General features: G+C 38.4%; 10 protein-coding genes and 1 pseudogene across 19 annotated transcripts; 5 read left to right on the plus strand and 6 right to left on the minus strand.

Moving 5' to 3' along the window:
• Positions 1-224: 224 nt before the first annotated feature.
• LOC103958961 (protein CHLOROPLAST IMPORT APPARATUS 2) lies at positions 225-2,192 on the minus strand. Its single transcript, XM_009371284.3, has 3 exons — positions 1,566-2,192; positions 895-1,044; positions 225-791 (listed from the first exon to the last, which is right to left on the minus strand). Exons 1-3 carry the CDS (start codon positions 2,094-2,096, stop codon positions 768-770), a joined length of 705 nt encoding a protein of 234 aa, XP_009369559.2. The 5' UTR covers positions 2,097-2,192; the 3' UTR covers positions 225-767.
• Positions 2,193-9,566: 7,374 nt separating this feature from the next.
• Positions 9,567-10,721, minus strand: LOC103958962 (LOB domain-containing protein 12-like). The gene is made up of 2 exons (XM_009371285.3): positions 10,429-10,721; positions 9,567-10,015 (listed from the first exon to the last, which is right to left on the minus strand). The coding sequence occupies exons 1-2, from the start codon at positions 10,585-10,587 to the stop codon at positions 9,644-9,646; spliced, it is 531 nt and encodes a 176-aa protein (XP_009369560.1). The 5' UTR covers positions 10,588-10,721; the 3' UTR covers positions 9,567-9,643.
• Positions 10,722-16,729: 6,008 nt separating this feature from the next.
• Positions 16,730-19,896, minus strand: LOC103958963 (protein DOUBLE-STRAND BREAK FORMATION). 2 transcript variants are annotated; one of them, XM_018650312.2, is made up of 5 exons: positions 19,172-19,896; positions 18,891-19,098; positions 18,505-18,648; positions 17,743-17,929; positions 16,730-17,134 (listed from the first exon to the last, which is right to left on the minus strand). In XM_018650312.2, exons 1-5 carry the CDS (start codon positions 19,207-19,209, stop codon positions 16,953-16,955), a joined length of 759 nt encoding a protein of 252 aa, XP_018505828.2. In that variant the 5' UTR covers positions 19,210-19,896; the 3' UTR covers positions 16,730-16,952. The 2 variants fall into 2 exon arrangements, with proteins under 2 accessions (XP_018505828.2, XP_048420408.1); XM_048564451.1 differs by lacking the exon at positions 16,730-17,134 and adding an exon at positions 17,281-17,600.
• A 131-nt stretch (positions 19,897-20,027) lies between these two features.
• LOC103958964 (transcription initiation factor TFIID subunit 15b) lies at positions 20,028-23,636 on the minus strand. Of its 9 annotated transcripts, none has more exons than XR_007250939.1 (8): positions 23,326-23,636; positions 23,111-23,228; positions 22,174-22,891; positions 21,822-21,972; positions 21,669-21,744; positions 21,104-21,224; positions 20,841-20,895; positions 20,028-20,329 (listed from the first exon to the last, which is right to left on the minus strand). XR_007250939.1 is itself a non-coding variant. In XM_048564450.1 (8 exons), the coding sequence occupies exons 1-6, from the start codon at positions 23,549-23,551 to the stop codon at positions 21,116-21,118; spliced, it is 1,398 nt and encodes a 465-aa protein (XP_048420407.1). In that variant the 5' UTR covers positions 23,552-23,636; the 3' UTR covers positions 20,028-20,329; positions 20,841-20,854; positions 21,104-21,115. The 9 variants fall into 9 exon arrangements, 5 of the variants coding, with proteins under 5 accessions (XP_048420407.1, XP_048420406.1, XP_048420405.1 ...); XR_007250936.1 differs by having other exon boundaries at positions 20,028-20,733; XR_007250938.1 differs by having other exon boundaries at positions 21,018-21,224.
• A 368-nt stretch (positions 23,637-24,004) lies between these two features.
• Positions 24,005-26,716, minus strand: LOC103958965 (glucan endo-1,3-beta-glucosidase 9). Its single transcript, XM_009371287.3, has 2 exons — positions 26,323-26,716; positions 24,005-25,305 (listed from the first exon to the last, which is right to left on the minus strand). Exons 1-2 carry the CDS (start codon positions 26,658-26,660, stop codon positions 24,192-24,194), a joined length of 1,452 nt encoding a protein of 483 aa, XP_009369562.2. The 5' UTR covers positions 26,661-26,716; the 3' UTR covers positions 24,005-24,191.
• Positions 26,717-32,173: 5,457 nt separating this feature from the next.
• On the plus strand, positions 32,174-35,087 carry LOC103958966 (myosin heavy chain, non-muscle). Its single transcript, XM_018650314.2, has one exon. It carries the CDS (start codon positions 32,440-32,442, stop codon positions 34,987-34,989), a length of 2,550 nt encoding a protein of 849 aa, XP_018505830.2. The 5' UTR covers positions 32,174-32,439; the 3' UTR covers positions 34,990-35,087.
• A 1,010-nt stretch (positions 35,088-36,097) lies between these two features.
• On the plus strand, positions 36,098-38,105 carry LOC103959017 (nuclear matrix constituent protein 1-like). Its single transcript, XM_048564328.1, has one exon. The coding sequence runs from the start codon at positions 36,098-36,100 to the stop codon at positions 38,081-38,083; it is 1,986 nt and encodes a 661-aa protein (XP_048420285.1). The 3' UTR covers positions 38,084-38,105.
• Positions 38,106-40,924: 2,819 nt separating this feature from the next.
• On the minus strand, positions 40,925-43,037 carry LOC103958968 (40S ribosomal protein S4-3). Its single transcript, XM_009371290.3, has 5 exons — positions 42,881-43,037; positions 42,713-42,790; positions 42,207-42,387; positions 41,991-42,088; positions 40,925-41,600 (listed from the first exon to the last, which is right to left on the minus strand). The coding sequence occupies exons 1-5, from the start codon at positions 42,881-42,883 to the stop codon at positions 41,166-41,168; spliced, it is 795 nt and encodes a 264-aa protein (XP_009369565.2). The 5' UTR covers positions 42,884-43,037; the 3' UTR covers positions 40,925-41,165.
• A 19,344-nt stretch (positions 43,038-62,381) lies between these two features.
• Positions 62,382-65,667, plus strand: LOC125468038 (putative disease resistance protein RGA4). Its single transcript, XM_048564564.1, has 2 exons — positions 62,382-65,436; positions 65,523-65,667. Exon 1 carries the CDS (start codon positions 62,589-62,591, stop codon positions 65,424-65,426), a length of 2,838 nt encoding a protein of 945 aa, XP_048420521.1. The 5' UTR covers positions 62,382-62,588; the 3' UTR covers positions 65,427-65,436; positions 65,523-65,667.
• LOC103959018 (cinnamoyl-CoA reductase 1) lies at positions 65,664-66,424 on the plus strand. Its single transcript, XM_048564568.1, has 2 exons — positions 65,664-65,806; positions 66,135-66,424. Exons 1-2 carry the CDS (start codon positions 65,732-65,734, stop codon positions 66,339-66,341), a joined length of 282 nt encoding a protein of 93 aa, XP_048420525.1. The 5' UTR covers positions 65,664-65,731; the 3' UTR covers positions 66,342-66,424.
• Positions 66,425-67,207: 783 nt separating this feature from the next.
• LOC103958973 lies at positions 67,208-69,596 on the plus strand (annotated as a pseudogene).
• Positions 69,597-69,673: the final 77 nt, after the last annotated feature.

A 69,673-nucleotide genomic window follows, 5' to 3' on the forward strand; every position in this document is an offset into this window, starting at 1 on the left:
TGTCGTTCATTATAGACACCGTTTCAACAATATACGCATCTGAATAATATACCCGAGTACTTTAGACATTTCCATTATCTTGCCCTATCATTTAGGTTGTTCATATCATTCTTTCTATTTCAGCAACCAAAGTTTAAAATCTTTTAATTATAGCATTTGCTCTCTGGCATTAGCATTGGCGTATTATAAAGAAAATGACACAACGTAAAGAAAAATCCCATAAAGAACAAAAGAAAATGGCCTTTGACATGGACCACTATATATATGACCAATATTGATCCCACCATATCCAATAATTACACATTTGACAATCCACTGAAATTAACCACTTATGATAGTCCATGTGATTGATCGAGCTTATGATCATGCGGTCCAATTCCCATCATGTGATTGATCGAGTTCGTGATCATGAGGTCCAATTCCCATCATGTGATTGATCGAGCTCGTGATCATGCGGTCCAGTTCCCATCACTAAATACCAGGAAAAGACCATGCCATATATACCACATAGCTATGAATCAAACTATATCGAAACCATACAATTTCATGATAAGTAGACCCCAGAAACAGATAGTTTTTGGAATTAATCAACTCCCTAAAATAATAGATATATTCAATTTTTGTTTTCCATGTAGTTAAATTAGAGATATTTTCAAGCGACAAACACAAACATATGCAAAAGCTTAAGTCCACGGATATTTGAGTGAGATATTTGTTGAGATATTTCGTCCTCTCTTTTTGTTGAGTTAATATCTTCACGTCGCAAATCAAACCCTCTTCACAAATCGACCCTGCAACACCAAAGAAATATAACAAAAAAATTAATTTCAAACTTTCAGAATATTAATTAGCTAGGGAAAAAAACGAGAGAGATATAGGGAGGAAGACAAAAACCTTGAGTCTAGGTCTTTTATCTGCATTGAGCTTGCGGACTTGGTACCTTATCTTTTTGGAGAAGAGCCTAGACTGGCGTTTCTCCTTGTACCTTAGAACACTTGCCTCTCTTCTTGTCTTGTCTTCTTCCATTACCGGCACCTCGCCCATCTGATGATCATACACAATTAATTAACATAATTAAGATTAACATAACATTCTGGTTAATTAAGAGGCTCATGATATATGCAAAACCCACTTGATTTATTACAATCTGTGGAGTTTGTTACTTAAAACCAATCTCAATTGATAATGTGATCCTGTGGGAAAAAAAATAAATCAATACAATAATTTACATACTAGAAACAACAAACTAAATCTCATTCACCTAAAAAAAGAAAACTAAATTGTAGACCATTTAAAAGGGGTTTCCACACCTCAAGCATTTTGAAAAGGGAAGCACTATGTGCTCATTTTTATGACGAGTGTTATTTACACTACTTTACAAAAGCAAAGAGAACAACAAAGAGTGTGAATAGCGAATCTCTTTTGAAACAAAGAAGAAAGAATGCAGAAGAAATGCATGTTATATCAATCCATTTTATTTAAAATTGGGGAAATAAGAAATATGAAACAAGGTCAGAAAATAGTAAAAGGATGATAATATATAATAAAGTTAGTCAAGCACTAACATAATTGCCATTGCTAGCCATGGAAGAAAGTGAACAATCATCTGCCCAAAGAGAACCGCGGTCCGACCAAGCATCCAAAACCTCTTGATAATTCAAATTCAAATTCAGCTGCACCTTCTTCTCATCATCATCATCCCAAAACCCTACACTCTCACTTTTTACTACTTTTTTTTTGTAGTAGCTCTCCTCTTCAAAAAAGCACTTATCAGTGCCTTGATAAACCTTTTGCTCTATCTCCTCCCCTTCTTCTTCTCCATTGGGAAACTCATCCCAATCCATAAAATCCCAATTGAGCTTGTGCCCGCTGTACATGTTATCGCTCGGCCATTTTCCATCTTCTTCCTCTTGGATTCCCAAAATTCTCTCCCAATCATCCATGATATCAACCTCATGATCATTGTCTCCATTGGTGTAAACATCATCTAATTTTGTATTAGTAGTGTCAGAGAATTCTTCACCAGAATTATGGGTACACTCCGGCACTTGTTGCTCTTCCTTCTTTGGGCTTCTTAAGAAAGAACGGTACCTCATCTTATCTTTGTCCACTCTCTTTCTACTACTCAAATTTGAATGTAACAGATGATGAGAGATGTGAGAATAAAGATGTAAGTGGGAATTTGTATATATGGTATGTTTATCCTATGTGGCATCTTATCTTCTAGCCATTGGTTGGTTCAAGGCCTGAATATATATCAGTTGAAAGACTCCAGCTAGGAAAACGGACAAAGGCTAAAGAGGACCCTACGATTACATGCCTTTTTACTCCATGAAAAGAGGAGTTGGGGACCAAATGAAAGACTTGTTGACTTGTTACATCAAGAAGCACGTGACCTAAAAGGGTTGATGAAAGCAATAATTTAGATATTTGATCATAGTAGGGTTCTATTCTGTATGTGCAGCTATACGTAGTACTAGTAGATTCGAGGAGGAGGAGAAAACGTATAAAGAAGCCCCATATAGTGTTGTTGGTATTCGACAGTTTGTGGGGCGTCGTTGGTCGCGCTGATATTATATCCCATGCCCATCGTGTGCAGCAGAATAGTAGTAGCAGTCTGCAAAGCATACAAGTAACCTTAGAAAGTATACGACATTTTACTTTAAATGGGGCTTTTTCAGAGAAGTCACTGTTCGGAACCCCATCTACAGCCCATCTTACTGTCTGGTGTGACACTGAAAAATCTCGGTGTTATTTCAGTAATTTGAGGATATATATATATCTCATTTGTATGTCGTCTTTTAGTATTAAAAAGAAATATATAATTACAAGTAGGAAGCTTAACCAACATATATCATATGTTGGTTTAGAGTAATGAGTTAATTTGAATCTTGAAATATTATCCGAATGAAAATTAAGTCTTTGTATTATATTTTCAAATAAATTATCCCTTAAAACTCCACATCAAAGTCATTGGGATTTAAACTTAAGTTGGTCTGTTACTTTAAGTAACATCCTCGCTGCCTTAGTAGGTTGTCCTTTTCAATTAAGGCTTTGACGTGCAAGCCCATCATCTCTTAGCCATATTGCCTTAGATCTTTAGTGTGTGATATATAACACAGACTTTGGGCCTGCTGTGAGACAATGCTCTTGACTAGAATAATTGATATAGATACACAGAGGGTGTGAGCTTAGTGCTTTCGGCTGAAAAACATTTCTGTGATCCTTTTTTTTTTTTTTTTTGGTGATTCTCCTAAATTAGTTTGATATTTTAAATCATCTTATTATTTGCAGTTATCATGCGTGTCTATCACAATTTAGTACCTTAGACGGGAGATTACTAGGTCGTGGTAACAGTTCGGGCTTCAAGGTATTTGAGAACCATATATTGAGTTGTGCTATCTATAGAAGCTAGAGAGAGGAAGACAAGGCTCTTGTAGTATTCGAGTATCAAGAGCATGATAGTTTCAGTCTGTTAAATTAAATATATTATTGAACATATTTCAATCACACAATCTGATATTCAGTCTATTAAATAAGTATGTTATTGAACATATTTCAATTTTACAATCTGATTTGAAGAGAATTGTGTGACCCATATATTAGCTAGGATTAAGATTTAAGTATTATTTTTACCAAAAAAAAAAAGATTTAAGTTTTATGGAGAAAATGTTTGAGTGAGATTTTTGAAACATTTATCTCATGTTACCTTATATTAGAAAACATTTGGATCTTGTAATGCAACATATATAGAAATGTTTGTTTGATTGACAAACTGTGAGGATGTGTGAAGGTAAAAAAGTATCACACCGATGAAAGAAAAAACATTTCAAGGGCTTACAAGAGATTGTGCTACTCCCATTGACGATTGGTTTTATGGTGGAGCCTCAACTTTCTTCATGGTATTAGAGCAGGTTAACCGACGTGCGGACCCCAACAACCACAGGTGCTCCACGTTACCCAATTTGAGTTGTTCACGTGTTTTGCTTAAAATTCGCTACACGTGAGGGGGCGTGTGAGGATGTGAAGATAAAATAGTCTCACATCAATGAAAGAAGAAACCTTGCAAGGGTTTATATAGGCCCTTTACGGGAAGGGATCCCCATTTTAAAAAAAAAAGAAAAGAAAAAGGGATTAGTTGTGGGACCCACTCCACATCAAACTTCAATGATTTGACCGTCTATTTTGTAAGTCTCGATTCATAGATCATCATTGCAAAAATCAATTCAATCTAAAATCATTTGCCTATTTAATTATCATAATGAAATTTCAATGTTTCTTAGAGAACAAAATGTTGGACAATTTCTTTAAACACAAATGGATGCATCAAATATTTCTGATTTGACTAATATTTTGCAAGAATAATGATCTATGAGGTGCAACTTAGTAAATAGACGGTTCGGTTAGTTAAAGTTCAATGTGGTGTGGCCTCACAACTATCCCCTTCTTAAAATAAAAAATAAAAAATAAAAAATAAAAATTAAATCCCTTCTCTGCCTATATATGTATATATTGTTTTTGTATACACATATTGTGAATGTGGATCACTGTATCATGATAATGTCTGCCAAGATGTGCAATTCAGATTCACGGTATTTGCCTTTCAACTTTGCATCAGTTTCGAATCAACCGTGTTTAGCTGGTTTCCTCGTAAACTTCCAGTCCACTCATGTGAATCAATACGAAGCCAACTTTCACTGTACTTCAGAAATTTTAATATTCCATAGAGGATAAAAGGTGTTCTCTATGTCAACACACGCATACAGCCATTGCCCATACATTCCAAGGCGTGTTGCCTCGACAGTTCATTAGGCGACCATAGATTGGTGTTTGATATAATACAATTTCAAGTCATAAATATTATTATTCTTAATTAAAATATACTGATCATTGTGGTCTAAATAACATTTGTTTTCGTCTAAAAAAACAATATTAATTTTGTATTAAATATTTGAAGAGAACAGCGTACTTCTTTGGAGATTGTAGCTCCTCATGTGAACACGTTAGAGCAAGCAGCAGCAAGCTGTATTAATTTGTAGGGGGTTTCGACACATGCTCGTTTGAGGCACCATGCACTCTGATCAGTCGAGATTTGGAACGCAAAAACAGAATATATCTCTTTGTCAACATAATATTTGCTTAGTCAAGACTCCACCAAGGCTTTGAAATTTAGAAGTCATCGATCACATAATTCTGATGAATAGTTTGGTTAACTAGTATCATATGCATGGCTTCAACTTTCTTCAACCAATAAAAGATTCATCTAAACAGTATATTTTATAGTGAAACTTCAACACTCTTCACTTAATTATATCCCTCGTGGTAACATAATTAGAATTTGAAAGTCAGTTAAATACTGACTTTTTTTTTACAAAAAATATTATCTACACTAAGTGGTGGGGGATGGGCTAAGCCTCACAATAGGCTAGCAATAATGTGGTTCAAATTCGCCTTTGATGAGAATTGAACCTAAGATCTCTCACTTACAAGTGAGGAGGAATACCAATGACCGTAGTACTAAGTGACCGTTACATCCTAACTTAAGAAACAAAATCTGATGAAATTTAAATTGTTTCTTCACTGTTTTTTTATGTTTACAAATCTTGTTAAAATGATATACAATTGATTATGCTATAAAAAGAAAAACTCTTTGATACGAGTGAAATTAAATATTTTCACTGAAATTATACTTGAAATTAATTTTGATATGTATGGTTTAAAGTTCCACGGAGAATCTTTTGTGCAATTTTTTTTAAGTTTAAAAAAAAAAATTTAATTGTCACTTAGTACTACAGTCTACTCAACTCCACCTCAAAAAAACAAAAAAAAAAAAAAAAAAATATATATAAGAAGTGATCAACGTTAGATACATCTTTAATAGAAGAGATGTTAAAACATTAGATCAAATCTAACATTACCCACAATGCAAGCAATTTTTTTTTTAATACAAGTAAATTATTAAGCGAAGCGGAAATTAAACTTAGAATCTCATGTGAGAAAAGTGATGTTCTTAATCGATTGAGCTGCAAACCTTTTCAAACATTAAGATAGAAAATGGCCAAAGACGATAAAGAGGAAAGCTTGATACCAACAAAAAAATAAAAACATAAAATGAAACATAGTTGTATAAAACATGATTTTGAGTACTAATGAGGCGAGGAGTACGGGAGACCAAAACAAAAGGCATCTACATAAAAGAGGATGCACCGTGCACCGTTCGCTTTTTTATTTTACCCCAACAAATTTCCTCGAAATCTGATTAATGCTCTAGAACAAAAGGCCTCTTTGCTTGTAACCACATGTGAAGAAGTTATGGTTTCACTATAAAATCAATTAATGATATGAGAAGTAGCTTAACATACTAATATGTTCATGCAAAGTCTCTTCTTCCATCAATGTCAGATTCATTCTCAACACTCCCTCATTTATGGCGAATTATCAAGCTTAACACGTGGATAGAACAAAATGAGACACATAGAGCACATGTGGCCATTTGGCTTCACACCAGGAACAACTTGTTATGATACTGTTTAGACTCGAAATAGTGGGCTTAGGCCGAGTGTGACTTTGTGCTCGGCCTAAAGTGAAAAGTCTTGAGTATCCATGATAGTTTTTTACATATAAGTCCAGCCCAAGGTGAGTTAATTGAATTCTAGACAATGTTGGATTCTTTAAGAGTCAAGATTGGATTCAGCCGAGTCCTGAATCAAGTAGGAGTCTTTGAGATTGGGTTCTGCTTTATTAGGATTTGTAATATTCCAAGAATCTAGGTTCGAAGTTAATAAGGGTCAGGAATGAATTAAATATATTAAAAGGACTGGGTTCAGAGTCCTAAGTCTGGTAAGATTAGCCAAGGTTCATACAAGGATCATAACGGATTGGTGTTGATAAAGTACAATCCAGATGAGACTTTACTTTGGAATAATCTGTAGAAAATCACTTCTATAAATAAAAGACGGTCTGCAACATTCAAGGCCTCTTCAAATTAACAAACAAATCTGCCCTGCATAATTTCTCCTTATACGTGAAACCCTTTCACCTTTGAGAAGACAACTGACATTCTTAACTTTGTCAAGCATATCTCTCAGTTTGTATAAACAGCTATCTGATTGACAATCGATAACATCTCTCAGTTTGTATAAACGACTCTGGAGCTGTAGAGTTGGGCGAATAAGAAGCATCTTTGAGTTTGTAGAAACAACTCTACCATAAGTTCGTTTGACTACCTATCCAAGTTTCTATTAGCAAGGAATCTCTGAGTCCTAGTTTGAAGAGGCCACGTCGTTAGCTTTCTTAGCAAAGCGAAGTGTTATTAGGTTACGTTGTTTAGCTATTAAAAGCCAAATTTATTTTATGATTAGATTCACAAGTGCATTTTAGAGACTGGTATTCTTCCGGTCAAACCACATTTACGATAAAGACACTTATCTCTTTTGAGTATTTGTGTCCATACAATCTGGTACCGATTCAGCGCATTTATATTTGCACAAATATAATCGAAGCATCCAAGCTTGGTGCAGACGATTCGTGAACTTAGCAATAACTAGTAGCCCTATCTTCATGTTTTAGAACCCAGAGGCCGAAAGGAGTTTCTTCCTCAGCCGCAATCGCTTAGATAAGAAGTCAGCAGCACATTCGACATCACTGCCACCACATTCATTTACTCACCAGCCAAGCTCGGTCGCCAAGTTGGCAAGCCCTATTCAACCGAATGACGTAGTTAGCTCATTAGCTATTCGACATGCGTGCCACATAGGTTTGGTAGTCTTTAGTGTCAACAGATACCATGAAGAAGTTGAGGTTGTTGAATAAATGTCCCACATCGAGAAATTAAGAAAAATAAAATACAATAAATAAGTGTACGGTTCCACTCATAATTAATAACATCAAGGCCTTTTATGATAAAACACAACACTTAAGAATAGGTGGTTAAGTTAGGATAGTATCAGTGTGGTTAGAAGTGGCCTAATGTTCGTCTCTCTGAATATCCAACAAAGGTTCTACCATAAAATCAATTGACAATATGGGAAATAGTACAACTTACTTATATGTCATCAATAAAGTCGGAAATGGAGGCCAAAGATTATGAGTTTCATTATAAACATGCATCAATGTGGGATCCATTCAATATTATGGTCTTGTTTCTCTAATTAATGTGCATAAACCATCTCCAAAAACCCCATAGTTCCAAGAAATTTAATCTCCTAAAGAGACATCTAGTTATCTCTCTAACCACTGGTTTCATCTTTGGCTTTCTTGGTTCATATCAGTGTTTTAAAAGGCTCGCCTCAGGGCGCGCCTAGGCGGCCTCTGAGGCTGGGCGTCAGTGTTCCCGCCTCTGTTTTGAGGGAGTGGACGGAAGGCTTCGTTGGAGCGTGTCTAGGTGGCGACGGCGCACCTCTGGGCATACGAGGCATTCATCTGGCCTTTTTTTTCTTCAAAATCAAGGTTTTCTGAAATGTTTTTTGCTGTTCTAGTTTCAACGAAGAAGAAGGAGATACTTTCTCTCTCCAAATCCCATAAATTTCCATAATAATTGCTCCACTTAGCCTTTATTTCATTTTAAATACCCTATAAATACTCCACTCAACCATTTTCGCCATTTATTTCATTTTAAATACCCTATAAATACTTCACCCAACCCTTTATTTTCCTTTAAATTCCCATAATTATTGCTTTATATCATTTTAAATACCCTATAACTACTCCATTCAACCTTTATTTCCTTTTAAATTACTTATAATTGCAACATTAAGCCTTTATTTTGCTTGAAATTTTTCTATAATTGTGACCATTCATCCTTATTTTCCTTGAAGTTCTCTATAATCGCTTACAATAAAATAAATAATTATAACATTTTGAGACTATATGACATTGTTTCCAAGTACAACTAGACTTAGTAATAAAGAAGATGATATTATCTTTGATTTAGTTATAGTTATATTTGTTTTTACAAAGTATTATATTGTTATAAATATACTTATATATATATATATATATAATATTAAAATTTTAGGTTCCGTGAGGCTTCGCCTCGCGCCTAGGCTGGACTATCCATTGGACACCTCGGCCACGCCCCCACCTTTTAATACATTGGTTCATATGTAGGTTTTTTTTTTTTTTTTTTTTGGAGAAAATATTGGGAGTGCTTGTCACACAAACTGTTATTATATGGAGAAACATTATATGCACTTGTTATAAGCAGCTATATTACTGTACATTGGGGTGGGAGGGATAGGTTGAAAGTTGAACCCCAGTGAGTCATTTAGCGTGTCAACAAATATTATGGTGAAAAAACTAGAAGAAGGAAATTTTAGTCAAAGAGCGCTAATAGCTTTACATTCTACAATGACGTCTACAATAAGAAAAAGAAGCCTTGTAAACCCTACTTTACTCCATCTCCCACATGCATGGGTTGACCCAAAATTCCATATACAAAATTCTCTCTCTCTCTCTCTCTCTCTCTCTCTCTCTCTCTCTCTCTCTCTCATACGTACGTGCACAAAATGAAACCGATGCCTGCGTGCACATGCGGATCACACACAAATAGAGCAGTACGAATTGAATGATCAAGCAAAGATAAAGGAAATTGTATTGGAAAGATGGATTGGCAGTGCTTTGATTAATGATGATAAGCAAATGATCAAGTCCAAAGAGACTCTTTTTTAAGAGGGTCTTGGATTACATTGCTAGGAGAAGCAAAGCTGCTGAAGTATTGATGTGGAATGCTATTGATGTCACTGTTGGATAAAAGAAGGGACTTCTGGTCATGATCTTGATGATGATGATGGTGTTGGTGTTGATCAATCTGGGATGGTAAGGCTACAGGTTCCTGTTGCATCTGGATGCAAAGTATCTCTGCCTGAGCCACTGCAAGCTGCATTTGCAGCTGAGAAACTTGATTCTGCAGGAAAGAAATTGCCCCAACGCACCCGTAAACCGGGTCTCTCACTCTTGCATTTGCTTCATAAACCAAACTGCTCACAGCATCTCCTCTTTGATGAATGGGAAGCTCCTGAATGAACAGGAAATCATAACTTAATAGACACATAAAAAACCTAATTTTGTAATTGTTCTTTGTTTGAACTCGTCTCTTGTCACTAGTTTAACGAAATCAGAAATATACAACAAATAAGAAGTATATAACTTAGGCATTGATCAAGGGGATGCTTGCACTTCTATGGATGAGAGCAAATAACATGCCATCAATTAATTGTGCTGGTCTTGTTTGCAGCACCCTTCCATAAAAGTGCATGAAGCGAGTGCAAATAGCGTTTTCTCACACCCTTTTTCATTTGTGAGCTTTCATTTTTATTTATATCTACTAAGTCTCATTTAATTTATTCAATTCAGAAACCATAAATAAACAGGGGACTGCAGGAGAGAAAAAGAGTGTGTGGAAATTCAAGTTTAGAGAGAGTGAGAAACCTGCAACATTTTGCTAACATTGCTAGCACCAAAGACCTTGTGAACAATGGCAAACTTATGAGGGTCATCAGAAGGGAAGTAAGGGGCAAAGATGCAGTCTTTGGCGCACCGGCGCCTCAACAACTTGCAAGAAGCACACGGGGAAGAGCCCGATCCCATATTTTACTCTAAAAAGAACAACCCCAAAAAAGAAAATTTTCCCTCCGAAGAACTGCGTGATTAAGAAAAGCTGGAAAGCACTTTCTTACTACTGAAGAGTTGTAACAAAAGGAAGCTTGGTAGTGTTCAAGCCAAAGAACTGAAACTGCATATTTATATTGGTTCAAGGATGGTAGCCTTAAGGTAGAATGGTTCCACATGCTTCGCCATTAAAATAATATTATCATCACAATTAACAATCATAAAACAAATTCAGACTTAAAATAACTAGAATCTGGATATCCTCAACTAGGCAAATTAGCAATTTCATATGTCAAATTACGATTATAGCCATGAAGCGTGACAGATTTGAATGTGATTAGCAAGGGCAACTAGGTCAATATTGGAGGGAATAGATTCTTCTCTAGTTGACCACCGCCTAGGCGCGTGAATTGTATGATATATATATATATATATATATATATATATAGGTTGGCAAAAGCCATGCAGTTGTGTAGTTCTCACGTTCTGGTTTGACTCTTCTATTTCTATCTTCTGCTGCACTGTATTGGTATAAGCAAAAACTAGTAAGAGAAGAAGAAAAAAAACAAAGGATTAATTATTGAAAACGAATATTAAATTAGAGATTAATTTGAAAGCCATTAATTGGGGAGAGAGGTTAACTAAGGTTAGGGTTTTAGTAAGAGAGAGAACTTGAAAGGGATGTGAAACCCTAACCGGGACCAAGACACCGAGAGAGATGGACTCAACGACGTGAATGTTTGTTGGCGGACATTCACATGGAAACATACATTTTCACAACATTTCTATCTCACAGCCCCCAACGCCTATATTAGAACTTTTGAATCTTCGATCAATGCTCTCACTCACCCAAAATATATTAATTTCTATTAAGTTTATGTTTACCAAATATAATGGATTTTATTTTTTGTCAAACAAATATAATGGATTTAGTTTTTCTTATTTTTTTCATGCAGCTATGTTGACCAACTACAAATATTCTTTACATACCAAAAACATAAAGCCTACCATTCTTTAAATATCAAATATACATATATGTTAACCCCTTTTCCGGAAATACAAAAAACAAAAAAAAAAAAAAACTTTAACGAAAAGCTTCCGGTACTATTCTTTAACGAAAACCACATTTTTACACTAAAAAATCAATTCTAGTACTATTCACTGTATCATTTATTTTGTCCTTATCGTTAAAACTTAAAGTTTTCAAGTCATTTTCATTAGTTTTCCTAAAAAAAAATGATTAGATCTCATCGGTCATTAGACTCATCATAACAATTAAACCAAAACGCGTTTGTTTTCATGTTACTTAAAATTTACAAAAATTATTGGATCCTCAAGAGTTCCTATACAGATCTTGAATAAAATTCAAACAATGTTATTTAAGGGGAAGGCCTACAGACATTATGCGGGTTATCTCTTTCTCTAAATGGTCTTTCTAGTACAATCCTACAAGTAAAGTTTCAGCAAGAAAGATTTTTAACCCCAACTTTAATGAGCATTTTCGGGGGACTAGCCCCACATCAATTTTGAAAATAAAGTTCATGACGACTTCATAGAAAAATGGTAATTTTGCCATTTTTTTTTCCTACCAGATTGTGACTGCTATATATGCACATGTTTTTGTTTGGCGTTACGTAAACTCATGTTTATCGTTTCTGATGGACGCATGTGTAGATTATACTCTGAAATTTATTGACAATAATAAACTGGTGTAATTCTTCACATCCTTAATACTTCTTTACATGTGACGAAACTTTAAAACCTAACATGTAGACAAATCACATATGGCCATTGAGCTAGGGTAAACAAACTCCAATATCATACAAAACCAATTAGCAACTAGTAGAACAGCAAACTTCTGTTGGCAATTGGTTGACCTTACTTTCATGGTGGAATAACCCCTCTTGAAGTAGCTAGAAATTGCACAGCTTAGCTTGTAAACTAGTAAGTTCCTAAGGCATATGCACCAATCCATCTACCACAGTCATGCAAGGCATGAAACGTTTTATTTTAATTCAAACCTAACATATATAATCGAATTCAAATTTATTGAGAGAAAAAATAAAAAGAAATACAAGTTGTAAACTTTTTTTTTTTTGGCACAATGCATGCATGTTCAAACATTGCATGGCCGCAAACCATCCATGAATTAACATGTCACACGAGTGACCAGTACTACTAAGTTTTATATAATTTTAAAAATCCTCAGTCACATGTATACGTTGTGTTAAAAACAAATAAGCATATAAGATAATACTAAGCCTCCACAGAGAAATTAATGTGACCCAATTAATGAGATCCGACATGAAGCAAAGGCTTAAGAATTTATTAAAAAGGAAACCCGTTTCGAGAGAGATTGAAACTAAAACAAATAGCAGTTGTGAAACCCTAAGACCTCTTCTCACTCTCTTGCATTTAATGATCTCCACATGATTCCAAGCTTCTAATCTTTTGTTCCGAGGAAAACAGCTCTCTTCCCCTAGCTAGTTGTCATCGCATATGTTTATATATATCCGTTTTTCGTTTTTTATTATTAAGTCGTAGCATCAATTAATGTATCTTAAATTATAAATAATGCCTGTGTTTTCAATTAGAGACTCATCTCTGATCTCTCACACAATATATGTATATATGTGTGTTATTCTAATATTGAAATGGGGGCGAAAATTTGAAGTTATTTGCCACTTAAAACTAGAGTCTCATAACTAATATTCTTTTCTATTTATCAGTGAGAGAGTTTTAGATTCGACTACTGAGACTTGGAAAACGGGTCATATTGTTGCATTTGTATCGTTTTTTCATATTTGTTATCTTAGTAGATCGTATCGTATCAAATAACAAGTGACTTAATAAGGATTCGATTCGTTACAGATCGTGTTGTTTCGTGTTGGTTTAATGGGTCATGCAAGAAATTGTCATGTCTAATGGCTAATGTCTAGACCTGACAGACTGGTGACCTGACAAACAAATCGTGTTCTTATCGGGCTAAAAGGTCCTACAATAAATTGTTATGCCTAATGTTTAGACCTGACAAATGGGTCGTTTAAGTGTCATACCCATCATCTTAATGGGTTCTTAATGTGTAATCCGATAACAAACCGAATCATTTAAGGCCAGTTCTAAACGGATGACCTGATAATGACTCGACTCATTAACGGTTTGACTGAGGATGACAAGTTCAACACTAAATTATTATGACTTGTTCATTATGTAAAGCTATAATGTTGATTTTTTTTTTTTTTGCCACTTAAATAATATTCTTCTCTACTTATAAGTAAGAGATTTTAAGTTCGACTACTATGTGGATATGACAAGTTCGATACTAAATTATTATGTGACGTACTTAAATCCCTCATCCCTCATCCCTTAGTATTTGAGGTTCTACTATAAACCCATTAATGAGCGATTATTACTTTCAACAAATACATCATTATACGAAGAAAAAAAAAATGTTGAATTTCTTTCTTCTTCTGCAATATATAGAGTCTTTTCTTTCCTTAACGAGCGATTATTACTTTCAACAAATACATCATTATACGAAGGAAAAAAAATGTTGAATTTCTTTCTTCTTCTGCAATATATCATTCCTCTGCTTTCTTCATTTCATCAACACATTACCTCAGAAAACGCGTATATATTTTTAATTAATATTATACAAGTTTCAGTTTTGTGTTTCAAGTTTCAAACCCTAAGGTCTAGGAAGAAGAAAAACTTCTCAGCTCTAGACGGTGAGATCTATGTGAAGTTTTTGTTTTACTGTATATTTTAAGCAAATGAATGAAGTAGAGGAAAAACAGACATCTTTCATCAACTTAGAGGAAAATAAAACATGCAACCTCCGATGCAAACATTGAATGCGCTTGCCTTGGTCATATGGAAGATTCGATTCTTGAGATATATGCATGCAGGTTTTCTTAATATATATATATGTTCTAAAATGGTGGATAACATTAGAAGCCATATAAGTTTGACAATGGCACCCTCAAACTTCGGTCATATGGCGCTATCCTCACCTCAATTTCAATTTCAATTTGCTTGAAACAGAGTGGTGTTGGATTTCCGATGCTTCCATTTTCCCACTATCAACACAATACAACGAAAATAACTATATATGTTTGGGTTTGCATTCTTAAAACGAGTCATATTTTTCTTCTTCTTTTTTTTCTACAAAATTACAACCACAATTTGACATCTCTATTAATTAATAAAACCCTCATTGTCAATCAAAAGAGATTGAAAAGAAAACTTAGTCTTCTATCACACAAAAAAAATGATGGGCAATAATATAATTTCACATGTTCAAATTTTACTATTTTTTATTGAAGCCTTACATGCAGATGATGTTAAAATTTCTCTAATATTTAAAAATAAAATCAAAAACAAAAACCTCCCACTTCCCCCACTTTCTCTCTCTCTCTCTCTCTCTCTCTCTCTCTCTCTCTAAAAAATGAGTTCATACATACAAAGTATGTAGGCAAATACTAGTATTAGTAAAAGTAACTCATTAAAAGTATATAAAAAAAAAAAATATATATATATATATTTATACACGCGTGTTAAACTATGCATGGTTAACACGTAAACAAATAAAAATAAGTATTTTCAGCTTAAAAATATTAGGGCAAATATGATGCGGCTGGTAAAAGCTAGGCCACGTTAATTATCAGTATAGCCTTAACTTTTAGTTACATAACTTTTTTCATAGAAGCGAGAAATAGAAAAATTAAACCTAGCACTTCTGCAGTATGATTAATTGCTCTCAAACACTTAAACTACAAGTGTGTTGCAAGTACATAAGTTTTGATTTCAAAATTCTATGTAGTACCCAAAAGACCATTGCCAACATAAACTATACAGTGTGTAGAAATGGAAATTACTAACGCACTTTGTTTTGTCTTACTGCACTTTTTTTTTTCCTAGCATTTAAATTGAATGAATTAAAAAATAATCAAGAGACTAAATAGGAGAGATTTTTGTGTGCAGCACCAGATGAGGGGTGGTGTGAAAGGGGTGAAATAGAAGTGGACAAGGACTAGCATGACAAATTAGAGAAGGGTGGTGCTATCTACACATCATTTTTTACGTTCCACATACTCCTCTCATTTTCAGGTTGAATAAATTGAGAAGAGTCAAAGAACAAAAATTAGCAGGGGTGTGTAGAAGGTAAGAAAGGGTGTGTGGCTAGCACCACCCATAAAAAAGAGTAGAATAGGTGCATTTTTTGGTGTCTGAAGCCACACGAACACGTGGTTCGACTGTCGGATCCAAAATTTCTTAGTAAATAGGAGCTGAGATTCTCTTTAGATCTCTGTGTTTAGAGCAGACGGATCAAAAAAGCCGGGCTGTCAAGAGAGAGAGAGAGAGATCTTACTCATCGTTTTGTATGAAATGGGCCAATGTGAATCGTATAATTTAAATTGAGTGGTCTAAATTTTCAAATTCATTAAAATGAAAAAAAGCAGAACATATTCGATGATAACGAAAAAGAGTACCAAGACTGACCAGAGGGAATTGCTCGGAGTTTTCAGTTTAAACAAAAAGAATCTAAGATGGAGAAACTTCGAATCTAAATATCGAGAGAGTATCTCAATTCATTAAATAGAGGAGTACATAAACCATTTTCACGCACAAAAAAATGCAGAAGAGAGTCAAATTAATAAACAAAAACAAAAAAACAAAATTTCGAAAAAGGACAAATAAGTATGAGCACCTTTTGTCCGAATGGCCCTCTAATTGAGCAGGCCGGAGAATGCCACCTAGGTACCTGCGATCGGGCCTTGCAGACTGATACATAGAACTCCAAGCCTAAGGGAAAACCAATGTGATTCTTAAAATAAAAGAGTGATATTATTCACACATTCATTTTTAACTCTCACATATTTTTTTTAATTTCCAGTTAGCATATCGAATGAATTAAAAAACATCAATAGACAAAAATTAAAAAAGTTGTGCAAAAAGTAAAAAGAAGTGTGTGAATAGTACTATCCAAAGTAATCTAAGCAAAATGTACCCAACCGTGGGGCTTTAGGATCCATCTTTTGTTTTATGTTTATTTCTGATGCAAGTAAATATCGCAAGAAGGCCATTTGAACACAATACCTTAAATACAGGATAACAACTCTTAACCACATAAGCTACAAGTCCGCCCCTTGTTACTGTAGTTTGACAGCTACAATGTCAATGTAAGACATACTACATGAGACCAATTGTTATTGTTGTGATTGTAGATCTTATCTTTGTTATGATTAAGATATTCAGGCACTTGGTGCACACAAGCACCTCTAAATCAAACTTCAGGGTTCCCTTCTAGGCTGCAAATAGAATCCACGAGCACAAGGACTAGGCTATGATTCATTAGTCATCCCCAGCAAGCTTCGACTCATGTTCAATTTTCGTAGATTCCGCCTTCTGATTCCATTTCGGAACAAAGTGCTTGCTACACATTTTGGCTCCTTGAAATCTAAAGGACGCTCCGTGCTCTTCTCCTTTAGTCTCTTTTTCAAGTAGTCTGCCGTCTGCGCTTGAACTGATATCAGCCAACAGAAGTTTCCATGATCAAATTATAGCAAACAACCCCCGAATGCCGTGGATAAGTTAATACATTAACTTAGTTACCAAATATGAGTCACATAAAACCAAAGAGAAGAACTACATTGAGATTTCCTGTAGAGATACCTAAGCAGGAGTAACTATCGATTAAGGAACTGCAGCAAACACTGCAACATCGTACATTTGTTTTCGTTGCAATGGAGAGTAGCGAACCCTTGACATAGCCTAATCCTAACCAACTTCCCCACCTACCCATATCTTTGCATTTCATTATTGCCCCTATATGACGAAAGTGAGAGGTTTGTTACCTGAGTATAAACCGGGTATAAATTCTCACTATTTGGAAGCAGAGATAATAGCATCAAAAACTTACCTCACATTGCAAATAGGTTAACCGAAAGCATTCAGTATTATGACCTAATATTACGAAGCAAATAGGAAGCCTGGAAAGCAACCACAGTAAAGTGTGGACATAATTATCAATTCACATTTCAAGTTGACTCTATCAGCAATTCTGGCACATAAAACACAAACAAAAACACGGCATTCATATTGAAGAAAATCAAAACGGTTACGAAGAATTACCAGAGTGGGAAGAAGCAGATGCCATGGCACAATCCTTGAGTCTCTTTATCTTTTCAATTGCTTGCACACTTTCGAGGACTTCATCTGTTTTTGGGTCTTCAGTAGATTTCTTCATAACGTTAACTTCATCTGTTTTACGGTCTTCAGTAGATTTCCTCTTAATGCAATCCAATGCATGTTCACATGCCTACAGAAAAACCTTAAATCAGGATATACACCACAATAACAAAGATTGACGATACAAAAAGTGTGTTGAAAAGCACACATAGCATGCAGTTGGTTATTACATATAACATGAGCAATTACATGATAAAAATGCAATAGTCTTGCGTGTCTAATCCACCTTCATCTAGTAGTAAATAAGCCATTTGTATAGCACTAAATATAAGATTTGTTGCGCTTGTGCCGCTCATTTTAGGAATCAATAGCAATCAAAAGAAACGATAACAACAAATTTAAAACATGTAGTCCCAGGCTTTAAAAATAAGAAATCTGCATGTTGTCAACTGATTTATATCTTGTTAACTTGAAAATAAGAAATCTCAAGGAAAACGATAACTAGGGTATCGACCACAGATTTAGTTATCAAGCAATTGATCATAGATCTGGGTACTAAATCAATCATAATCTGAAAAATCAAACAAAATTCCTTCTTTATTCCTTTAGCTACACCTGCACTGCTTCTCCGGATACGAATAAGTTGGGAAATTAAGAACACTGATACAAAGTAGTGATGGTTATGAAGGTGATGATCACACTCACCTTTCCTGCAACTGAATAGAAACCACTATCTCTTGACTGGTGAGCAAAATTCAGCCATTCCGTATAAGAAACTTGTAGCCACGGATTCGTCGAAGATTTGACGTCCCGCAAAAGCAATGCCTCATATCTCAAAGCCAAACAACTCTGCAATCACAAACCGAGCCACAAGCACATAACAGATCATTAGTACCAAATTCCAAAGAACCCCAGCGATTTGGCTTATGACATAATTAACTTCATAAAATTCACCAATTTCGCCCGAAGTGGCATAAAAAAAAAAAAATTAGGAATAATTACGCCTGAAATTGAAATCTTTAATTGAATCAAAGTAAGGGGGTACGATGAAAACAATGAAATTGAGAGGATTGAGTTTTGAGAAGATTTGCCTCAACATCGCCTACTAGTGCGAAAGCGCGAACAAGAAACTCGAGAACCAGAAGCTTCTCCTCCACATTTTTCTCTGCAGTTTCTCGCAGAACAGAGAGGGATTCAGATTTCATGAACTGCCTGAAGCCGGACCTGACTTCCATCGACGACTTTACGTCCTTCGAAACCAATGCTGATTCCAATACTCGTAGCGTCGCGTTATCAAACCTGAATAACTCAAGATTTTCAGTACCAGAGAGAGAGAGATGGATGAAAGATTGGAGAAGAAGTAGAAATGGACCTTCTGTTCAGGACAAGCGATCGAAAGAGCTCTGACATTTGGGCGGCAAAATGGTTCTCTGAATTTCAATTTGAGAGGGATTTATGAACATAAGATGGGCCGTAATGGGCCTTGAATCTTTAAAATAAAGGCCCACTTATCAAAGAAACGAGGCGAAATCTCATTTGCCGTCAACTGTCGATTTTCCGTTTCTTTTCAACTTGCTCCATATTCGAATTATCCACTCTTGATAGGGTAGTAAAAATGTTGCTTATATTTAAATAAAAAAAACATTTTATGTTACTTTTCATTACTCGTATTGGCACATTTTAAAATATTAGATTATTCACAACCAAATTGAAAGTCAAAATCCGAAAAAAGTAAGTTTACGGGTTTTTGACTCATCGCTGAAATATATTTTATAAACCGTCGCAATGCTACAAGCTTACAATACTCTTTCCCCTTTATAAATGAAACGTCTTAAATTCGATCAGAAAAAATGCAACCGATATAATAAAAAACCATAAGATGGGGCCGAGGGCCTGCGTTGAGTCGCCGACGTGCCGAGCAGTAACAACCATAAGATGTGGTATGAGTTTTGTTGTCCACATAGAACCGAGCACTAACAACCAATAAGATGAACACTCGGCAAACACAAAATAGAGGGAAAAGGGCTGCAGTTGCTTGCATCGACAAAAGTTTTAAGCAAAACAAACACCATACGGACCGCTTATGCATCTCCGAACAAACACCAAATCATATCGCAAAATGCCAATCATACGGAGACGGGCGGTTTTAAGCCCAACAATGTAGCACATCAATTTACAAACAAACAGCAAATCACCACTTCAGAACAAAAGGAAAAATAGAGAAGACATCAAGGAAACAAACGGTTTGATTCAAATATGCAAATGTTTGGGATGTAATACAACAATTTGAACTCCGACCGCAAAGTGATTACTAGGGTGTACTCCATCATTGCCTAAACTAAAAACTGAAAGAAAACCACAAGGCAAATGCCAAGAATACAATCGAAGCACATGACAGCAAGCACCCATCAGCAACAGAATGAAGGACAGGATAGTTGACGCAAGGAGCTAGTAGCTACGCGGATATTCTTGTCATCCACAAGTACATTGCAGTCACCCACAAGGAAGACAAGCCCCACCCAGTAAGTAGCTGAACAATTAAGGCAACCGGTAGGCAAAATTTTAGGCACCATGACGTTTTGGCACAATACTAGATCTTAAAAACACTAGATTGATGTGGTGAAGTAGAATCACCGCAAAGCAAAAGCCTCGATGTAGGAAAAGAGCCTCCACACAACATGATCAAAAATCTCTAACCAATCCAATATAACAAAATCCTAAATGGAAAACCTATTCCTTGTAACATGGTAGCAACTTAAATAAGTTCAGCTGGAGATCAAAGTTAAGCAAAATCCAATCCAATGGTCAGGATTCACATCTAACATCGAGTACATTCCAATATAAACTCCCAGCCACGGGAAGCATCTTCAGTGATTTCTCATACGGGCGACAAATTTTCAGTCAGAAAGCATGTACAGATATCAATGCTTGCATCTGAGCCATAGATATAAAATGATCAGATGCAATCAAGAACCCAGTGATGCAAATCTGGGCAATCTCCAAATAAACGTTAATAATGGTTACGAAAGAGCAGCACTCACCTGAAAATATCAACCTACCATAGCAGCAAGCAATTTGGAGATTATCGACTTGTCTCTATAAAACATTCACACAACTAAAATCAATCCCATGCATATAACTGAAACTCCTCCAGGTAGTTTTAGGTAAAGTTAATATAGGAGGACAGAGGCCTTGCTCAGGGTTAGTGAACAACCTACCTCTAAGTCTCCAGTTTAAGAACCCTCCAACAGAATACTACAAAAACCCTCAGACAACAATTCTCATTACATAAAATCTGCTTCACCTGGAAATTCTCTCAGTAAGGACGCGAACGGTTTCCGCCGTGCTGATGTCTATCAGCTCCACCATCTCTATAACTGTTGCGCCTGTCACCGCCACCATATCCACCTCTACCGCCACCACCACTGCTTGCACAAGAAAAAGCAAGTCAGGACTCAGCATGCAGCCAAGTGCACAAAATTAAATAAGCAAACCAGAAACTCATTCACGCAAAAACACTGGACCCACAGTTTAAATAAACCAGCATGCAAACAAATTGCCATAATAAAAAAAAGCTACATCTCTTCACTACAGAAAACCATATATTGCAAAAGAATTTCATAAACCACATCGGAAATTCAGTGTATCACCCATTAACAGAATACCACAATTGAATTAATCAATGACTTTAGTGATTGTGACATCAGGAAAAAGAACAAAATATAAAACCCACAAGCAAATATTAAACATCAGGATACATATCCACTGGAAATTTCTCCCAATTTGAGGAAGCAACATAGAACATGAACAACAAGAAAAAGAGTTACTTTCAACTTCACTCAAAACGTAAAATGTACATAGATATCTACCCTTGTTCAAACGAAGGCCTTGGAGCTGATCTCTCCGCCATTCCAACACTGATCTTATAGCCCCTTAAGTCATAATCTGTAAGCACAATACCCAGTTAGAAAAGGACGACTTAAACATCATCTTACCATGCGGAATAAAAGCAAAAGAGTTACCATTGTAAAATCCACCGGCTGAATGTGCAGCAGAGGGATCTTCATAGGCTAAACATGCGTCGCCTTTGTTTTTTCCAGACTCGTCTGTGTATATTTTGATATTATATGGCCATTGATCCTTATAGCCACGTTTCTGCTTGATTCTTCCCACCTGAACAATAACTTAGCATTAAGTAACCGAAAAAATGTATACCAATTTGTGGAGCTGACAAGGCAATTTAACTTGTTCCTACAACTGCTAGAGAAATGAAAAATAAATTTCCATACAGATCCTCAAACTATAAAAATCAGTAAACAAAATTCAATCTTATAAACTCGGATGCACAAAGTTCAGAAGTAGGTATGGATTTACTTGTCCAATGCCTCCAAAGAGCTGCTGAAGTTCGTCAACGGTAACATCTGGTGGTAAGTTTGATATGTAGATTCTAGCATTGTCACAAGTATCATCACAATTCTGGTCGCACTGCTTCACCTTAGCTGGGGCTTCCGTAGCAGCACTGCCATATCCACCACGACCACCAGCACTGTATCCACCATCATATTTAGCTGGAGGGCCCCCACGCCCACCACCCCTTGCATCACCTAGACCATCACCACCATAACCACCTGCAGGACCACCATAAGATGGGGGATATGATCCAGGTCCACCAGTATAGCTTGTAGGAGGCGGAACTGCATCTGTTCCATAACTAGCATTGTAAGATGGTGCGTAATTGCCTCCAGCTGCACCATAGGACGGTGGAGCACTTGGAGGAACCTGACCATACCCACCATCATCTCTTCCTTGACTACCACCATAAGAACCACCTCTACTACCACCACCGCCTCTACTGTCATAACTACTGCCTCTGCCTCCATCATAACTGCTACTTTTACCTCCTTCATAGTTACCACTTCGACCCCCATCATAATTACCACCCCTACCACCACGGTTACCACCACCGTAGCCCCCACCACTTCCTCCTCTGTTATAACCACCACCACTGCCACGATCACCACCGGCACCCGAAGGAGAGGGCGTGCCACACTTATTACACTCAACTCTTCTTGCAAAGTTTGAATTCCCACAGCTATATACAACCATACCGATTCCATAAACCACATATACATATGCAATAAGGAAAATAAACAAAAATATACAAATTTCGACTTAAAGCTAATACTTTTAGTTTTAATTCTAAGAAGTGAATTCTAAAACCAATAAAATATACGGATAAGATTAAATAAATCATAAAACCGATCAAAATCAAATAGAAAGAAAGAGAGATAGAAAAAGAGAAAGGGCTTACCCTGGATTAGGACACAGCCAATCACCATCTCTTCCACTGCCACCGCGGCCGCCTCTGCCGCCACCACCACGGTCGCCACCTCTGCCTCCACCACCACGGTCGCCTTGATATCCTCCACCTACAATCAAAACCAAATCCGTCAAATCAAAAGCAAAAGAATTTAAAACAATTATAAACTCTTATAAACTCAAAAGGAACAAAGTAATGAAATTTACCTCGGCCACCACCGCCACCGCCCCGTCCACCACCGTAACCACCTCCATCGCCGCCCTTACCTCCGTATCCACCACCACCGCTTCCACCATAGCTCCCGCCTCCACCACCACCTCCATAACCACCAGAACCGCCTCCGTATCCGCCAGAACCCCCATAGCCACCGCCGCCGCTAGATCCGTATGTCGGAGGGGCACCATCGCCCCCTTGACCGTAGATTCCAGCCATGATCTAGGTTCGAGCGAGAGAGAAGCGAAACAATCACAGGGACACAGAGATTAGGGTAAGACTCGAAACAAAGATACTTACGCGCTGGAGAGCATCTACTTTATATAGGTCTCCAAGACTTTGACTCCAACACGTGTTACTTAATTATGTCAAAGCCCAAACCCGAAGCCCTTTGAGTCCGGATTGGGTTTTCTTTGGGCCTCCAGGCCCGTTACAGCTTTCCTTTTTCTTTTCTTTTTTTTTATATTTATTTTTAACAAGTCAGAGGAGGGAGATTCGAATTCAAGCATAAGTGGCAGGTACATTAATCTAACCAATTAAATTACAAATCAGCTCTTGATATCTCCACCGCCAACTGACCTAATCCACACATACGCTTGTAGATCTCGTCTTTTCTTACTAATTGGGAAATTGAAATGCTCACACACACTGCATACTAACAAGAAACAAATATAGAGATTTCCCAAACCCTTCTTTTACTATCTTGAATGTTTGTAGAGCAATAACTCCAAGAAGTGTTTGAACCTCACACAAGTTACAACAACAAAACCGGCAACAATCGATCAGCAGTCGGATCATACAGCGGCAAAAAAATTCCTCACATATCTATTTTCTCAAAACTTTCCTCGAAATCTATCTTCTATGTAAATCGGGGTAAAGATAACAAAAGGGTTGTCACTAGCAAGGTCATCCACAGGGAAAGGTAGTCCGGGCGGAAGGAATCTGAAAGAGAAGTGCGTAGCTGAACCGAAAACCTGCAATTATCCACGGATGGATTGACAGTTGTGATTAAACCCAAGCCACCAAAGTCACAGCTATCTGCACTCTGGTTATGCTGCTGATAGTAGCTGTTAAATGCATATGAGATATTGCCAGGCCAACTGATATTGGAGCAAGACCCGCCAGGAGACATTGCACTGCAATCGGCATGCAAACATGCCTCTGAAGCACTAGCAGTCGCATTAGATAAGTCCCTGTTATTGTTCACCACGCACCACTTAGCCGGAAGGTACTCCACATTCTGTGCGTCCACGAGATTTTTCGAACCTTGGATGAAATCAAAACGGTACTTGGCTTGACCATCAAAAGTGAAGACACCCCAATGTCTCTCAAAATTTCCAGTGCTTATGCTTCTTTGGTCCTCATCTAAGAGGCTAAAAACATATGTTTCGCTTGGAGGATTCCGAGGTCTGAGTGGGGTTCCCGATTTGCTGCGAAGGTGCGCCATCAGGCCTTTCATGAATGTCTCTGCAGTGGAAGTGGTTGCATTGGCTGCTCCATCTGTAGGCCAACCAATCTGTGACACAACAATTTCCATCTTAGGAAATCCTACTTTTGACAAAGCAGTAACCAAGGTGTCATAGCTCAAGTCAAAGCTGTTTTTGTATGTTTTGCGGCTGTCGTTATGAGGTTTTGCATTATCTTTAAATAGAGTGAAGTCGAGGGAAATGTTTTTGTTCTGGCGGAGACTTATGAACGGGGAAATGGTTGCAAAGAATGGTGAATTGTGCTTGCTGAGAAACGTGAGCAGTTCAATCATGGTTCTATTGAGGTCAGCCCGAAAGTGTCCTTTCGAAGGATGGCCAGACTCTGACAGGAAGGAATCAAAACTACAAGGCACCACTACTTTCACATTGCTCTCCAATTTTGCTCGGGCCAAAGCTGTGTGAACATTCATTGCTGCTCCTATGACGAATGGGTGAAATTGTTCACCATAACCCTGCAGAAATGACTCATCTCCAACAGCAACATACCTGAAAATAGACTAGTTAGAAACCAGTAGATAAAAAAACGAAACAACCATATCTTGATTCAGGAATGAGAAAAATCCATTCGACATCTGATTTGATCAATAAACAAACATTCAGTAGTTACTCTACGAGGCTAATGAGTTCATGAACCGCGGAACCCCTGCTACAAAACTTTATCTGTCAAATTGTCCTTGCACGGCTGACTAAACCTAAAAGGAAAAAGCGATATTCTACCATTATCCTGCAAAGATTTCTTCTCACTACAAAATTTGCTTGTTCGATCAGTCCTAATGCAATTAAGCCCAGTGAGAGATCACTGATACTGGCATGTTGGAGAGGCAACAGGCTCCTCTTTAAAGATTAATAGACAGAGGAAAGTTTCTTGTTGCTCTAGCCTCTAGGCATAACTCTCATCTCCTAGAAAGTTTATTGGTTTATTTGAAAAAAATCAAGCACCAATGCAGCGGTTGAACATGCCAGGGGACTTGAACTAGAAGCACCGGAACACAAATACCATTATCTACTCTTTTCTTTTATTCTTCAACCATGAAGAACACTATAAAAGTATCTTTAAATTCCATATGCTGGCTCATACGACATAAAAGAGTAACCTTGACGTGATGGTTAAGCATCTACTCTGAAAAACATAATGATGAATATTTTGACATGGTCTCCTTTCGTTTGTGGTTCTTTTCATAGACATTGAACTAAGGATAATTTCACAAAAGTCCCCACTTCATGCGCAATGCAACTTTGATCGAAAACTACGATTTTTTAACATCTACATTGCCCCAAAATTGCAACACAATGCCAACGATATCACTTAATCTGAGCAAAAGCAGTAACAAGATGCATTCTTTCTAAATGTGTTACACAAATACAATGCAATTCAGCAATTGGGTATTTCTAACAATCAAATTTCATCGACAGTAAATCAACTATTTACCACCTAAAATCCAAACGCAGCATCAAATTAAAACCCCATCGGGCAAAAAACCAAAGAGAAGGACGAAAACTCACTCAATTTTAACGCCGCCGCCGCCGCCGTTGGAGACGTAGCGAGTGACATTGTCATGTACCCAACTCTCGGCAGCCTTCTTGGAAGAGTTGAGGGATTTAAGCAATGCATTGGGAATGCCCACAGTGACGCTAAGCTTGGACCCAGAAAGCGCTCCGAGGACGCCTGGGTCGGCGTCGAACAGCTTGACCTTGGTGACATTGTTGGACTTCAGCAGCTCCACCACCTTGGTCGGCGGTAGTGGGTGCGACGCCGTCGTACCCCAGTTCACGCCTATGGATCCGCAGGTGGAGAAGGTGGTCGCCAGGAGGAAGAGGAGTGTGCAGAGATTTGGGGGCATTTTCTGGGTTTGTACTTTGGACTTGAAGAGGGAGATAAAAGGCTAAAGTTTTTTATGCTGAAAAGTAGTATATGAGTGAGAATGTTGGTGGAGGCTTTTGGCAGTTAGCGGTGTTCTCCGCTAATTCAGCAGTCCTACTTGGCAATTTCGTCTCTCTCTATAAATTATGAAGTTTAATTAGATTTTTTTATCTGTAGGCTATAGAGTATAGTTCGGAGGAGATCTAATTCCCCTTAACAATGTGTGTACCACTTTAATCTTGCGTCACAAAATAAATTCATATATCTGTTAGAAAATTTGTTAATTTAATTGTTTGATAGTATAATAATAGTGGGTTCTACGTTTGTATTGACGTGACTGTCAATGTTATAAGTTGGTAGTATTTCAATACGAATGTAGAAATCATTGTTATTATGTCATCACTTATCGGCTAGCTTAACAAATTTTTAACGAATGTCAGACATAGAAATGAATTCCATAAATTAATATATGACATTACAATATATAATTTGCTCAAAATAGTAAAACAAGTATTGTATTCCATACCATGTTTATGAAATAATTGTTCAATGTTACTACGAAACACATATCTCACATGTTTCATTCACTTTCTATTATTTTTTAATATCATCATGTCATCCCGATCACCAAGTCTTCTTCCAAGACCTATGCATAAAGAAGAGATTCTATCTTGCAGCCAAAGCATTATCGTCACTCCTCAATAGGTATTAGTCACATGTTCAAAAATGGACGGCCCATTCAAAAGGATACTTGCTACATGGTTAATTAGTGACAAGAAAATATCTCTCCACCTAATTAAAAACCGTTTTTACCATTATTCATTTACTACAATAAGATTGATGAATCATGAGAAAACTTCGACATCCATCATCTTATAAAACAAATAACAACTTATATTAAATAATTCTACTTCTAATTGCACTAAGAAAATTTAGGATCAAAACCTCACGCCTATTCGATTGAATAGGTGGTTAATTTGGTGATAGTATTAGTGTGGTTAGACCATCTCTAACCGAGGGCTGGCCAGAGGGTTCGTTTTAGCCCTCTAGCCCTCTAAAATATTAATATTTTAATGAACAATATATGGTCATATTTGCCTCCATCTCCAACCGAGGGACATAGGGCCAAACATAATTTATTATTTAAATTTAAAAACTACAACAACTTATATTTAAAAACAACAACTTATATTTAAAAACCACAACTTAAATTTAAAAACTACAAATTAAATTTAAAAACAACGTTAACTTAAAAACTACAAATTAATTTAATATCCATAATCAACATCATCTTCATCATCTGCCATTGTAGGAGTATAGTTAGAGGTAAACAACTGCCGTCGGGTTATAATTTCTTTCTTTTTTTTTTCCTCTCAAAATAGGCCTTACTCATTGGAGTGTAATTTGTAATGTTCTTTTCCATGTTCTTATCATCTATCTCTTCTTGTATTTGTTTAGCCCATTTATCATGCCTACGGTTCCTTTCTTCCGTGACAATGGCATTTTGCTCCGCCAGTAATCACAATGAGGCCGCCACTTCCAGTTAAGCGGCGTAATCATCATTTGCCTTACCCTTTTCCTTCAACCTTCAGGACTTGTTTCGTCCCATAGCCCTAGGTAAGGAACCTTCGCCCATAGATGAATTTTCTACCCTTGTTTGTTGAATGGTATGAGATCCATCTTCATCCATATATACAGATGGGGATGCAATTCTGAACATCGACATAGGACCTACTATATGTTGAGGTGGATCTTCAAATAACACCCACCCTTTACAAATTTCTCAACAACACTGTGAAACTGAAAGGGTTTTGAGCTGCCCTTCATATAGAATTCCTCCGCTTGGTGTACCTAGAAAATATAATTACAAAAATTAAGGGAAATTAATTTATGAAATTAAAGGTAATATGATTAAACATTTAAAATAAACTGTGAAAACACTAACTTCGTCGTAGTAATTGACACCGGTTTCATGCCCTACTTGCGGATGCTAATAGTACTTGATGCCATTTATTCAAATTTGGATGAAGATGTTTCTTCCATCTTGAAGGACAACTCTCGTGGTTTTGGGTATTCGGTGGAATGGTGTCTTCGTAGAACTCTAAATATTTTTTGGACACACGAGTCCAAACACCTTCACTTGTTTGAGAAATCTCACTCACACTATCTTCCGAGACCCATCTACAAGCCCTGCAAAGAGCCTTATCTTCTTTTCGGGTCCAAGGCCTACCTTTCATTGCATATGAGGCCATTTGAAAATTATTGAAAAAATTGAAGGAAATATTTTTGGAAGAGGTAAGAAAATATAATGTGAAGAATTGAAATAGAATGAAGTGAGATAGTATGGAATGGTGAAATTATTCGAGAAATGGTGTATGAATGACTTAGGTCTTATAGGAAAAAAAAAGGTTTAAATTCATTAAAAAAAGAAATTGGCCCTTTCAAATTCAGTGGGGCCCACGAGCCCTCTGACCTAGCGGAGACGATTTTCAGACAATTTTCAGCCCTCTGAACCCTTTTGTTAAAGATGAACTTAGTAATGAACCATTAATCATTATGTTTGAAATCTCAACATAATACAAAAGAAAGTTGCTTGAATAACTGATGTGAAAGTGATTGGATGTTTGATGCATTAAATAATAGTTCCAAGTGAAGAGACATGTTGAACAATGAGAAATGCAACACATCGGATTCTCTTTGTGAGGATTCGGGAGATTCGTGAATCGTGTCCATTCATCGTACATCGTGCGGTTCGAAATCATTTTAAATATTTTTTATTTAAAAATAAACATAAACAGTACTTGACAAAAATTGATCGCACGATGTACGATGAACGGACACAATTCATAAATTCCCATGATCTTCACCAAAAGAATCCGAAGAAGATCATGTTAAATCTTAAAATTACACAATACAACTTATATTAATTAGTTTCACTCATAACTGCACTTTTTAAAATAAGATATCAACCGTCTTTTGAATAGTCGTAATCTCACCTATTTATCGTATAACGTACGATCAGTTTTCGTTAGATACTATTCATATTTAATTTTAAATTTTAAAATTTGAAATGATTACTGACCGTACAATGTACGATGAACATGTGAGATTACGGGATCCCTAAGAAAAGGATATGGTCTGTAACTAAAATACTCAGAAACTTAAAAATAAGAATCCTCAATTCCGTTGAGATACATTTATTCACAATCCCAACTCATTTTCTTTATGGAAATCCGACAACATTAATAAAAAAATTGGGCCCACCAGTTGGCCCTTTCAGATTTAGTGGGGCCCACGAGACCTCTGACCTAACCCTTAGTTGGAGACGATTTTCAGACAATTTTCGGCCCTCTGGACCCTTCAGTTGGAGATGAACTTAGTAACGAACCATTAATCATTATGTTTGAAATCTCAACATAATACCAAAGAAAGTTGCTTGAATAACTGATGCGAAAGTGATTGGACGTTTGATGCATTAAATAATAGTTCTAAGTGAAGAGACATGTTGAACAATGAGAAACGCAACACATCGGCCACCTTAGGATTCTCTTTGTGAAGATTCGGGGGATTCGTGAATCGTGTCCATTCATCGTACATCGTGTGATCAGAAATCATTTTAAATATTTTTATTTAAAAATAAACATAAACAGTACTTGACAAAAACTAACCGCACGATGTACAATGAACGGACATAATTCATAAATTCCCATGATCCTCACCAAAAGATTCCGAAGAAGATCATGTTAAATCTTAAAATTACGCAATACAACTTATATTAATTAGTTTCACTCATAAATGCACTTTTTAAAATAAGATATCACCTGTCTTTTTAACAGTCGTAACTAAAGGAAAATGATCCAACAAGGATCCTTTTCCTAAGATCCTAGGGATCCCGTGATCTCACCCATTTATCGTATATCGTGCGATCAGTTTTTGTTATATACTATTCATATTAAATTTTAAATTTTAAATTTTGAAATGATTTCTGATCGTACGATGAACATGTGAGATCACGGGATCTCTAGGATCCCTAAGAAAAGTATATAGTCTGTAACTAAAATACTCATAAACTTAAAAATAAGATTCCTCAATTCCGTTCAGATACATTTATTCACAATCCCAACTCATTTTCTTTGTGGAAAAGGATCCTCATTAGATCCTTTTCTTGGGGATCCAGTGATTGTGTCTGTTCATCGTACATCGTGTGATCAGAAATCATTTGAAATTTAAAAATTTAAAAATAAATATAAATAGTACTTAACAAAAACTGACTACACAATGTACAATAAACGATCACGGAATTTCCCAGATCTTCAAAAAAAAATTTGGCGAGGAGCCTTTTCCTTTCTTTATATCTTTTTCTCTCTCTTTTACTTTCCACTAATGCATTTCTTTCTTTATGTCACCAAGAACTGCATCACTTTTGCGTGCCAGTTCAGGATCCTTTTCCTCTCTTTAGGATTTGGATCCTCACCGGATCCCTTCCCAGGGGATCATAGGGTTCAACGTACGTGAATCGTTGATCAAAAATCATGCGGCCATAATTTAATATTTTTTATATTTTAAAAAGTAAAGTAACCTCGTTTTACGTGAAAATATAAAAAAATAAAAAACTATGACCATACGATTTTTTATCAACGATCCACGTACGTTGATCCCCAGAATCCTCAGGGAGGGTATATGACGAGGATCCAAATATTTACATCTTTTTCTCACTCTTTTACTTTCCACTAATGCATTTCTTTCTTTGGATCACTTTTGCGTGCCAGTTGCTGCCGACAATTGGTGAGAAGCTAACATAATGGGACCCGTATGGAAGTGTGTTGTATACACTTGCTTGTGAACCATATTTCCTACCGTTGATGCAATTGCTTTTGACTCCTGGGCATTGAATGGTGAACGAAGAATTCTTCTCCTAAGCATTGAATGGTGAATGGTGAATGGTGAATGGTGAATGGTGAATTTTAGTCCTAGGGCATTGAATAATGAACGAGAATATCCGAAGGCAAGTAGAATAGTCGCAATTGAAGGTAAAATGAGAGAAAATTAGTTAAGATAATTTAGACACATGAGCTAAAGACATACAAATACTCCAATAAAAAAAATTCAACAATAAGACAGAGAGTCGGAGCAAAATGAATAAAGGAAGACCTAGAAAGACTTGAAAAGAGATTTTTAAGAAAACATATGAAATCATTGGAGTTAATGAAAGATTTGGCGCAAAATCAAGCGTGGTGGTATTCTAAGAATTATACAGTCGACTCTACTTAACGAAGTAAGACTTTTGTTGTTGTTGTTGGCATTGAATGGTAAATGAAGAAATATGATGTTAACTAGAAGAAAATTATTAAGATACGCAGAACACAGAACAAAACAACACATATCATTATGCAATTGAAAGAATACATTAAAAATAAACTTTCCTACAATTGTATAATAGTGTATTGTGCCCGTGTTCTTAATAGACTGAAAATTATCTTCTATTAATACCGTGTGAGTTGAAGACCGATATGTGACCCGTTGGCCTAAATCATTACTCGCTTTCCACCGTCTCCCCTCGAGTGTAAATCATTGTGATAACGTTTGTGGCTCAAATTAATTACAAATTAAAAAAATCTACGGAACTCCACAACACACTCTGACGCTGTCTCCTTGAACGAGAGTACGGTTCGCTGCGCTCAATTATCTCGCTTACAACTGCGGGCGATTCCTCACCTCTAGGAGGTTATGCAGAAGCAGCCACGGCGGCGGAAGAGACAATGGAGAAGCTAGAAGCCGCAGTGAAAAAATCGGAGTTGAAGCAGAGGACTCTGCGCCAGGCGTACGACTGCGTCCACGCCCAAGCGAAGTCCCTCATGTTCTTTTCCGGACAGTGGAAGGACCTGGAGGACCACTTGGAGTCCACGCGCCGATCCGTCGAGGCTCGATTCCGAGAACTCGAGCACCGCGAGGAGGAAGTCCGAGTCCGGGACGAGGATTTGGAAGCCAGAGAGTCGAGTTTCCGCTCGGAGATGCAGGCGAAATCCAATGAGTTGCAAGTGCTTCAGAAATTGATCGAAGCGAGAAAGGACGAGCTGATCTCGCTCCAATCGGTGATTCAAGAGCTCAGCGAAGAGGTTGCTGTTCAGGAGAGGCGGTTGACGGAAGTGGAGGATTTCGTGAGGGAGAAGGAGAGGGAGTGTGAGATCATCGAGGGGCGCATTGATGAGAGGACTAGAAAATTGAATTCGATGGAGGCGAAGGAGCGGGAGGCGGCTGAGCGGTTTGAGGGATTGATGGACAAGTGCAACGCGGACATTGAGTTGAAAGAGAGGGAGTTGGGAGAGATTCTGAGGTCGATCGAGGTGCGAAAAGCGGAGTTTGATTTGAGCGGGGAGGAGCTGGAATCGGCGTTAAGGTCGATTGAGGAATGTGAGAGGGAGTTGAGAGCGAAAGCGGCCGACATTGAGCTGAAAGAGAGGGAGTTGGGAGAGATTCTGAGGTCGTTCGAGGCACGAAAGGCGGAGTTTGATTCGAGCGGGGAGGAGCTGGAATCGGCGCGAAGGTCGATTGAGGAATGTGAGAGTGAGTTGAGAGCGAAAGCGGCGGACATTGAGTTGAAAGAGAGGGAGTTGGGAGAGATTCTGAGGTCGATCGAGGCGCAAAAGGTGGAGTTTGATTTGAGCGGGGAGGAGCTGGAATCGGCGTTAAGGTCGATTGAGGAATGTGAGAGGGAGTTGAGAGCGAAAGCGGCCGACATTGAGCTGAAAGAGAGGGAGTTGGGAGAGATTCTGAGGTCGATCGAGGCGCGAAAGGCGGAGTTTGATTTGAGCGGGGAGGAGCTGGAATCGGCGCGAAGGTCGATTGAGGAATGTGAGAGGGAGTTGAGAGCAAAAGCGGAGGAAATCGAATTGAGGGTAGGAAGGATTAGGGAAATGGATTTGAAAGAGAGTGATTTGGGTTTGCTTGAGAATGCAGTGGAGGAGTGGAGTTGTGAGCTTCAATTGAGAGAGAAAGAGCTCGAAAAATCGAAAGAAGAAGGCGAAAAGTATTTAGATAAAGTCTCCAGGGGACTTCAAGGGAGAGAGATCCAGCTACAAAGGAAGGAGAGCTTACTGCAGAGGAAAGAGAGCCAACTTCAGCAGCAGGCCAGAGAGCTTGCACTGAAACATAAAGAATTGATGAAGGAGATCGTTGAAGAACACACCGAAACTCTGAAGTCGACAGAGAGGCAAATTGAAGATCAGGCCAAAGAGATTGAGTTGAAGCAGAAAGAAATTGATTCTATAAAAAAATCCGCCGAGGAACGTACCCAAAACCTGAAATCGAAAGAGGGCCAACTTGAAGACAGGGCCAAGAAGCTTGAGTTGAAGCAGAAGGAATTGGATTCGATCAAAAAATCCGCTGAGGAACACACTGAAAACCTGAAATCAAAAGAGAGGCAACTCGATGACAAGGCCCAAGAGCTTGAATTGAAGCGGAAGGAAATCGATTCAATGAAAAAAATGGCTGAAGAACAAGCTGAAACCCTGAAATCAAAAGAGATGCAACTCGAAGAGCAGGCAAAGGAGCTGGCATTGAAGCACAAGGAATTAGATTCGATTAAAAAATCCACTGAGGAACACGCTGAAAACCTGAAATCAAAAGAGAGGCAACTCGATGACAGAGCCCAAGAGCTTGAATTGAAGCGGAAGGAAATCGATTTAATGAAAAAATCCGCTGAAGAACAAGCTGTAACACTTATATCTAAAGATAGGACACTCAAAGACAAGACGAAAGAGCTTGCATTGAAGCAGAAAGAATTGGATTCGATCAAAAAGGCAGCTGAAGATCACACCGAAACCCTGAATTCGAAAGAGAGGGCACTCGATCAAGAGAGGAAAGAGCTTGCAGTGCAGCAGAAAGAAGATTCGATCGAAGAATTGGAAGGTACCCTTGCCAGCAAAGCAGATCATTCTCCCGCAAGTAACGAATCCAGCATCGATTCGGATGGTAGAGGTCAGAAACGCAGTACCGCCACTTTTGACTCCGGGTTCCGACCGCAACAACAGCGCAAAAAGAAGGTTCGTCGGACATACGAATCAGCTGTTCCACTGCCAGCCTTCGACCCAGGCTATCCTCCGCCATCTGAATCAGCTATTGCACATTATCGAGAGCGAAATTACACCCCAGTAGGCTATCCATCTCGGCATTACAAAAATGGCGGACACCTCCTACACGCCATCCATACTTTTGGTCCGGATCCGGGAATACATTACCGGCCGCATCCGTACTTTCCCGGCCCTCCTCCTACACGCCATCGCGGATATGTTGGTCGGACTTTGTTGTAAATGCTCTGGGCATAGTTTGACTAGTTTTGAAATATAACTTTTAACTTTTGATGTATAAAAAATAAAAACCTTGATTTTGGAGAGACTGTTATTGCTTACGTGCAATCGATGACATATTATGCAATTGAAGGATCCACCGACTGAACTTAAAAAAGCATCTCATCTCCACCGTTAGATAGATATCTAACGGTGGAGATGAGATGCTTATCTAACGGTGGAGATGAGATATTTTCTTGGTTGGGTTTGGCGCATGGTTTGATTGAGTGGTGTGTACGGTGTACTTACAAAGTATTTGAGAAACAATGGATTGAACAAAAAACTTCTAACCACCAGAACAATACATCACTTTTACTTTCGAAGTTTTTTAGGTAATTTATAAAACGTTGGCTTAAGCCTTACATTTCAATTTCTCTTTCTAGCTATCTTTCCAAATTACCTTCCCCTGTTCTGTAGGACATGGTACTTTAAAATAATAGGTTTTTAGCCAAAATGCTACTAGAGATTAATATAACTTTACTTTGATCTTTGATATTTAAAATTGATAGAAGTAGACTCTGAAATTGTTTACCGTCAATCATTTGTTTCTTCCATAAAAATCTCCATTAGTTAAGTGTATTTTTGTCAAATCAACCCCTTCACTTGTAATAGTAGAATGATCAATAATTGACGGTAGACAATCTCGGTGACCACTTCTATTGATTTTAAATCTCAGTGATCAAATGAAAAATTATGTCAATCTCAAATAACATTTCGACTAAGAAGCCAAATAAGTATTTAAATACTTGAAAACATGAATTACATTCTTCTTTTTTGGGCATGCAATTTACCACACTCCGCCTACAAGAGAGCTATTATTTATAATTTAATTTGGTTTCTTGAATAATTTTTATTATCTCATTATCATTTTAATCCTATTTCCTTTATTTTTCCTAGATGCTGTGGGAAAACCACTTTCCTTTGTTTTCTCCTAACCCTCTTTCCTTCAGGAAAACAGTCTCTATTTAATCAAATACGTGAGCTTGCTTTAACCATTTAGCACAACTACATTACTCTCTCTTCTCGTCCTCTTGTTTCTAGGGTTTTTAGCAGACGATCCCTCGCCGCCACGATGTCGTTGTCGTTTAGTGTTTATGCAGCAGAGACGATGGAGAAGAAGATAGAGTACGCTTTGAAAGAATCAGAGTCGAAGCAGAGTCGTTTGAGCAAGGCGTACGGTTGCCTTCGCTTCCAAGCAACCTCCCTCGCCATGTTTTCGGTACAGTGGAAGGAACTCGAGGACCACTTAGCGTCCACCCGACAGTCCATCGAGGCCAGATTCTCGGAGCTCAAGAACCGCGAGGAGGAAGTCGGAATCCGCAACGAGCAGTTGGAAATCGAAGAGTCGAAGCTCAATTCACAGATGGAGTCAAAGTCCAAGGAATTAAGCGTGCTTGAGGAATTGATTGTAGAGAGTAGGAACCGCTTGCGCTCGTTTGAATCATTGATCAAAGAACACAACGGCGAGGTTGGTATTAAGGAGGAGAGATTGGAGGAAGTGGAGAATTCTGTGAGGGAGAAGGAGAGGGAATTGAATGAGATTCTGGGGTCGATTGAGGCGAGTACGGGGGAGTTTGATTTGAGAGAGGAGGAATTGAATTTGGTGCTAAGGTTGATCGACGAATGTGGCAAAGAGTTGGAAGTCAAAGAGGAGAAGCTTAGTTTGATTAAGCAATCATTAGTAGAGCGTTCGAATGAACTCGAATCGAGAGAAGCGTTGATTAGGGAAGTAGATTTGAAGGAGAGAGAAGTTTGCTTACGTGAGAAGGCACTGGAGGAGTGGTCATGTAAGCTTGAACTGAAAGTGAGGGAGCTTGAATTGAAAGAGAAGCAAATCGAAGAATCGAAACAAGAAGGTGAGAAGTATTTGGATGCAGTCTCCAGGGAACTTCAAGGGAAAGAGAGCCAACTGCAAGGGAAAGAGAGTTTACTGCAGAGGGAAGAGAGCCAACTTCAGCAGCAGGCCAGAGAGCTTGCATTGAAGCAGAAGGACTTTATCAAGAAAATCGATGAAGAACATGCCGAAACCTTGAAGTCGAAAGAGAGGCAAATAGAAGATCAGGCCAAAGAGATTGAATTAAAGCACAAAGAAATTGATTCGATGAAGAAATGCGCTGAAGAACATACCGAAAACCTCAAATCAAAAGACAGGCAACTTGAAGATCAGGCCAAAGAAATTGAGTTGAAGCACAAAGAAATTGATTCAATAAAAAAGTCCGCTGAAGAACAAACTCAAAACCTGAAATCAAAAGAGAGGCAACTTGAAAAGCAGATGAAAGAGCTTGCATTGAAGCAGAAACAAATTGATTCGATCAAAAAATCCGCTGAAGAACATACCCAAAACCTGAACACGAAGGAGAGGCAACTTGAAGATCAGGCCAAAGAGCTTGCATTGAAGCAGAAAGAAATTGATTCGATAACAAAATCCGCTGAAGAACATACCCAAAACCTGAACAAGAAAGAGAGGCAACTTGAAGATCAGGTCAAAGAACTTGCGTTGAAGCAGAAAGAAATTGATTCGATAAAAAAATCAGCTGAAGAACGTACCCAAAACCTGAACACGAAAGAGAGGCAACTTGAAGAGCAGGCCAAAGAGCTTGTAATGAAGCAGAAATCAATCGATTCAATAAAAAAAGGCGCTGAAAAACAGACCCAAATCCTGACATCGATAGAGAGGCAACTTGATCACCGGGTGAAAGAGCTTGCAATGAAGCAGAAAGAATTGGAACATACTAATCAATCCATCATCAATAGGGATGGTACAGGTGCGAAGCGTAGTACCAACACTTTTGACCCCAGCTGGTATCAAGAGCAACAACAGCACAAAAGCAAGTATCCTCGCACATGTGAATCAGCTGCTACACCTTTTCCAGTGCCAAGCTTCACCCCAGCCTATCCGTGGCCAAACCCGTCATCTTGGCAGTATGAAAATTATGGACACTACGGGCACTCTGGTACAGCTGCCAACAACTGTGAGTTTGGTGATAGTTTTGGTCACAGTTTTGGTGGCAGTTACCGTGCAATACCGAATCCTGGAGTACATTGCCGATTGACATAGTTTCGGAGCAAGTTTAGGTGAGATTCTTACGTGCAACTAGGGATTATATATATCACGTTGTAGTAGTCGAGTTAGCATCCGATATGTTATCGTCTGAGCAATGATTGTACCTTCAGTGTGGCACTGAAACACACGAGCTGTGTACACGATTATATTTAGATCCAAAAGGCATTTGATAAGCCTTCAATCCCTTGAAACAATTTTTTAAGTGATTTTATCCTTCAAATTAATAAAATTCAACAAAACCAAGATTGATCAAAGTATAATCATCTTAAAATTTAGCCAAAAAACTCAAACGCGATCGCACTTGATGATTTGGCGGAGGCTTTTGGCAAATCAAGCCTCAGAGTTCGTAAGTGTCTTAGGATGTGAAAACTGCAAAGCTTGGATCTCGCCCAAGAAGATGGTGGACACCATGCAAATCTCCTTACAGAAAATCAATGTAATATGCAAGCTCTTAATTTGTAGTTTTAATTCCTGGGATTTTTGGTGGAAGCAACACTGGAATCAAATTTGAGATGATATGTGAGTTGGTTTGGAGGGAGGATGAGTTGTGAGGACGATGGCATCAACCGGTTTTATTTCCTGGAATTTCCAGAACGAATCGAAAGAGGAGCAAAATTCGATTTAACCCTATTTTGACGTCAGCACATAACATTTAATCATATTTTGACGGAACAGATAGAAGAGAAAATTAGAATTAGATGCCTCATTTTAGATTTTTATAGACTAAACATTTGTGCTTTTTGAGTTTTTGATTAAGCTTTTGAATCATTTGATTAAAATACTCAAATTTGAACAACTTCAAATTAATTGAAATTAATTTACATTTAAATATCAGCTATATATTTTAAATATTTCAACTATATTTAAGTCTACAAATTTAAACTTTTCAAATCTAAATGTAAACCTACACCAAATGGAAACGTACCAATATTAAATGAAAATGTACCAATGTCAAACGAAAACGTACCAACCCCGAATTAAAACGTACCCAATTATAAACTATATTAAAATGAATATTCATCTTTTTGGAATGTTTAAAAATATGTTTGATTCATACACAATGCTCTGGACAGTCTTGATTTTTGGTAGATAAGTCTCTGGAACAACTTTTAGTTGATTGGAGATAAATCTTTATTATTGTAGATAATGCTAAATGATAACGATAAATCATATAATTTTGAATTAACAAAAAATGCTATTGTCCGTTAATTAAAGTAATTTAAACTTTTACATTGTTAACGAGTCTTTCTATAAAATAAAAATAATTAATTAAAATAATTCCTCATTAGACCAACTCCAATGGTGAGCTAAAAGCTAAATTACCTCCCAAAATTTTCCCCCAAACCCACTCCAACCCAAGGGGAAAATTGGAGCTAAATGCTAAATGCTAAACCAAGGCCAAATTCCCCCCAAAATTTAACCCAGAAATCAGAGTGAACTCCACCCAATATTTATCGGAATTTATTTTTTTTTAGATTAAAATGTTTATAAAATTAATTTACGATAGTCTACATATTTATTTAATTTTTTAAATTTTATTTAACAAAAAAAAAAAGGCTAAATTCATTATTTAATAATCCCGGACTAAAATTTTAGGCTATAATGGTTGGAGCAGAAAAGTTGTTTCTAGGCTAAAAGCTAAATTTTCCAGGCTAAAATATTTGGCTTTTAGCCCAACCATTGGAGATAGTCTTATTAGGACAAAAAGTAAAAAAGCTTATGTTTTGAAAACAAACGTACAAAAAATTCAAACGTACCAAAAACTAAATGTACCAAAAACTAAATATACCAAAATTCAAATGTACTAAAAATTCAAAGGAACCAAGAAGCCAAATGGACCAAAAATTCAAATGTACCAAGTAACTAAATGTACCATTACAATCAAACGTACTATTACAATCAAACGTACTGATATAACCAAACATGCCTAACAATGAGTTTTGTTACATTCTATTTAATTTACTAAAATAAATATTTTAATAAATAAAAAAAACTTAAATCATTATAATAAGAGATGCATAAAAATAGGAGGAAAAAAAAAAAGGAATGCTACCGTAAATAGACTTATAATGAAATAAAATATAAGTATCAAAATTGTAGGGAAAATGTTTAATCAAATTTGCAAAAGGAATAGATGTTTAGTCTATGATATTTAAAAACGAGGCGTCTATATCAAAACGTCCCTAGACAGAATACCGTTAAAGTGGAGAAAAAAATCGTTTTCAATGTGTAAAATGTGATGTTTTTGTTTCAGAGGGAGAAGTGGGATTAAGTTCAAGTTCCAGAGGCATTGCAAAGAATAGGCCTAAAGATTATGTCAATTCTGCTTTTGTTTGGTTGGCTAATTAGTAGAGAGATCAGTGCAAAGAAAACAAGAATTACACGGATGTGTGAAGCAACACGAAGTTAAAGGATTACAAACGCAAATCCCTGAAGAACCAAAAGTCTGGATGCCACTGGTTTGAGAGAAATCTCAAAAAGCATTACTCGTTTAAAGATTGTAATGATGAGAAAGGTCCGATTTTTATTACATAATTTGAAATGCTGTTTTTGAAGCCTAAACTGCCTTGGATGATTAAAATCCATCAAACTTTAGGCTTGCCCTCCGTTGACAAAATCGCACAATGTTAAATATTAATTACAATTCAAAAATCTCCAAAATCTTTAACTAATTATATACAAAGTTAAAGTGCATCAAAAAATATACACGTGGTAGGCCAGCTCACTAACTCAGAAAAAATTTCTGGCCTAAATTTGCCCCAAAAATAAGTTAATAGGTCTAAAACTGGAAAAATTTTAGGACCGATAACTTTTAAAGAAATGATTACGCAAATATCAGCATAATACAGGCAGGAAGTTGATTAAAAATCGTTCAATACACATCTCATTCCAGCACAAAACATAACAGGATTCAAGCCAGTATAGCAACTTAAATAATCCACAATGCACGGCCCCAAAACGAAAGAAAATAGAACCCCGTAAACATAAGCTGATTAAGTAAAACTGCTTAACTGATTCAACTAAGTACCATTTCTAAAACTACAGGAACAACAATCTATAGTCGACGCCATATTGATTAAGCCGTAGCAGCTGTTTGGGCCGCTTGTCGCTTCTTTGCCTCTTCAATGATGCTTAGCTTGATACCCTTGCCCTTGGGAAGAGAAACCCAAGGCTTGGTACCCTTGCCGATGGTGAACACATTACCAAGACGGGTTGCAAACTCATGGCCGAGGGCATCCTGCACGTGGATGGTCTCAAAGCTTCCCTTATGCTTCTCCCTGTTCTTAATGACTCCAACACGTCCCCTATTCCTTCCGCCAGTCACCATGACAACATTACCAACATCAAACTTAATGAAGTCAGTGATCTTGCTGGTCTCTAAGTCCAGCTTAATAGTGTCATTGGCCTTGATCAGCGGGTCAGGGTAGCAAATGGTTCGGCCATCAAAAGTGTTAAGATAGGGGATGCCCTTCTGCCCAAACTGCACCGATCGGACCTTGCAGAGCTTGAACTGCTCATGGAATTTATAATACCAAGTTGAATAGTTAATCATCTAGCCAAGAGTAGACAACAAAACTGAACTAGATATATTTCAGAAAGTACTCCTCACCACTGACATGTCAATATTGAAAAAGAACAAACAGAAACTTGAAGAAAACTAGACTCCCAAAAAAAAAAAAAAAAAACCTAAAATGTACAAGATAAAAATAGTGTAGCAGGTCCTAAACTTTCTATTTGTAGAATTAGTTAAGTGAACCGCCGATACACCTGAACTGTAGCATTTATTTTGCATCAACACAACAACGAATCTAACAATAATGCCAATAATCCCAGTACAAAATGCCCATGATATACATAAGTTAAACAAAATGTATACATTTCTACAAAACTAAGCACCAACCTTTGCCTCCTCGTCTCTAATGGAGTGGAGCCTAAACCGACCCTTGGTGTCAAAGAGCAGTCGAAAATTCTCATTTGTTTTTGGGATCGAAACAACATCTGAAGACAAATGAAATAACTTTAAGCACATTTCTAAGCATCACAGATACACTGCAATAAAATCATTCCGCAAAATAAGAAAACGGAACTAAATACAGCGAAATTTTTTAGAACATACCCATGAAGCCAGAAGGATAGGTCTTGTCGGTCCTGACCTTTCCATCAACCAAAATATGGCGCTGCATGAGAATCGAAACAACCTCACGGTATGTGAGTGCATACTTCAACCTGTTCCTCAGGATAAGAACCAGGGGAAGGCACTCCCTGGATTTGTGGGGCCCAGATGATGGCTTGGGGGCCTAAACAAACACATTTGGAACAATATTTCAATTAAGCCCAAATCAAAATCAGGCAAAAAGTTGAAGATAATGTAAAAATTCATCATTTCTTCACTTGGTGTCCCAAGCAAACACATTTGAAACCAAATTTCACATTAACCCCAAATCAAACTGAAGCAAAAATTGTATATTTACCGGGAAACTTCATTTTTCACTCGGGAGCCTTAACAAACACATTTAACGATAAAATTTAAATTAAACCCATATCACAATGGAGGACAAGATTGGAGCTTTAATGAAAATTTCTTCAAATTTTTAATTAGGGGAAGAGGGTGTTAGTACTTACAAAAGCACCACCAAGCTTGTCGAGCATCCAATGCTTTGGGGCATTGAGCCGCTTCAAATGCTTCTTCAGTCCTCTGGCCTGCAAAACGCAACATAAACCAACAGTTAACACACACAGCAGAGATCTCTAGAGAGAGAAAGAAGAGGGGAGAGAGAGAGAGAGAGGTACCATGTTTGCAGAGTGAGATGCAGAAACCCCAGGCGAGGAGGGGGAGGAGGAGGAGACAGAGGAACGAAACGGCGGTGAGAGGCTAAGATTTATATGGGCAAGCGAATCAGAGAGGGGTTTTAGGGTTGGGCGATGTGGGGAGCGAGATTCAGTGCGGCCGAGCTCAGAATAGACGGGGATTTTGAGCGGATCTGATTGGTTGTGGATGTGGGACCCATTGAGTCTAGCAACTCATTTGTTTTCTTTTTATTCTGGGACATGGAAGCAAGAACCACCGTCCGATTACTCCACAACCAAAGAAATAAATGATCATGTCCGTCGGCGAACCCAAAACCCAATCCTTTTGAGTCGGATCCTTACGATTTCGTGAATTCGTAAATTGTAATTATTAGAAATTATTTTAAATATTTTTACTTAAAAATAAAAATAAATAATATCTGATAAAATTAACCATATAATGTAATGAAAACGATTCACGATAAGACTCTCGTCAAGGGGATCCTGTTGGACCCTTTTTAACCGATTCAAAAATTTCACTCTCCCCGACTCTTTAGTCAACCAAGTATTTTATGGCCTGCCATTGGTTCCGCTGCCGATACAAGCTTTACCTCAATGGCCTCGAATCCGGAGAACGAATCTACGGCCTCGAGCGAGGTCGAGAACCCTCCAATTGAGCCCATTCGGCTGCCGACGGTGGAGGAGATGCGCGGTCAAGACATTTGGAACAACTGCGTCGTCCGCAGCGTCGTTAGTGGAGTTATGGGTATAGCTAAAGTTCTTTCATTTGGCCCGGAAAAGCACTTGGAAGTACTTCCCGAGTTCTTCCCAGAAGAGCTTTTTCTATCAACTACTGTTTTTCCTTGTCCATCGGTGAACATATATTTTCTAAGTTCTTCCTTTACCTGCATAAAAATTAAAAAACCACAAACCAAGAATTTTAAAATAGGAAAACTAATGAAAATGATTTGAAAACTTTGAGTTTTAATGATAAGGACAAAATAAAGAGTAAAGTGAATAGTATCATGATTGATTCTTTAGTGTAAAAATATGATTTTTCGTTAAAGTGAACAGTACTGTGGGTTTTTCGTTTAACTTTCTGTTTTCAGAATCTTTGGGTCAGTTCCGTGTGCCTAACCCCTTCACCTTCAGCATGGAGATTCATTCCTGTTCTGTCATTCGAACATACGAACAACGAAAAGCAGAAGTGGAAGAATAGTATAGCTACATACTACATACTTGAGATTTTCCAATGGAAGTGTTCATGTAAACTTTTACGAAAGGAACATGCAAAACTGACCCAAAAGAAGGTTTCCATATGAAGCAAAAGAGAATTCCAAAACTAAACCCGTCGTGAATAAATGCCTAACACACTGAGGGAATAGCCAAAACTCTCAATACCATCTGCATCCATTTATCAAAACGTTTTTTGTTTGTCCTAATAAGCAAGCCTCAAAGGAAAAAACTAAAATTATTTACTTTTTGCACATAAAAGTCCAAAGAAACGTAGAACAACGTCTCATGAAACAAAAAACAGAAGCAAATCATACACAAATTCCATATCAATATCAAAAGTTATCAGTGAGATTATATTGCCTATGCAAATATCTCCATCATCATCACATTCCAATCAACTTTAGTTAATTGAATTAACTTTAATAATTGTAATAGGACGTAATGATTATGTGCAATGCTCAAACAGCAGTAAAAATTAAAGCCTCATTTATTTATTTTAATTCAAAAAAAGGAAAGGAAAGAGGGTAATGAATTTTCTTCACAAACCTCTCTAACCCAATGAAGGCCACTTCTATTATGTCCTTCGGTGAACATATGTCTTCTGGGTTCTTCCTTTAGCTGCATAAAAAGTCAAAAAATTAAAAAACCACAAACCAAGAATTTAAAAAAACCAACCTTTTCATACTACAAACACAGGCACTTGCTCAAACAACACTAAAAATTAAAGCCTAATTCATTTATTTTAATTCAAAAAAAAGGAAAGAAGGTAATGATTTTTCTTCACAAACTTCTCTAACCCGATGGACCCCTAAATATATAATAATAATAATTCCAATAGTTCAAATTTTACCTGCCGATCCAGCAACAGCCCCAATTGTCAACCCATTCTCTACGTCACGCAAACATCATTCATATAAGAAGTTTGAGATTTCTACTCTACATTATACAAATTTATTAAATTATAATCAAACTAATAAAGGAACTAATAAGATGTTACAGTGTTGCCTCATCAACCATTTTCTGAATATCATAGTTATATTGCCTTGCTTAAAAGAAATTATACCTACAAAACGATGTCAAAGGCATTTGCTCAACCAGATAAAACCCTGCAAAGACAAAAAATCTCCGAAAATCAATATTATACTACATCTATATCAAACAGTAGTACAAGTTTCTTTCACGGTGGATACAAAAAATAAATGTATGTGACTATCTGTGAGCCATGATTAAAAAAAGAGAAGCATTCATATGCAAAGAATCTAAAAAACCACAACAGTTACCGAGACTAAAACCAAACATAAAAGCACAACAAACGATACCCAATGAAAATTGAAAATTTGAAAATAATAAAATTCAGAATTTAAGCATTTATAATCATGGCTACATCGTAACTCTAGCTAAATTAGTTCCGAAACAAAGATGAAATTGGCACTAAATACTGTTGACCCTAAAAATGACAAAGCTTACGTGACGTGCAGGCCGAGTAACTAATAAGCTAACTACGTCATTCGGTTGAATGCGGGGCGTGCCAACTTGTCGGCCGAGCTTGGCCGAGGAGTAAAATTTGTTGATGTTGCGTTGAGCGCGTTGCTGACTTCTTTATCTTGCGAATGCGGCCGAGGAAGGACCAAATCTCGGCCTTTAGATTCTCGAGCCTGGAGACAAGGCTGCTAGTTCTGCGAAGTTCACATATCGTCGGCGCCCAATTCGATCACAATGATTATATTTGTAAGAGTATAAGCACGTCAAATCGACACCAGACTATACGGACACAAGTATTCAAAGGTGATGTATGTCTTGATGGTGAATGTGGTTCGGCCGTCAGAATGACGAACTCTGAAACTCACTTGTGAGTATCCAATCATAAAATCACTCGGCGTCTAGTACGCCGAATGTCGTAACTCGTAACACCTTACTTCGCCGAGAAGGCTAATAAGATGACCTTTGCCAATAAGGATTCGAAAACCCTTCTCGACCGAGACTTGGATAGGTAACCAGTCGGGCTCGACGCAGTGCTGTTTATCCAAACTGAAGGTGCTCCTCGGTCGGCTAATTCTACGGCAACAGTGCTGTTTATCTAAACTAAAGGTGTTCGTCGGTTGCCTTAACAGTGCTGTTTATCCAAACTGAAGATGTGTCGGTTGGAAAAAAAAAATCTCAAGATGTTTGAGAGGTTTTGCGCAGGGCAATTGTGTGTTGAATTGGACCTCCAAATTGTTACATGATGTCTTGTATTTATAGCACCAACTCTTTCTTGAGATCGAATTAAGCTCATATCTGGATTGAGATTTCTTGTTCCGTTCCAACTCTGCTTCGAACAACCCTACCCCCATTAAGACTTTGAACTCACCCTTTTTTTGAGGATTTATTCATTGTTAGTTGAGACTCCTAATTGCACTAGGACTCCCTCGACCCCTTGTGCTTATCTGAACTACTTGTTCTTGTGATAGGACTCGACCATCCCTGCTGAATGGGCCGGAATCACCAGACAACCTATATTATTTTTGACATGGCTTTGGGCCGAGCACAAACCTACACTCGGCCCAACAATATTATTTTGGGCCCAAACAAATTCATAATAAGAAACATCAAAATTAAGTAAGTTTAGGAGTCTGTGATCACGTGACAAAATCTAGTTGGGGTCGGTTTTGTTCTTTGGTCTTTGACTTTCACACAATAGAAAACACAACTTCACAATATTTAAAAATAAAAAATAAAAAATTTGCATAAAATTCTAAAGGGAAAAAACTGAAATTATTTACCTTAAGCATAAACGGCTTCGAAGCTGCACACATAAGCCCCAAAAAACGAAGAGCTAAGTGTCTTGAAACAAAAAAAAGAAGCAAACCATACAACCAAGCGACATATCTATGAATATAAACAAAACACCCAAAATTCCAAAAACTAAATTCCAAAAAACATAGAGCAACGTGTTCTGAAACAAAAAACACAAACAATTCATACATCCAAACATCGGATCCAACGATATAAAGAAAACCCCTAGAATTAAAAAAAAATTCATACAAAAATCCCACTTGAACAAGGAAAACTACAAAAAAAAAATAAAAAAAAAAAACAAAAAAATAAAACAAAAAAAATTAAAACAGCAATACTATGAAAGTTTAAAAAACTCACCACCAAACGGAGGTGGACCTTGGAGGTAACAAATCCACCCTGATAAAATTAAAAAACCAACAAATTAGGTACTGAACTAGGGGAGAAACTTTTCAGTGTGATCGATAGACGGGGTGGTACATCACGTGTTACTATATAAATAGTGGGATATGTGACACACCCCGACCGAGATCGGAGCGTGTTGACCGTCACACGAAGGTGACGTAGCCATGTGCACGTGCGGAAGCTAATAAAGTAGCAATATAAAAGTACGAATAATTAGAAACTAGCATACAAAGTACTAAAACAAGTGCTAGTAAGTGAGATACAATTTCAGAGCAGGTCTATAGCAGCCCAAACAAAAACGACAACAGTAGTACGCCCGAAGGCGACCCTACAATGGGGAGTGTCTGTCAGAACGCCGGAAAGCCCTCAAGGGAAACCACCGCAACGGCTAAGCAACTAGAACCTGGAGGGGCGCAAAACAAAAGCGTGTGTGGTCCAACACATGCCACACCACACAAAACAACCCATAACGTGACAAAACGAACTAGGGGTAATAATGTAATTTCACACGTGCGTTTTAATATTTCCGGGACGGGATGTCACAACCTTCCCACCTTAAAAGAATTTCGTCCCGAAATTCAAAACAACAAGCAGCAGCCCCTAGTGGCCAAAGAACAAACGAGGATACAAATCCCTCATCCGGTCTTCTGTCTCCCACGTTGCTTCCTCAACTGAATGATTCCTCCACAAAACTTTCACCAAATTCACCGTCTTGTTCCTCAGAACCTTCTCTTTCCAATCAATGATCGTCACCGGTTCCTCGTCATACGTCAAATCTGGATTAATCTCTAACGGTTGAGGAGGTATCACGTGAGATGGATCAGCAACATAGTGTCGGAGCATAGACACGTGAAAAACATTATGCACTCTAGCCAACTCCGGAGGCAACTCCAACCTGTAAGCTACCTCACCAACTCGTTCTGTGACCACGTATGGTCCGATGTACCTGGGACTCAATTTCCCCTTCTTTCCGAACCGCACAACACCTCTCCACGGTGAAAGCTTCAGAAATACCCAATCTCCGACCTCATATGTTCTGTCCGTAGCATGTCGATCCGCTAGACTCTTCTGCCTGTCCTGAGCTGCTTTTAGGTTAGACTTGATCACCTGAACATTCTGAGTAGTCTCCTCGACAATCTCTGGACCTACTAAGACTCTCTTGCCAACCTCTGACCAACACAACGGTGTGGGACAAGCTCTGCCATACAAGGCCTCAAATGGCGCCATGCCAATGCTCGAATGAAAACTGTTGTTGTAAGCAAATTCCATCAAATCTAACCGCTGGTGCCAAGCATCACCAAACTGCAACACCGAAGCTCGCAGCATATCCTCCAAGGTCTGAATAGTTCTCTCTGACTGTCCGTCGGTCTGTGGATGATATGCCGTACTATAAAGTAATCTCGTGCCCAAAGCTTCCTGAAAAGCCACCCAAAACTTAGATGTGAAACGTGGATCACGATCCGAGACAATACTCACAGGGACACCATGGTACTTCATAACCTTCGAGATAAACAACTCTGCTAAACGGCTCAAAGAATACTTCTCTCTCACTAGAATAAAATGAGCCGACTTAGTGAGCCGATCAACGATCACCCAAATGCCGTCGAAGCCATTTTGTGTACGCGGCAACTTGTACGCAAAATCCATAGTGATATTTTCCCATTTCCACTCTGGAACGGGAAACGGCTGTAACAACCCAAACGGCTTTTTCCTCTATGCTTTAACTTGCTGACAAACAGCACACCTGCTCACATACTCGACTATCTCCCTCTTCATACCCGGCCAATAATAAAATGGTCGAATGGTATGATACATTTTAGTAGCTCCTGGATGCATGGCATAAGCCGAGATATGTGCTTCGTCGAGAATTTCTTTCTTCAACTCCACACTATTAGGCACGAACATTCTACCTTCTAGCATCAACATGCCATCCGAATCACGAACTCTGAGGTCTCGCCTCCTTCCTTGCTCTCGAGTTTGAATTAGTTCTTGAGTCTCCTGGTCAGCTACCTGAGCTTCAAGCACCCGATCAACAAGTATCGGTCTAACTTGAAAATTAGCAAGTAGCGCCACATCTCGATCTTCGGCTCCTAGCCTTACTTCCGTAGCACGCAAGTCCACCAAAAGAGGAGCACGACTAGCGTACAACGCATTAATACGGCCCTGTGACTTCCTGCTAAGTGCATCAGCCACTACGTTCGCACGACCATGATGATAATCAATCGTGCAATCGTAATCGCTGAGCAACTCCAACCACCTCCGCTGACGAAGATTAAGTTCCTTCTGAGTAAAAAGATACTGGAGACTCTTGTGATCTGTAAAGATCCTGCACTTCTCTCCGTAAAGGTAGTGTCTCTACAACTTCAACGCAAAAATGATAGCAGCCAACTCCAAATCATGTGTAGGGTAATTCATCTCATGAGGTTTCAACTGCCGCGAAGCATAAGCAATCACCCTACCATGCTGCATCAATACACATCCCAGACCATTCAAGGAAGCATCGCTATAAACCTCGAAATCACCACTATCGTCTGGGAGTGCCAAAACAGGTGCATGAGTGAGACAATGCTTCAACTGCTGGAAACTCTGCTCACACCTATCATCCCACTCAAATTTAACATCCTTCCTCGTTAATCTCGTCAGTGGCAAGGCAATTACCGAAAAATCCTTAACGAATCTCCGATAATACCCTGCCAAACCAAGGAAACTTCTCACCTCGGTGACGGTTCGTGGTTGCTCCCAGCTCTCCACAGCTGCCACCTTCTGAGGGTCAACCAGAATACCCTGAGCAGAAATGACGTGCCCCAAGAACGCAACTTGGTCTAACCAGAACTGGCACTTGCTAAACTTAGCATATAACTGGTGTTCCCTCAACCTCTTCAACACCAACGTAAGATGTCGAACATGCTTCGCTTTCGACTTAGAATACACCAGAATATCGTCAATGAAGACAATGACAAATCTATCCAAGTAAGGCTGGAATACCCGGTTCATCAAATCCATGAAGGCAGCTGGTGCATTCGTCAACCCAAATGGCATAACCAGAAACTCGTAATGACCGTAACGAGTCCTGAACGCCGTCTTAGGGACATCATCTCTACTGATCTTCAGCTGATAGTAACCAGACCTCAAGTCTATCTTAGAAAACACACAAGCACCTCTCAGCTGATCGAACAAATCATCGATACGCGGCAACGGATAACGGTTTTTAATCGTCACCCGATTGAGTTGCCTGTAGTCGATGCACAGCCTCAAAGTTCCATCCTTCTTCCTCACAAACAACACTGGAGCGCCCCAAGGCGAAGTACTAGGCTGAATAAATCCTTTATCCACTAACTCCTGCAACTGAACCTTCAATTCCCTTAACTCCGCGAGAGCCATACGATAAGGAGTTAAAGAAATAGGATTAGTACCTGGAACTCCACGTCTCGATTTGGGGGTAAACCAGGTAAATCCTCAGGAAATACATCAGGGAAATACATGACCACTCTCACATCCTCAACTCTATTAGGAACAGCTTCATCTAGCACCACGTGAGCCAGATACCCCTGACAACCCTTAGTTAACAACTTTTTCGCTCGCAGCGCCGAAATAACGCCATGTCTCACCCCACTCTGCTCACCCACGAAAGTAACCACAGGTAGTCCAAGTTGGTGAAACGTAACTACTTTCCCGTAACAGTCAATGTTGGCACGATAAAAGTGCAACCAATCCGTGCCCAGAATCACATCAAAGTCCACAATATCTAACGGGATAAGATCGGATGACAAAGCAACACCCTCTACGATCACTGGACATCCTGGGTACACACAATCTACAACACAACTCTCTCCTCTAGGCATAACAAACTCTAAATCATACCCTAGAGGTGTGGGGCGAGGTTGCGTCACTTGAGCAAACGTATGAGAAATTACGAATGTGTAGCTCCACAATCAATTAAGACTCTAGCAAAACAACCAAGAATGTTCAACGTACCCATAATCAAGTCTGGGTTGTTCTGAGCGTCCTGCAGAGAAATATTGTGAAGACGCCCCTGTTCCTGCTGACGTCCGCCGCGGCCTCTGCTCGCCTGAACGCCGCGTCCCTAAGCACCACGCCCCTGGCTGGGCTGACCCGACTGTCTCGAAGACCCTGCACTGCTAGTGGCAATCTCCCCCTGCTGATACTGTCCTCCCTGATACCACTGTGAACCACCCGCTGGAGCTGGAGGATACGGCATATAGCCGCCTAAATACTGGGGATAGCCACCCTGGGAATAGGGATCCTGAGTGTGCTGATACTGCCCCGGAGCATAAGGGACAGCATCACCCTGATAGTGGTAAGCACCACCTCGACCCGTCTGGCCGTAACTACTAGGACCCTGGATCTGCTGGAGTGGTGCAGGTGGTGGCATAAAGGTCTGCTGTGGTTTCTGCTGCTGCTGACCCTGGGGACAATTCGCCGCTCTATGTCCCACCTGTCCACACGTGAAGCAACCACTGCTACCACGTCTACACTCGCCGAAATGCCGGTTGTTACATCTACGGCAAACTAGGGCTCTGCCTCGCCCACCATCGCCCTGCCTCTGGCCTCTAGCGCCACCAGAAAATCTACCTCCACGACCCTGTCCAGTGGCACTGAAGCCGCCACTCGAAGAACTCGAGCTAGCACCACCCCTCTTGAAGTTCTGAGTCTGACGGGGCCCGAGCGATGCCTGACCTTTGCCTTTGTCATCTTTCTTCTGGTTGTTGTCCTTCTCTTCATCAGTGTCGCTCGACATATTCTCAGAATCCTCGATCCTCAGCAGTATCTCATAGAAGTCCCGGTAAGTCTCGCTGTGGACAGTAGACGCCATAGAACGCCACTTCTTCCTGGTGCCCAAACGGAAAAGACGAAGCATCTCCGCCGGATTACCAGCGACATCAGGATGGTAACGAGACAAGTCCGTAAACTTACGGTAGTACTCATTCGCTGACATCTTCCGCTGTTTCAGTTCGGTAAACTCCTGCTTCTTTCTATCGATGTACTCAGGGGGCACATACCTTCTCCTAAACAACTCCGTAAAAACATTCCAATCAGTCATCTGATCCGGAGTCAACCTACGAAGCTCCTGCTCCCACCAAGCTGCCGACTCCGTATCCAGAAACCATGCGGTCGTCTCGACCCACCTCTCCATAGGCAAGTTCCCTGATTATGCAGCACACGGAAAGTCTTCTCTATGTGTTCTAGCCAGCGCTCTGCGCCCTCATGCCCCTCACTGCCCTTAAACTTATCCAACTTCAAATTGTACATAGTCTCCAGAGGAGTCCTCTGGGAGGGCGCATCACTGACTGAAGGGCTGTTGCAAAAGCTTCCCCCAACTGAGTAATATCGGGGAAACTAGGCTCAGAAGAGCGACGGGGTTCCCGACGAGGCGGCATAGTTCTGACAGAAGACACCAAAATCATTAGAATACTCACAAGGACACAGGACTACCAAACCTAAGCTTTGATACCAAACTGACACACCCCGACCGAGATCGGAGCGTGCTGGCCGTCACACGAAGGTGACGTAGCCATGTGCACGTGCGGAAGCTAATAAAGTAACAATATAAAAGTACGAATAATTAGAAACTAGCATACAAAGTACTAAAACAAGTGCCAGTAAGTGAGATACAATTTCAGAGCAAGTCTATAGCAGCCCAAACAAAAACGACAACAGTAGTACGCCCGAAGGCGACCCTACAATGGGGAGTGTCTGTCAGAACGCCGGAAAGCCCTCAAGGGAAACCACCGCAACGGCTAAGCAACTAGAACCTGGAGGGGCGCAAAACAAAAGCGTGAGTGGGCAAAAACAAGCTCTTTGAAAACCATTTAACAAAATACATTCTAACCCCTTGCCGTAAAACCTGTATACTTCCCAGAAAATAAACATATAAACGTATGTATACACATGCCAAACATGCTCAAGGGTATGCCAATCATGCTCAAGATATGCCATGCCAAAGCCTCATTATGAATGTAAGTGCCCAGGTATAAATCATATCAACATCATAACATCTGGCAGCCGGAGTCACCTAACGTGACCTGTACGGCTGCATCTAGAGCTCAAATCTCAACTCTATAACTGAACCTGCCCACGAGTCGGAACCACTCAAGGTGGTCTGTACGACAGGCCTGGGTGTAACTTATATATACGCTCTAGTGCTACGATCACGTGAAGGCTGTGCGAATAATCGCGAGTCACCTACGAGTCGGAACCACCTAATGTGGTCTGTACGACAGGCCTATGCACCTAACTTGGATCCAAGCTGAGCGTGTGGTGCGGGAGGTGAACATCACGTGAAGGACTGTGCCCTACTCTGGGCGGGAGCACTAACACTGGGGGTGCAGGTTATGAGCTCTCTAAGTCTCTCAACTACTGCTGAAAGTAAATATGAATACCACTTACCTGGCACTTACCTGTGCGTCCACAGCACCCAATATGCATATATATGTATGCCACTACTAATGTGTGCAATGATGCATAAACGATAATAATAACATGCATGGCATAAGGCAAATAACCCTTTTAAATCAATTTCTGGGAATATAAATGTATATAGGTATATACGGAAAACAAAAGCCCACTCACTGGTATGTAGAAGGGTCGTAGCCCCCCTGCCTCGCATGTGCACGCTCGTCCTTGGGGTACGTGTCACCTAAATGCGAAACAACTATAAAAACGTTAACTTTAAAGCACATAACCCATTTCTCGTAATAACTTCTCATACATTGCTCAAAATGGACAAATGAATATACCAACGTGCTCTACACAACCTCAGGATCACAACCATATTTTTAAAATAATTTTTCTCCGCCGCACGCGCCCCCACGCGCCGGCCAAGGCACGGACCTACTCGCCCCCTACGCGCGGCCACGTGCCATGCACACTGACGGTGTCAACAGACGCCGTCAGGAATATTCCGTTGAACTAACGGAATATTCCGTTAAACCTAACCAGATGCCGTTAACGGCGTCAGGAATATTCCGTCAACCTTGACGGAATATCCCGTCTCCTTCTCCAATCAGTCCCCGACGCCGGCGCCGGTACCGTCGCCGGAAAACCTGCAAATCACGATTTCTCGCTCGTTTTTTCCACCTTTTTCCACGTTTCTTGCACCAAAATCAACCCTAGAGCTAGTAGAACATGTCCCAACAAGTTTTAAGGCCTAAAATTACGAGATTATACCTGTCCAAATCTTCAAAACTCGGCCAACTCCACATCCAACGATCCTGACGTCCAAATTCACCCAACGAGCTACTCCCAAGCTCCTGGGAACCTCACAAACACAACTATAAGCTTCAAATGCCCAAAAACTCACTAAATTAATCTTGCATGAACAGTAACTAAAACGGATATGGCGATATCGACGTGAAAACGTCGAAGTTCTTACCTGAAAATGGCACCACTGGACTCCTCTCAGCCTCACGAGCTTGATGGTGTACTTGGTTCCCTTGATCTGCTAAGGTTTGAGGGGTTTTGGGGTTTGTCCGTACGTTACAGAGAGAAGAGGAAGGAATGGAGCTCGGGGGGAAATAGAGACAGGAAAGAGACAGAGAGAAAGGGAAAGTAACTGTGTGTATGAGTGTGTGTGTGTGGTCCAACACATGCCACACCACACAAAACAACCCATAACGTGACAAAACGAACTAGGGGTAATAATGTAATTTCACACGTGCGTTTTAATATTTCCGGGACGGGATGTCGCAATATGTGTGTTAAAAAGTTAATAACTTAAAAAATAATTTTTTTCATCATTTATATAAAAACATGTGATGTACTCTTTGTGTTCCTGTCACAACTAAAAATTTCTCGACCCAAGGGTTTTAAACGCAAGATGCAGTAACTATTTACTTTTCCAAGGGTTTTAAATGCAAGAAATTTGCACATATGATTTGGCTGCGAAAAATGAGAAAAATGAGAAAGATGAGAAGATCGGAGAAAAAGAGGGTTTGAGAGAGAAAGAAAGGCAGGCGGAGAAACAATGAAAATGAGGAGAGAGATGTGAGGGATGAGAGATGAGAGAAGGGGACAGATGGTAGAGGCAGTGAGTAGTGAGTGATGGAGAAATTTTTCAATGTAACTATCACACGGAATGGTACATCATATATTGTTATATAAATGGTAGGATATGTGTGTTAAAAAGTTGATAACTTAAAAAATAAAATTTTCCACCATTTACATAAAAATATGTGGTGTGCCACTCATGTTCCCGTATCAACTAAAAGTTTCTTTGAGGGATAAGAGAGAGTGACAGTCATATGGAATAGATGGGTGATAGAAACCAAATCAGGATCCTCTCCTAATCTAAGGATGAAGATCCTCATGACTAAGAGATGTGGGCCGTTAGATGAAAATCCAACGGTTATAATTATTATAATTTTAAAGGGACCCCCTGTTTGTAACCGTTGAATTTTCATCCAACGATCCACATTCCTTGGTCATGAGGATTCTCATCCTTAGATTAGGAGGGGATCCTAGTCCATAGAAACCAAAGGAAAATTCCTGATATTCAGGATCTAGCTGGAGGGCATGCAAGACCGAAGCAAAAGGAAAACTGAACGCGTGGATATTAATACGGTAATAAAACAAGGGATTATGGAATGGTGCATCAGCACTATGTGATATGAAATAATATTAAAAAAATTAAAATTAAAAAAGGGAAAAACCAGCTTTTTTTTTTTTTTTTTTTTTTGGGAACACAGGAAAAACCAGCTTTTGCTTTTGAAAGTTGGTGCTTTTGATTGTTTATTAGGAAGTAAGATTCTCTCATGTACTAATCTTATTTTCTTTTATCTCTTCATATTTAAACGGTTGTAATTACGTCACGTTCTCCTTTTGTTTTGAAATTTTTATATAAAAAATAAGATAAAAAAAAGAATATGAGGGAAGATGATGGAAAGGGATGGTAATAGAAGAGAAGAGAATCATACTCAAAGAATGGCAACAACAATAAAGAAAAGAAGAAAGGAAAATAATAAAACACAAAAAAGGGTTTTTGGTGCTTCGGCACCATGTGGAACAAATAATAAAAACAAATATATATATATATATATATATATATATATATATATATTGTATGTTATTCTAACAGAAGAGGGTTTGTCAACTTTTTGCTTCCTTTTTTTCGTTTTTGTCTTCATTTTTGATACATAATGTTGACAAAAATGAGGGTAAAATAGTATTTTTGTATCTTTTGACAAAATGACAATCATATCCCTATTTTTCTTATTTTACCCTTTTTTTTTTTTTTTTTTGAGAAAATAACAATCATATACTTATTTTTTCAATTTTACCCTCACTTTTAATATACAATATTTACATAAGGATGACAACATAAAAAAAAAAAAAGGGGGAAAAAGTTGACAATGAGGCTTCTCTTAATAACACTTTTGATACATAAGAGCATTCCCACCGTAGCTTTTTGCTCGGGGGACAGTCTCCAGAACAAAGGCCCGAGGGCCGGTGGATGGCCTCCAGCGTGAGGCAGGCCGGGGGATGGGGGAGGCCCGAGGGCCAGGCCCGTGAAGGATTGCCAGGCCTTGAGCCCGAGCTGAGGATGACGCCATGCTGACGCCAGGGTGGCGTCAGCGTATTATTTAATTTTTTTTGTGTCAGGCGCGTGCACCCCACCCGCGCGTGGGGGCGCGTCCCGACACAATAATCAGAAAAAAAGGGTTTTGTCAGTTACCGTTGGGAAGCCACGTGGCTTCCCACGGTACGTTAGATCCTAACGGTCACTTAATGTGGACCGTTAGATCTCAACGGTAAAAAAAAAAAAAAAATGTCAGATTTAATATCCACCGTTCGATCTGAGATCAACGGTGGATATTAAAATGCTTTATAAATTAAAAAATAAATGAAAAAATAGTTTAAAAAATCTGAAAAGTTACCGTTGTGACACGTGGCACAATCTGGAGCGTTGGAATTCAAATTATTTTATATCCAACGGCAGAGATTAATTAATTGAATAAAAATTTAAAAAAAAATGTAAAAAATTCAAAAAAATTCAAAAAAATATCTGAAAAATCTGAAAAAAATTGTAAAAAAAATTGTTTTTACTTTTCTATAAATACCTTCTCATTATCATCTACCTTACACAACAATTTCATATTTTCTCAACTACTTTCAATCACATTCCTTTCTTTGTCTCAAAATTTGAATCCATTTTTTTTCAACAAAATGACCACTGGTGCAGGTACGAATTGGTCGCTTATTGAAGATGTTGCGTTGTGTACTAGCTGGGTTGAAGTTACTCATAGTTCGCTTACGGGTAATGAGATGCAGTTGCGAGAAATGTGGAGTCTTATTCATACCAGTTTTCTTGAGAAAATTGGTGGGAAAAGAACCAAAGAATCGATGTCCAGTCGTTGGAAATTACTTAGCCAATCGTTTAGTACGTGGAGAGACGCTTTGGCACAAGCTAGTAATAATATTCGAAGTGGGGAAAATTACTCGGATCAGGTAACAATTTATTATTTATTGTTACTTATTTGTTACATTATAATTATGTTGTTTGTATTATTTATTTATTTGTTTGTTTGTATTATTTATTTACTAAACTTGGAACTCTAGCCCCATGTTATGATTAAAATGACATATAAATATATATATATATATATATTTGTTACTTATATATATATGTATATATTTGCTAGTTAGTTATTTTCATTATAATTATTTATTTGTTACTTATTTTCATTATTTACTAAACTTGAAGCCTTCTTAGTTATTTTCATTATATTTGTTACTTATATATATATATGTATATATTTGCTAGTTAGTTATTTTCATTATAATTATTTATTTGTTACTTATTTTCATTATTTACTAAACTTGAAGCCTTCTTACTTATTTTCATTATATTTGTTACTTATATATATATATATGTATATATTTGCTAGTTAGTTATTTTCATTATAATTATTTATTTGTTACTTATTTTCATTATTTACTAAACTTGAAGCCTTCTTACTTATTTTCATTATATTTGTTACTTATATATATATATATGTATATATTTGCTAGTTACTTATTTTCATTATAATTATTTATTTGTTACTTATATATATATGTATATATTTGCTAGTTACTTATTTTCATTAAAATTATTTATTTGTTACTTATATATATATGTATGTATTTGCTAGTTACTTATTTATTTGTTACTTATTTTTATTGTGTAGGAACTTCAAGCACAAGCTTGGTACGCTGCCAAAACCAAAAGCAAAAATAAATCATTCAACCGGTGGGAATGTTGGAATATTGTCAAAGATTGTCCTAAATTTAGAGTTGTGCCAGTCGGTCCAGAAGTGCACATGAACAGCACCCCTCTACACTCTACACCCGATCATGTTCATGAAGATGATGCAGAAGAAGTGCCCGAAACGCCCCTCCCTGAACGCGCGTCGGGTTCGACCCGTTTTCCAATTAGGCCTCAAGGTAAGAAGGCTTCAAAGAGAAAAGGTAGTGCTTCCAAGAACGATTATGCAAAGTTCATGGAAGAACTTACTCGCCAAGGTGAATTGACTTTGGCAAGGGACCTGGCGAAAGATGAGGCTGAAAAGGCTAGAGAGGCATCAAAACAAGCAGCTGTTGAGAGAGAATTTTATGCTAATGAGAGAGAAAGAGAGCTACTTAGGCAAGAAAGGGAACATGTTAGAGAAGAAAGACGGGCTCAACAAGATCGTGAGATTATGAACATGTCTTTAGAAGGGAAGTCTCCAAATTCTAAATTTTTTTGGAAATCAGAGAAAGCGGACGTTGTGCGAAGGAGGCGTGCAAGAGAAGTAATAGCAAGCCAAGGTGGTTCTAGCACCGCAAGAGAAGATCATCCTAGCACCACAAATTGGTTAAGTGATGATGAATAGAGTACTTTTTGTAATCGGAGCCCATAATTTTCCAATCACTTTGGGTTGTAATTTATTATTTATTGTTTGTATTATTTATGTTGTTTCCAATTTCTTGAATATTTATTCAAATTAATTTGGTAAGTTATTTATTAAAAGTCCATTGTTCAAATTAAAAGTCCTTTTATAAAATAATTAAAAGTCCATCGTTCTAATTAAAAGTCCTTTACATAAACATAAACATAAACATACTAAGAATTACATAAACATAAACATAACAAAATTACATAAACATAAACATAAACATAAAACATACTAAGAATTACATAAACATAAACATAACAAAATTACATAAACATAAACATAAACATAAACATACTAAGAATTACATATACTAAGAATTACATAAACATAAACATAAAAAAATTACTTAAACATACCAAATAATAAAACACACCAAATAAAATAACATAAACATACCAAATTAAAAAAAAACACACTAAATGAACTTAATTATCTTCAGCTTGTTTCAATGCCCACTGGTGCTCTATCAAGTCAATTTGTCGGGCATTGTGCATGTCTGGCATTTGAAATGCAGTATATCGTTGAATGAGCCTTTCATTGTAACGTCCATCCCTTTGTAATGGCTCATGTTGCACGGGCTCATCGGTGGCGTCATGAGCACAATATATACGTGTTCTTGAATTGTTCATCGGGTCTGGCTCATATTCATCAACGGCTTCATAATCGTACTCATCTTCCACAATCATGTTATGAAGAATGATGCACGTCATCATGATGGATCGAAGCGACTCTACATCAAACAATCTGGCAGCACCCCTGACGATCGCCCAGCGAGCTTGGAGGATACCGAAACAACGCTCTACATCCTTCCTGCACCAATAATTGTATTATTTTGTATTATTTAATAATACTTCGGATAATGACACGTGGCGCACCGAGAACGATTAAAAATCTTATCCGATATTACAATTAAAATTATTTTGTATTATTTTATAATAAAAAAAATACTAATATTTTATTGCCTATTGCCAGGGCTATTGAAGTGTAACGGTGGAGATGCAAATTCTATTGCCAGGGCTACTTACTGTTCATTAAGGGCAGTTATTGTTCATTAGGTGGATTGAATAGTGTATTGCCAGGGGGGAGGGCTCCAACGCTGGAGTTGCTCTAAGGAGGATAAAATAGGAAAAAAAAAGGGGGAAAAGTTGACAATGAGGTTTCTCTTAGAGCAGTTCCACTGGAGCAAAAAGAGGCCAGCACCCAGTGGAAAAAACAGGCTGGGACTCAGCCAGTCCACTCCAGCCCAAGCTGGTCTCCAGACCAAGCTGGTCTCCAGACCAGCCCATTTTTGACAGACCTGGGGACCAGCCTGTTTGTGTTGTTAAGCCTGGCACATGTCCTACACGCGCACGTCCTAGCGAGTAGGAGACAACAAAATCAGAGGTAGGGCCCAACGGCGCAGGCGCATTAACCTCTCCCTCGGGTGGGCGACATGGCCCAATTTCTACCGTTGGATTTCCAACGGCTACTTATTATAGACCGTTGGATTTCCAACGGTAAAAAAAATTTGAATTTCACTTTTAAACTGGACCGTCCGATCACAGATCAACAGTCCACATTTTTTCCCCCAAAAAATTAAGAATTTCACTTTTAAAAAATACAGAAAATTTTTAATAAATTCAGAAATTATTATTATGATTATTTTATTTTTTATAAATTCAGAAATTTAAAATAAAAAATAATAATATTTTAATAAAATGGACTAGGCTATTTTTTTTAGGGGTGGAGATGTTTTGGCCTATTACTGCTCACTGTGGTCTATTACTGTTCACTTGAGTGGATAAATGGGCTAGGTGCTGGCGCAAAGTCTTTAGGGGTAGACTTGCTCTTAATATAATAGTATAGAAAAAAATATGCACTTATTAAGAGAAATTATTCATACACATAAAATATATGCTCTCTGCTAATAATAATAAAACAAAGGATTATGGAATGGTGCACAGCATTATGTGATAGGAAATAATATAAAAAAATTAGAGGGATGTCTGTTGAATGGGAAAAGGATCTGTGCCATCCCACGTCTCTCCCCATGAAATCCCTCCACAGCACAGCCACACACACAATGGCAGAAATGTAAATAACGTGAAATCGAGTGGCAAAGGAAACATTTACAAAATTACCCTCCTACCTTTTAATAATTACCCTCCCAACCAGCCCCATTTGGCTGTGGCATTGTTGTAAATAGCGTGAAATCTGTGTGTAACAGACAATGGTTTTATGATTTATCTTTAAACCTTCTCATTTCTAATGTGTAAGAAGATTACCATCAACTTCAGAAATTTGTATGATTTTTAGGGTGATTTGTCAACAGCCAAATATTCAAAGATTCCTTTTCTCTCCTCCATGGCCAACACGAGAGAAAACAACAAAAGAATGGGACACATTTCTTAAACCACCCGACCAATTAATTTCATTAAAAGTAAAATCATCTTACGTAGCTCATTGTGCTTTACCTACCCAAGAAAGAAATTATAATTTTCCTCAAAAACGGGGTGGGGCTTCATTGTTATGCTGATTACAAATGTTTTAGTAGTTAGATTTAATTTGTGTTTGGAAATACTTTTAAAATAACTAAAAATATACTTTTCGATCTAATCTTTAAGTAAAAATGCAAAAGAATCTTTAAAAAGCACTTGAAGGGCTTTTCGGGGTTAAAAATATTTTCTTTAAAAACATTTTCAATTATTTTAAAAGTACTTACAAACCAACTCTTTAAATGCGCAAAAATATCAATTATGTAAATGAAGGTGATGAAAGTATAAGATATGTCATATTTTTTTTTTTTTTGGGTCAAAAATAAGATATATCATTTAAATGCACCGAAATGCGACGTAATACGGTAAATTCCCTTGAATTATACTTTTGCACCGATAAAGTAATCCAACTTGATCTCCATCACCAATCAGCTGAAGTAACTGAAGAGCACTCGACAGCTGAAAGCAAAGGGACACTGCAGGAAAGGAAATATTAATATGTGAATGAATTATTTCCACCTTCCCATGTCAACTTTTGGGCTCCGTCAAGCTTTTCCTTAATTCTTTTGTCTCCGACTACTTGTCCTTTTGAATTATTGTCCACCGAAAACAACATCAACCAAACAAAATCAACATCCAAATTTCAAATTTCAACACGAATGATTGAATAATTAATATTTGAATAATATTAGAAAAATGAATAATTAAATCATGTAGAAACAAGTGGATTAATGAGAGCCGTGAGCAAAGAATCTTAAAGCAGCACCAACTCAATTCTTTTTGTTATAGGAGCAAAGAATCTTTGCATTATAGAAGCAATCGCACAACCATCCTCATTTATTTCCTCCTCTCCACTCTCAACCGATTTCTAAGTTTCTCACCCTGAAAATGGCCGATGTGCTTGTTTCCACACTACTAGACAAGTTGGCTTCAACAACTTATCAATATGTAGCAGACGAGGTGAAACTCGTTCTGAACGTTAAGAAAGAAGTTGAAGAATTCGCTGGGAATCTCCAAGCTATAGAATCTGTGCTTGAGGATGCAGAGCGAAGGCAAATGAAGGAGGCCAACGTGCAAAACTGGCTAGACAACCTGAAGGAAATATCGTACGAGATGGTGGACGTGCTGGATGAGTGGCACGCTGACATCCTGAGACAAGAAGTTGAGAAACAAGATAGAGAAGGCGCAGATCATCTTGCTCCTCAGAGGAAGGTAAGTTTCTCTATTTTCGCTCGTTGCTTTTGTCTTGGCCAAGTCGGGAAGGTTATTGTTCGTCGTGAAATTGCTCTCAAGATAAAGGATCTAAATGTGAGGTTAGCTGAGATTTATAAGCAAAGAAAAATGTATAATTTTCAACTCACTGAAAGAGTCATTCAAAAACAGCAAACTTCGTCTTTTGTTGATATGTCTGAGATATTTGGTCGAGACAAGGAAAAAGATAGTTTGATAAGGAAGTTGGTGAGTGATAGTAGTGAAGAAGGGAAGCGGCTCCTCATCATCCCTATTGTAGGGATGGGAGGCATGGGAAAGACAACTTTGGCTCAGTTAGTCTATAATGATGCGAATGTTAAAGCTCACTTTCAAAAGAGAATATGGGTTTGTGTGTCAGAACCTTTCGATGAGATAAAGATTGCTAAAGAGATTAGTGGTGATGCCTCCTCAAGTTCAACTGGGTTGGATCATGTCTTAGAATCTATGTCTAGATTCATTAAGGAGGTAAAGTTTCTTCTAGTGTTGGATGATGTGTGGACCGAAGACCGCAAAAAGTGGGATCAATTAAAGATTCCATTGATGCAAAATGGGGCTGAGGGCAGTAGAATACTAGTAACCACCAGGAAGCAAAATGTTGCTGGTATGATGAGAGCAACCTCTCACATGATCAGTCTTGCAGAGTTGAGCGAACAAATTTGTTTGTCAATCTTCAATCACATGGCATTTTCTAATAGAGAAGTAGGCGAGTCTGAGGTATTTGGAGATATCAGTAGGGAAATTGTAAAAAAGTGCAAGGGTTTGCCACTTGTTGCAAAGACTTTAGGTAGTATGATGGGCGATAAGAGAACAAGGAGTGAGTGGTTGGATGTTCTGAATAGTAAAATATGGGATTGGGAAGAAGTGGAACAAGAAGTTTTCCAGCCATTATTTCTAAGTTACTACGATTTGACCCCAAGAAATAGATGTTGCCTTCTATATTGTGCTATTTTCCCAAAAGATTATACGTTTAGTAGGGATGTGTTGATTAATCTTTGGATAGCACAAGATTATCTTAATTCCAGGGAGAATAAAGATAAAGGAAAAATTGGTCAAGCTGTTTTTGATAATTTAGTTGCGCGGTCTTTTTTTCAAGATTTTGAGAAACACCGTGACACTGGTGCAATAATAGGTTGTAAAATGCACGACATTATACATGATTTTGTGCAATTTATCACCAAGAAGGACAGTTTGATTACGGAGGCTGAGGATGCAAACCGTAAAATAGAGGTACTGGGCAGTAATCTTCGCCATTTGAACTTAACGTTTGGAGCTTATCCTCGAGTTGTACTTCCTATCACTTCTGGCAATTGCAAAAGTCTACGAACACTGATAACAATGAATTCAAATGGTGCTAGGGTAGAAGCTAGTTTTATTTTAGAATTTAAGTGTCTCAGGACGATAAATTTGTCTGGAAATTTCATGGATGTAGTCCCAATGGAGATTGGTGAACTGGTACATTTGAGACATGTTGATTTGTCTTGGAGTCAAAATTTGGGGAAATTACCAGACGCCGTTTGTGGTTTATACAATTTGTATACCTTGGACCTTCGGGAATGCTATGCACTTGAAAAATTGCCTGATAGCATGGGAAAGTTGATTAGCTTAAAGCATCTTTACATTGAGGGGAGTGACTCATTGAAGTACTTGCCGAAAGGGATAGGGAGATTAACAAGTTTGCAAACACTAGACGTCTGTCCTCTGTTTTCGGTTGACAACGACGAAGCATTTCAAGCTGGGGATTTGGGAAGTCTGAACCAGCTCCAGGGCAGTCTCAGAATAAGAATTTTGGGGAAGGTGAAAGACGGGAGTGGAGCACAATTGCGGGACAACAAGCAACTTTTCCATCTCCAACTTGATTTTGTTGAAGTATGCGAGAAGCCTGGAGAGATCAGTGTACAAATAATGAATGTCTTACGACCACATGATGATCTGGAATCTTTAGAGATTTGTTGGTATTCTGGCTCGACCTGGCCGAATTGGTTGGTGTCTTTAAACAAGTTGCGATTCCTTACTCTGCGGGATGATATTAATGGGGGTTGTGAAATTTTGCCTCGTCTTGGAAGATTGCCGTTCCTTGAAAAGCTGTACGTAGGGGAGATGCCGGGTGTAAGAAAGGTTGGTGGTGAGTTTTTGGGAGTAGAAGATGATGATCGTTTATCTTCTTCGTTCAAATCATCCTCATCAATATTATTCCCCAAACTGAAGCAACTCCAATTTAGAGACATGTTGTCTTGGAAGGACTGGGAAGGCGTGAAAGGGTGGAACAAAGTGGATTCTGGAATTACAATCATGCCATGCCTCTCTTCCTTAGACATAAATTGGTGTGATGAGCTAGAAACACTGCCAGATTTCCTATGCGAAATACCGCTGCAGAATCTTACCATTTCTCGGTGTTGGAAACTTGCCCAACGTTGCAAAAAAGGCAGCGGAAAGGAGTGGTCCAAGATTTCTCACATCCCAAACATCAAGATTTAAAACATATATGGTGAGTTGCACTGCTTTGATTTTTTTACTTCATTTGGATATATATACGTACAAATGCAATTTAACCATTTGCTTTCCAAATTGCAGAACCTTTTTAAAACATCAAACCTTCAACAGATATGGTGCAAAGGGGCAAAAAAGTTTCCAGCTTATCTGATGAGCAATATCGAGAGAATTTGTCTGAGTGTCGTCGATGTAACCTGTCGAGATATGCCTATTAGGCACTACATCAAACATTTGACAGGCACAAAAAGGACAAACACCAAACATTCAGAGGATGCTTGTAAAACCTTTACATGTATATTTTTCAGACTCGGGGTGGCCCAAATATACGTCTGCACTGGCATATATCGTTGAACCGTTTCATATTGGTGAGTTGCAATTTGTCTTGGTAGTTATTTTTTTGTCTATTTAATTCGAACGATTACTGAAAAAACAATTTGTCCAATAGGATAGGATATGTACTTATGACTGCCATGCAATGCAAGCATTCACATATTTATGACTTTAAATACTTTGAAATTGTTATTTGTTTGCGATTTTTTTGTCAATTTTGTCTGTCCCTGCATCGTCGATCAAGTCCACGACCCCCCTGAGGTTCGCCTCATTAAGCAATATCAAATTCCTTCTAATTATGATTATGTTTGATTAATTATGCTTAATTATGAAAATGTGGTGCTTTTTTTGTTTAATCTGCAGGAGGAGCCTCTGGACCCGGCGATCAAAGGAACGCTCAATGTTCTGACGGCGGCGAAGCAGGGTGGGGTCAGCCGTGTGGTGCTGAGGTCATCCATCTCTGCCATCACTCCCAGCCGAAGCTGGGTGTCCGATAAGGTCAAGGGCGAGGATTGCTGGACAGACATTGACTACTGCAAGCAGAAGGGAGTGAGTTACTCCAATGCCTAGTTGTGTTTTGAAAAACTGCGGATTATATACGATTTATTGTCTGTTTAATGTCCGCATTCTATTTTCTTATGGAAAGTTTGTAACTTTCGGTGCGCGTTTCCCCTGCTTGTATTGTGTTTTTCTTACGTACCAGGTTCCGAGGTATATTTTGGTCGGCAAAATATATTTGCAAATGAAATTGTGTGCATATCGTATGTTTTAGTTGTTGGTTTTCTGATAAGTGAATGTCTTATCCCTTGTCAGAAGCACAACTTAAAAATACGCTATGTCTTGATCTTGAACCGAGGTTTCTTGGATACACTGAATTGTTCTGTAGGTGGAGGAACATGGTTTTTTCTTTCTTTCTTTCCTCCCATCACGCGTGTGATATTTGAGATCAAATTAGCGAATTGAAATCTGATTTTTCCTATAATAGAATGTTCATGCGAGTATAGATTTGCATACGTCATCTTTCTTTGGTGCATTCTTTGGTCTATTTAGAATCACTTCCAAATGTCGCTTTCCAAGTTTATCAACCTTTTGGTGCATTCTCGCTTGCCTTGGCGAAATTTTACAAATTTTTTAGGTGAAATTATCTCTTGTTTATAATAAAAATAGAAAATTGTTATTAGCATTCTAAACTTTCTATAATTAGTAAAAACATTACATTTAAAAAGACCGTACAATAAAATTTTTAGAATGTTAATAACAATTCTTTAAAAATAAATGATATTACTAATTTGGTATATAAAGAGAAGGCAAGAGCGTTAACTCGAGATATAGTGTGTTTTATATACTCAATTTCGATCTCCATATCTTTTTATTTGAAAATTCCAATTAGATTTTGGGCCAATCCGATCACCATCAACAATCAGCTCAAGTAAATGAGGGACACACGACAGCTGAAAGCAAGGGGACACAGGAGGGAGGATGTCGAAGCAGGGTGAGGTCGTATGCGTTACCGGTGGAAGCGGCTGCATCGGATCCTGGCTCGTCCGTCTCCTCCTCCACCGTGATTACACCGTCCACGCCACCGTCAAGGATCTCAGTAACTTCACCCTTGCTTTTCTCCTTATCTACACAACTGCCACAGTTCCATTCATTCCATTCGCGTTCAGTCCAAAATTAATAACGCCGTTGTTTTGTTTGTTGCAGAGGACGATGGTGAGACGAAGCATCTAGAAGCGTTAGTAGAGGGGGCAGAGTCGCGCCTCCGTCTCTTCCAGATCGACCTCCTCGACTACAACTCCATACTCGCCGCCGTCAATGGTTGCTCCGGCGTCTTCCACCTCGCCTCTCCCTGCATCATCGATCCAGTCCACGACCCCGAGGTTCCCGCCATTAAACAGTATCAAATTCCATCTAATTTTGATTATATCTGATTAATTATGCGTAATTTTGAAAACGTGGTGCTTTTTTTGTTTAATCTGCAGAAGGAGCTCCTGGACCCGGCGATCAAAGGAACGCTCAATGTTCTGACGGCGGCGAAGCAGGCTGGGGTCGGCCGTGTGGTGCTAACGTCATCGACCTCCGCCATCACTCCCAGCCCAAGCTGGCCGTCCGATAAGGTCAACGGCGAGGATTGCTGGACAGACACTGACTACTGCAAGCAGAAGGGAGTGAGTTACTCCAATGCCTAGTTGTGTTTTGAAAAACCGCGGTTTATATACGGTTTATATACGGCTTTTCCCCTGCTTGTGTTGTATCTTTCATCTTTGAGTATTAATTCTTCATTTTTAACTACTTGAAATTTCCGCAATTGGGGACTGTAATGCTGATTGTGTTTGGTGTTTGGCTAGTTGTGGTATCCATTATCGAAAACGCTGGCAGAGAAAGCTGCGTGGGAATTTGCCAAGGAGAAGGGGCTGGATGTGGTTGTTGTGAATCCAGGCGCGGTGATGGGCCCTGTTATCTCGCCCAGGCTCAATTCTAGCATGTTAATGCTCCTTCGCATTCTTGAGGGTACTTTTCTCTGCAAATTTGTATTAGAAAATCCTCTATGACTGCACGTAGAAGTAGATTGTTGACTTTATTTATCCTCTAGCTCTGCCCTCTTAAGTTGTTTGAATATTCCACTAGCGGTTAATGTTCTCTTGCCTGATAGTATGCCATGTAATGTTGCAAAATTTGCACTCGAATCATAAATTTAGATGAAATTTGATCTTTGATTGACAGTTTGTACAATGGCATATCATCTCAATGGCAAGAGAACATTTCCCATTTATTATGTATGATGCTGTGGTTGGTTGATGAACTAAAAATGAGGTAAAAATGAGGTATTTTCATTCTCTTAAGACATTTTTGCTAAAGAAAGATTGAGTTTGGTAGCTCAACGCTTGGAAGATTTCTTCTTTCGTAACAGTCAGAGATTGCTAATTGTTTTACCAGTTAGTCCGTAAGCTTGAGAAGGTAGATTGTGTGAGCATGCATGTGTGTAATCATAAAGGAACTCTTCTACACCTCTTTTTTTAGCACATGTTTCTTTAAGTTCTAAGGATTTTCGATAAAGTTTGTTTTGGAGAGGACTGAGAAAAAGGATGAGGCCCCAGAAAGTAGAAACAACATATATATAGTTTTGAGTTGTTCGATCTTTGCTGCAGGCTGCACTGAAACATATGAGGACTTTTTTATGGGATCTGTGCATTTTAAAGATGTTGCTCTCGCACACATTTTAGTGTATGAGAACAAGTCAGCGACCGGTAGGCACTTGTGTTTGGAAGCTATATCACGTTATGGTGATTTTGTGGCAAAGGTTGCTGAACTTACCCTGAGTACAAGGTTCGCAGGTAAGTTTTGGTCCACAAAATGCCTTTGCAAATGAAATTGGGTGCATATCTTATGTTTTAGATGTTTGGTTTCCTGATAAGTGAATGTTTCGCTCCATTCTCGCTTGCCTTGGCAGAATTTTGTAAATTTTTAGGTGGTGTGAGTGCCTGATTTTGAAAATGATCGAGCTAATATGTTTACCTTTGTGTAGTTTGCCAAAGGACACCCAACCGGGCTTGCTGAGGGAAAAGAACGGAGCGAAGAAGCTAATGAACTTGGGTTTAGAATTCATTTCCATGGATCAAATTATCAAGGATGCTGTTGAGAGCCTAAAGAGCAAGGGATTTATTTTATAAATAAAACTGCACGGATATGAAACTTATCAGGGATCTAGGTATCTCTTGTACTAGTAGCGAGGACATGTAATCTGGTTGTTTCAACTCCTTTGAATATTCCATTTTCTGTGCAGAAAATAATATTAATATGAGTGTACGATAAGTTTACCTTAAAGTTCACACTTTAATCAGGGTAGCTGAAAGTTAGAATATCAATGCATTGTTGGACTGGAATGCTACGTGGTAGCTGTA

Source organism: the organism of the source record quoted next, unplaced genomic scaffold, assembly GCF_019419815.1.
Source record: "Pyrus x bretschneideri cultivar Hongxiangsu unplaced genomic scaffold, Pyrus_bretschneideri_v1 Contig39, whole genome shotgun sequence".
NCBI classification, from domain to species: domain Eukaryota; kingdom Viridiplantae; phylum Streptophyta; class Magnoliopsida; order Rosales; family Rosaceae; genus Pyrus; species Pyrus x bretschneideri.

Bases quoted from the DNA above. Each gene is read 5' to 3' on its own strand.
- LOC125468038 (XM_048564564.1), top strand. From the start codon at position 62,589: ATGGCCGATGTGCTTGTTTCCACACTACTAGACAAGTTGGCTTCAACA.
- LOC103958961 (XM_009371284.3), bottom strand. From the start codon at position 2,096: ATGAGGTACCGTTCTTTCTTAAGAAGCCCAAAGAAGGAAGAGCAACAA. The intron at 1,045-1,565 runs GTTAGTGCTTGA...TATGATCATCAG, and splicing joins TGGCTAGCAATGGCAATTAT to ATGGGCGAGGTGCCGGTAAT. The intron at 792-894 runs GTTTTTGTCTTC...TTGGTGTTGCAG, and splicing joins ATAAAAGACCTAGACTCAAG to GGTCGATTTGTGAAGAGGGT.
- LOC103959017 (XM_048564328.1), top strand. From the start codon at position 36,098: ATGTCGTTGTCGTTTAGTGTTTATGCAGCAGAGACGATGGAGAAGAAG.
- LOC103958964 (XM_048564450.1), bottom strand. From the start codon at position 23,551: ATGGCTGGAATCTACGGTCAAGGGGGCGATGGTGCCCCTCCGACATAC. The intron at 23,229-23,325 runs GTAAATTTCATT...TTTTGATTGTAG, and splicing joins CGGTGGCGGTGGTGGCCGAG to GTGGAGGATATCAAGGCGAC. The intron at 21,225-21,668 runs GTAGATATCTAT...TTGTGCAAGCAG, and splicing joins AGGCCTTCGTTTGAACAAGG to TGGTGGTGGCGGTAGAGGTG.
- LOC103958966 (XM_018650314.2), top strand. From the start codon at position 32,440: ATGGAGAAGCTAGAAGCCGCAGTGAAAAAATCGGAGTTGAAGCAGAGG.
- LOC103958965 (XM_009371287.3), bottom strand. From the start codon at position 26,660: ATGCCCCCAAATCTCTGCACACTCCTCTTCCTCCTGGCGACCACCTTC. The intron at 25,306-26,322 runs GTGAGTTTTCGT...GTCTATTTTCAG, and splicing joins GGCGGCGGCGTTAAAATTGA to GTATGTTGCTGTTGGAGATG.
- LOC103958963 (XM_018650312.2), bottom strand. From the start codon at position 19,209: ATGTCAGAGCTCTTTCGATCGCTTGTCCTGAACAGAAG. The intron at 19,099-19,171 runs GTCCATTTCTAC...TGAGTTATTCAG, and splicing joins TCGCTTGTCCTGAACAGAAG to GTTTGATAACGCGACGCTAC. The intron at 17,930-18,504 runs GTGAGTGTGATC...GTTTTTCTGTAG, and splicing joins TCTATTCAGTTGCAGGAAAG to GCATGTGAACATGCATTGGA.
- LOC103958962 (XM_009371285.3), bottom strand. From the start codon at position 10,587: ATGGGATCGGGCTCTTCCCCGTGTGCTTCTTGCAAGTTGTTGAGGCGC. The intron at 10,016-10,428 runs GTTTCTCACTCT...CTGTTCATTCAG, and splicing joins ATGTTAGCAAAATGTTGCAG to GAGCTTCCCATTCATCAAAG.
- LOC103958968 (XM_009371290.3), bottom strand. The intron at 42,089-42,206 runs GTATGTTCTAAA...ATTTGTCTTCAG, and splicing joins CTATCCTTCTGGCTTCATGG to ATGTTGTTTCGATCCCAAAA. The intron at 41,601-41,990 runs GTTGGTGCTTAG...TTCCATGAGCAG, and splicing joins TTAGAGACGAGGAGGCAAAG to TTCAAGCTCTGCAAGGTCCG.
- LOC103959018 (XM_048564568.1), top strand. From the start codon at position 65,732: ATGTATATTTTTCAGACTCGGGGTGGCCCAAATATACGTCTGCACTGG. The intron at 65,807-66,134 runs GTGAGTTGCAAT...TTTAATCTGCAG, and splicing joins CGTTGAACCGTTTCATATTG to GAGGAGCCTCTGGACCCGGC.